We start from the raw sequence: 71,936 nt of genomic DNA, 5'->3' as shown, positions 1-71,936 counted from the left end.
CGAGGGGGAGCTGGGAGTGCCAAATTAATTTCTGTGGTGAGACCAATAAATTCAGCTCTCCTGTTGTAAAAGATACATTAATTTTGCTACATTCCCTATTTAATAGGCACAGGGCCACCTGGATAAATACAGGTAGCACAGAGAGAGCAGCCATGGACCTGGGCACAGAGACTGTCAGCTAAAATAAATAAGCCAGACATTAAGAAAACAGTATATGCAAAGAAATTTCACTTTCCTTTTACTTTGGTTTTTAGCATTTTTTTTGTGTGAGGCAAGGGAAAATGGTAGACTCCAGTAATTTCATCTACCATAAAGACATGAAAAGGAGATGAAGAATGTCCTCTGGGTTTAAAACATTTAGAGGTTTTAATGTTTAATGCCAAATATGTTGGTTTTGATAAATACAATAAAGGAAGTATTAATCTTTCATACAGTGCACTTGGGGATATTCCCTCATTATAGCTTCACTGCCAGTGGACAAACCTGGGGACCATTTCTCGTGGATCTTCTTAGGGATAAGCAGGGATACTTGGGATTGTTTTCTACAGGAGTTCAGGGGTGACGTTTTGTTGAACAGCAGAAGTTGGCTGAAGGTCACCAACCTGACTGGGAGAACAGACCTACCATACCCATTGGCATGCCAGCTCCAGGGACAGATAAAATAGACACCCAGCCCAGCCTGGGAATGTGACTGGATCAACTATATGGGGAGAATGAGGAATTTGAGTTTGGTATGTGACTTGGTATTCCCATGGCATTCCCTGCCCTGGGCTGGGAGAAACTGGAGAAACATTGGCAGATGAAACACATTGAACCACAGGCAGAGGTTTTTGCTAGAGAAGAAATGCAGATAAGACACAATTTGGTCTTTGTCACACTTTGGGCCTGTGCAAGCAGCACTGGCCAGAATTCAGAAATTATTCTGTGGGGAAGAATCATCTTTTAATGGGCTCAATGCAAAACTTTCTTTATACTGTGAGTGGAAGGTAGCAAATCTCAGGCTGGTGACTGCTGAGGGACATGCCCCTCCAAGGTCACCTGTGTTCAGAGCTCTGGATTGGAAGAATGTTCTCAGCAAATGCTAATTTTGCCATTGGTTTTGAGCCCAGTTCTGGTCTGGAGGTGATCTCGTTATCACGAATTCAGAAGTCAATCAAAGATACATTGAACAATGTTTTGGATGAACAGTTGGATGGTTCTGTAGTCCCTGAGTCTGAAAATCAAACCCAGAGGCCTCCAGAGGCTCACTGAAGTGAGGACAGGCAGTGATGCCAAATGATGTCTGAAAGAGCTCCATGTCCACAAGAAACCTGCTCACGGCAACGCGTTCCCATTTCTTAGACGGATCTGTGTCCTGTGCTGTCTAGCCAGAGCATAGATTTCCTGCCAAATTCTCCTTGCTGTGCTATTACCTCATCCCTCTGACACACTGTTTGTCCAATTTCACCATTTTTCCTGCCCTGTCTGGAGGGTGAACTCTCTGAGACAAGGACTTTGCATCCGTTGCAGCTCCACGTTGTCCCCAAACACTGTGGATGGGTCAACCAGAGGTTCTGCAGTGATTTCCCTGCAGGGACACAAGGGACTCTTTTCTTGTGTCAGTCTTAGCTGGTTTGGGGTAGGTAGAGTGAGGTGGGGAGCTCTGCCAGGGCTTGTCAAATGCAGTAGGAGAAAATCCATTGGACAGAAGGTACAGACATGTTTCCTTGCAGCTCCTAACATGGCCCCATCACTGCCAAGAAGGAAACAAAGCAGGGAAGTGGAGAAAAAAACCCCACAGACCCTGTAGCCTTTGTGTGGCAGAGCAAACATTGGAGGCAGCACATGTAAATCAGCATGCAAATGAGGCTGGCAAGGCTCTAACGAGAGAAAGTTACCACCAAGCTTCCCGATGCAGCCCCAAGGCTAAGAGGAGTATTTCACTCCACACGAGCATCCGGAGCTCAGGCACAAACTGTGCTTGCAAGGAGCAGAGTAAAAAGGGCAATTTAAGACAAGGGTGGCTGTAAGTAGCAGATGAGAAAACAAAATAAAAAGGAAGATTTCTTACTCTGCAAGTGAATCCATTTACTTCAAAGGTACTACATTTCTTTGATACAATAGCATAACGTTTTTATTGGGGACTAATTGAGCCAGTGATATAATTACGACAGTAAATTAAGGCCTGAAGTATACTTCGAATTTAGGAATAAATTCGTAAATACTTCCTTATCAGTGGCATGTAGGAAAACGACCAGACTGATTTAGCAAGGAGGGATCCTTATGTATTGGCCATCTCAGGAAAACGATGAGCCCTCTTTCCACATAAAAATGAGTGATACATTAACTGCTTTGACTGCAGCCTTTTAGTCACTGCTTGCTATAATCAGTTTTACTAGTGGGTTAATAAAATTTAATTAATAGTTAATTAAGGCTTACAGTCAAGTATACCCATTTTTGATTGCTTTGTCATCAGTGTTTACATCAAGGTGCAAAGCAGAGCCCAAAACTCATCTGTCTCTGAGTGCTGCTCAGAGCAAGCAAGGGAGAGAAGCTGCATTGCCTTTGAGCCTTGGGAAGGAGACAGAGGTGGTCAGAAAAGCTCTTCTTGGGATGACAGGCTGTGTCTGTGTCTTTAGCTTGCAAGTCTGCAACAGAGTTCTTTAAAACTCCTGCATTTCTCCAGTCTGACTTTCCTTGCTGGTTCCAGCCAGGCCCATCTGATCAGCTGCTGCTCAGGAAAACAAAAAGGCAACCAGCAAAGAGCCAGAAGGGCTCTCAATCAGTTCATCATTTCCCCATCACTATTCTGGCAATTACTGTCCAGATATCCTTAAATAGGATTAATCAGTCCAACTCCAGCTCCAAAACTGGACCAAGATTTCCACAGTTCAGTGACAGTCTGGGTGTCTGATATGTTGAAGAAACCTTCAACCACATGTGTACCCAGCAGAAACTGGATGTTGGAAAGGAGAAAAGCCCTTGAATAATATGTTTAATGCAGAAAAATGCCATTGAACAGTTTTTTATGGAAGTGTATCCCTCAGAAAGTGCTGACTTCTCCTTTATTATATTTAGCAATACAGAGAGCTGAGAACTGTGTTTGGGCTCATTGCAGATAAAGTGCTGGAAAGATAGTGGTGGAGTGAAGGCACATTTATTTCTCTTACTGAGACCTGCACCATGCTGCCACAGCTGGTGAATCTTATCTCTAAGGCTTTTCTTGGGAATAAAGCATTTAGCCTTTGTAGCTGGGTCTTGTTACAAGGAGCAGGAGAGAAGATTCAATTATGTGCCCTGGCACGGGGACAGGGAATGAGCAACAACTGAGTGCTGATGCAAAGGGAAGAAAGTCATTCAGCAATCACCAATGCCCTGGGCTGCACACAGGAGATCTGATTGACCACAACAGTGTGATCCCAGAGAGAAAAGGAAAGATGAGAGCCTAGAGTGCCCTGCAGGACAGATATGATCTTGGGAATCTGCAGATGTGCTGTTGCTTGCTATCAAGATCTCTCTAGTGTTTCTCCTTGGAAGGGTTTGCAGATAGAGAAATATTGCTCTCTCCAGAGATTGCCCTAGGAAACAAAAGCAAGAGCTCAGTGAACCTCCCTTCCTCAAGTAAAACAGTGTAGCACAGGCTTTGGATTTACTGTTGTAATTGCTACAGGAATTACTGATATCCTCGCTCTTTCCTTGCTAACCTTGTCTCAAAACCACTCAAAACCAGAGGATGATACTGCATGAGTGCAGCCCATTAGGCAGTTTTACAATCTTGCAGATGGGCCTGACAATCTGAAACCCTGGCCAGGTTTGGCCCAGTATGCTGCCAGCCCCTCACTGAGCTGGAACCCCGCTCAGAGGATGGTGTTTGCTCCAAGCTGCCAGCGTGCCCCTCGCCTGCTGAGCCTCACCTCCACGTCCAGGCAGCCACCGGCACATCCAAGAGCAGGGCAACCTGCTGGGCTTCCATCAAAGGCTCATTTATCTCTTGTGAAAGTACATGACGTATCAAATGTTTTGCCTTGATTAATGATGCTAATTAAGCTAATGGATTTGAGTAATTTTACAATTGGTATTTTTATGTAATTCTGTTTTTGCTCTGTGGTAGCCAGAACTTACTGCCCTGTCAGCTTCCCCCCGTCATGTTCAACATTATGCACGGACATCATCTTTAAGGTCACATAAATAAACAAAGCAAGAAAGATCTTCAGATTTATCCCAGCCTTCCCCCTGCCACCCGCTGCACATTCCCAGGGTGTGCAATGAAGGAGGTTTCAAAAGCAGGGAGCAGACTCACCAAAAGCAATATCCCAGCAGAGAAAAAGATTTGATTTGGGCCTTCAAGAGGTTGGATTTGGCTTCTAGAAACCCAGATCCTTATCCCAAGTCCTCTGTGAGTCCTTGGGGGCCATGAGGAAGCTACTTCCTTCTCCGTCAGTAAATTAGATAAACTAGTAGGGTGTTGTCTTGCTGGGAAGGAGGCTGCGAACACAAACACAGAATTCTGGACCTGATGATCTTAAGGGTCTTTTCCAACCTAAATGATTCTGTGATTCAATTCTATAGCACAGATGTGTCAGAGAGAGGGATGCTGACCTAAATTTGGGCCCTGAAGGTGATGCTGTGACACTGACTGAGCACCTGAGGTACAGATCATGTAGATCAGGTGGTGCTGCAAGGAGAAGCTGTTTGCATGGCAAACACCAGCAGCAAAGGGCAAGAACTGGGCACGCAGTTTCCTCAGTGTAGTATTGCACACACTGAGGAGGCTTTAAAAATTCTGTCGTTTTTATGTAGTGTCTGAATTCCCACAGGTGGAGTTTGTGGGTCTTTATTTGTTTACAGGACACCATCAGACAGAGAGCCATGTAACTACTGACCATGTAATTACACTGTGAGGCAAGTTCCACATATTGACAGGGTAAATAAAACACGAGGTTATTTTTTCCTGTCTGCAAGGGAGAGGGTTATCATGAGATCTTACAGCTGCAAATTACGTAGCAATTATGGCTTCAATAACCAGGCAACTTCTAATATCATTACCAAGTGATTGCCAGGGAGACTGTCACATTCTGGGATACATGAATCATGGATACTGGAGAATGAATGACCTGGAAGCTCCAAGCACCAATCCCACCAATTCATTTTCCACTCTTGTCCAGTGTATTTTTAAGCACCTCAAAGGAGGGTTTCCACAACCAACCCTGGGAGATGCTGCTGCCCATCAGGAGGAGAAATGCTGGCCTTCATCCCTTTAGCTGGCTATTTCTGCCCCACACTCCTCACTGCTAGCAACCACCCTGGCTCCTGGATCAGCCTCCTGAGAGTGCCTGAGTCTGATAGCTTTGACGGAGCCAAGCAAGGAGCCAAGAGCAGGAAAATCTCTGTGGAGCCTTACTCAGCACCCTGCTAAAGCAATAATTACCTATGCAGAACTCCAGCTCAGCTGATAGCACTGGGCACTATCTGTAAGCCTAAATCTTGGCCAAATTTGCAGAAATGTGTGATCTCTCATGCTGAGTGTGCTTGCAGGAAGAGGCATACCTGGAAAATGAGAAGGCTGTGTGGGTGAGGAAGAAGAAATGAGTACTGATTTGCAGGGTTTCATATACTTTAGGTTTTGTGCCTGAACTGGAACAGTGTTTGATTAGCCATGTGTTTAGTGAGCCTAGAAACCAGGTCAATGGGTCAGCAAGGAAATAGCTAAGAGGCATTTGGGTGTGTGCCCTGCTCTGCATTAGGACTCAGAGGAAGGAGGCAGGAGTTAAAGGTTTGTGTCTGCCAGAACTGCAGCAAAATTGCGCTGTGGGATCGAGTCCATATCGCTTGGAGAGCCCAATCCCATTCCCGAGGGAGCTGCCCACTGCCAGTGCAGCCCCTGGAGGACCCTGGGGTTTATGGGATGTCCACATTTCATGGATGTTGGGTGAAGGAGGTCTCTGCCTTGGCAGAGGGGCCATGGCCAGGTCTCTGCTGAAGTTGACAGAGCTGTACCTGAACTACTGCCCTGGGGTATCCCACAGCATCAGACCTATTTCCTGAGTAGGTACCACTTTTACACAAACAAAGCCACATACTTTTCCTTAAACTCTACAGCCCTCTAATTCAATTTTTAATTATTATTCCTTATCATGCTCAGTGTGTTTCTGCTGCACTTAGGAAACTGTCTCTTGTGGTTAATTTAACACCTGTGAATTCCCAGAGCTGTTAACCTAAATCTAGTGGATAAAATCTTTGCCATACATTTAAAAGATCACGAGGTCAGGTCTACTTGGGGCTGAACTTTTGTTACCAAGCACATAAGTGTCTATTTTACTTCCTCCATAAGACAGACCACTGTAGGCTTTATACTTACTGATCATCATTATCGGAGACATTCTGCAGTTGACTGAAATGTTATGCAACAGACAAAATCTCAGAAGTGAGTGCTTTTGGGAATATTTCTTTACCATAGCCTGCCTGAGAAGGACAAATATTGATTCAGAGACTTTGGGTACATCGATTATCCTTTTAGGAAAAGCATGATAGCATTAATAAATCTTGGAGTTTTACTCTTTGTGTTTCTGACTGTATTCTCAGCATGGTCACATGCTGAATAACTGATTAGGGTCTCTTTTATCTGTTTTGGGGTTTTCCCTTCAACAGCACAATGCCAGCTCTGTTGAAATGAATGTGAGCCTTTTCTCTGCCATTGCATGAATTCCTCCCTTTCCCCCTAAGCACATGTACAAGAGAGAAAGGGTCACTAATCAGAGCTCATAAACCTTTTTCAAATGACAAGCTATTACTTCCCCGGCCTGTAAGAAGTAAGGCTTGGCTGCCCTTTTTCTTAAAAATGGAGGGGAAAAGAAAACCTTTGCGGGGTAAACCAAGGCCAAGCATTTCAGATGGTTTTGGATGAAAAGAAAGGAAAATTTCAGTGTCCAAGGCCAACACTCATCACAAATTTCTTGCCATTCTCATCTGCATTCAAACTAAAGAAGTGGTAATTTGATTGTCTGAGAAGATCTCATCTGCTCCAATTGACAGAGGAGATCCAACATTGCTTCAAACCTGAGAGGATGAACTGTGAGCTCCCAGCACAGACCAAAGGACTGATCTGATTTCCCCCTCATAAAATGTCAGATCAACATGCCCTAGACCTTATATGACCAAGAGATCAGCACACTTACAAGCTCTTAGGAAAAAAACCTAGCATAATTGCTCAAAAACCTACTTCTTCCACCTTCCCTGAGGGTGTGGAAAGCAAATGATGGGTCAGAAGGGTCAGGAGGAGGCTCTGATGTCTCCTGGCAATGGCCCTAAAGGAGCGGCTGTTTTTCCTCAGATGAGGAGCCAGCAGGACAACCATCACTGTAGCAAATTATGCTGCTCTCCTTGAGCCTAAAGGAAATCTTTCAGAGGACATCTGTGACCCTGACAGATCGATGGCAGGTCAGATACCACTCAGAAACACGTATGATATTGGCACCTTCCTGGCACGGTGCTCCAAGGAAAACCACCCTTGGCCAATTCCTCCCGAAGACAAGGCAGCTAATTTGGGCTCATAAATCACGGCTCGTGGGGAATTACATTGGAGGACCAGCCTTGCAGTTCATTCTTATCAGTGTTTCTCAGGTCTTTGCTTGCTGTCAATAGTCCTCCACTTGATGTGGCAGAAGGCATTATCATACAGCCGTAATTACAGTCCTCTCATTTTGGAGGCTCCTCAGCAGTTATAAACGTGTGTTTAAATCAAAGGAATTGCGCTGATGTGCAGCTGATGAGGATCTGCCCTTCAGTTTTAGAGACACCACTTATAATTTGCTTCAATCATTTTCCTGCAGGGGAGCAACATGGCAAACTATCCACACACAGATGAGAAGCAAACAGTGTTTTCCCAATTCTGAACAGACTTAAGCATGTTGGTTTAAAGCAAGGGCAAGTTAGGAGGTACAGTCCAACACAAACTGTGCCGCCTTCCCGCTGGAGTACAAATCATGGTCCCTACTCATGTTCGTTCAGTTATATGTGGCACCTTACACTCCAAACCAAAGCCAATAGAAGGCACTTCACAATACACTTGTCTTCTAAGGAAGTGGGAAAAATAAACTGGCAGGGCAATATTCAAACCTGTTTTCTTGTGTCCTGCAGAAAGTTCCTTGGATTCCATGGCTGAATTCAGGAAGGATCAGCACCTGTGTCCCCTTCTTGCTCAAAAAACTCACAGATTTGCAGCCTGTCAGTGCCAGGGCCAGGCTTTCATCTGGGGTGACTCTGAGTGACGCCACCACACCTGTGGCAATTGAGGAGGTGCCTCACGGTTGGCAGCTCAGCTCTCACAGATGCGGCTGCCCTTCCCCAGCGCCTGCTCTGTCCCTTCCCCGGCGAGGAAGGAAACCTGAGAGCACTTTCTGGTGAGAGCAGTGAGCTTGACAGGCTCATAAATATCCCACTGCGTACCCTTTCCTTTCTGTCCTTTGAAAGAAAAGACTGACACTAAGGAAGCATTTGATCACATTGGATTTGTGCCATTTTGCGGCTTACTTGAACAAGCTGAAGGTGAAAGCTGGGAGCAGCAGAGCCTGGGGAATTTCATGGGTGCAGCAGGTTGTTGATGAACAGAAAGGGCAGCCAGGACTGAGGTATCAGTGGCTCCATCGCTCAGGCCAGCTGGAAACAGCCCCAGTGCCCGCTCAGGAGCTGAAGAGAGGAGGGAGCAGAGCAGGGCTGGGTGCTGAAAGTGCCTTGGTTTGGAGATCCCAGTGCTGGTGCATGTGGCTCCTGGGTCACCCTTTCTGGTGACTTGAAGTGAGGGGGTACAAAGAGACCTGTAAGATGGGTAAAGAGTGTTTTAAGCCACCTTGGTGTGTTTACAGCATGAAGAGCATAGCTCCTCTAGCTACACCTGTGTGTCACTCATATGCACAGGATGAAAAGCAACATGCAGTGGGATTTATCCCAGTGGCTCTGGGCATTCAGTGTCTCTGCCCCATATAATACATTTCCAGCCCCATTTCCCCACACTGTATATCTACACATGAGAGGGATCAATGCTCTGCATTTTCAATCTGGTAAAAGGCAGTGTTAGTTTTATTTTAAATAGCCAAGGCAGCTCTAAGAATGTTACTAAATTCTATATCTAATTTCTCATTTTCAGGGTTTGTGGCTGTAAATTTGAGCTCTCGACACAGTCTCTAGTTGGGACAGATTGGCCTTTTGAAAGCCATTCCTGCTCTCACTTTGGAGCTCTGCTTTGCCCTGAGATATGGGCTCTTAGTTTGCAAATGCGGTGTAAATTTATAGTGCTATGTAGAAGAGAATAAATGAGTCTTTATACCAGGTCCTTGGATTTTTTACAGCTCCTATGAATAAAATACAAAGCGACTTGAAAGGCTTTATTAAATAAGAAGGTGGGTGTCTTAAGAGTGATCAGTTATAGGCATTGTGCCGGCGTTGTGAATTGTTGGTTTTAAAGCCTTTTGGGGCAATCTATAGTTGATCCAAATGATAAAACCTTTGCAGGCTTCAGGGAGCTCTGACAGCTCACACCAGCTGGGGATCTGTCCTGCATTTCCAATGAGGATTAACACGACGCTGCATTTTTGGCTGTGTTTCGGTAATGGGATGTCCCCTAACAACCTGAGAGAGAGGGGAAATCAATTTTGGTGTGACTAATTGCTTGGGCTGTGAATGCAGCATCATGGGTCTGCTGGGCTTGGCACTCGTGTGGGACTGGAAAAGGGTTTGTGTAGAATAGCCCTGGAATGTACCAGCAACAAGCCACTGCCTCTCCAGGATCTTGGGATGGAACAGAGAAGCCTTTTATTCTTTCAGAGGGTCTAGACCCCATCTTGTCTCCTTTCTAGGTGAGATCAACTTCACCTATGAAGCTGGTTCCATGGAACAAAGCCTCATCCTGGCACTAATCCTGAGCCAGCCCGTTTGCCTGGTGCCTACACCATGGCACAGCTTCCAGCATGCTCTTTTCTGCTTTGACTTCTTTTTCTGTGCACGGAGAAACCCTTTCTTCCCTTTTCTTTCTCGACTGATATCACCAGTTGGAAGAAAACCGGTTAGCCCAGCACCAGTCTGGAGGAGGATCTGGAGCTGAGGTTCCCCCCAACCCTGCCAGTGCAGCACAGTGCCAAACCCAGCCCAGCAGCTCAGCCCAGAGACGGGATGGATATCCTTCCTGGCACATCCTGGGATGGGGTGGGATGGGATGAGGCCTCCTCGTTGCCCTCTGGCTCGCCGTGTGCTGCAGGAATGCATGTCAATGAGAGTGTCTCCTGGCTCCTGCAACTCAGAGCACAGAGCAGCTTTTAATTACCCACGAAGGAGAGAGATCCACAGCTATCCCATACTAATGATGACCGAGTGTCATCCTCCACACCACGTTCCTCTCTGAACCTAAGAGTATCTATGGAGAGGAGTGAGACAAGAATATATGCCTGGCATATGTTGTATAGGTGTACAAACATCTAGATCTGTGTATAAATGTATCATAGAAATGTTTTCTCTGACAGGGCAATGGTGCAGTCAAATGACATGAGGAGCTAGCAACAGTAAATAAATTTGTCATTTTTACCACCAAGAAAATATTTTCATTGGTAGATGTGGAAACACCATACAAAGACTTCACTGATGCTCCCACTTCCTTTTTTTTTTTTTTTTTAGTAAGGAAACTAAGGAATTGAAGGATAAAGTAACTTTGCAAATATGGTAACATGGCTGACAGATTCACATCTTACCCGAAGAATCACTCTTTTTTCTTGCTAGGGAAATCCCAAACAAAGCTCTTTCTTACTGTGTTTACCTTCTTGTCCAATATACTTGGGTGGGTTTTTTTGGTGTTTTTCGCATTATCACTTGCTAAATATATCACAACCCATCATTTACTTTGCTCTGCAGCTCCGAGACCTCCACATGCCTTTCCTCCTCACAAAATGAATTGCAGGCTCAAATATTTAAATATAAATAAAAAAAAAAATACCACCTTACAGTATACAAGCAATTTGTTATCACAGTGTGCAAACAAGGTAGAGAGGGGAATATGCTAAAGTAAATTTTATGTATAGCTACTGTGTAAATTTGCCTATTTCCCAAGAGTGGTATTGTCACTATTAATCGTAGTACGGTTTCTAATATGGCATATTTCCAATATTTTGCCCTTAATTAGGATTCTGGTCATACAACCCCATTTCATTCCTGTGGTGCTTCCCCTTGGCTTTCTGAAACCTGCCCAGCTCTGGTGTGAAGGGTCACGGTTGGTGGCACAGGGGAGCAGCAGGCAGGAGCTCCTCAGCTTGCTGTGCCCACCCGAGCCCCCAAGCACCCTGTGCCCACCACACCATCCAAGGACAGTCAATGCGTCTTTGGCATCCCTTCTGTGTGTGGAGCCCTGAGGCAGCAGAAAAGGGCTCCAGCCCCTGTTTCTAACACCAGAGTGGGAAGTTTCTGTGAGCTGAAGGCTGTCATGGGCCTCTCGCTGTTTGCTAAAATGTTGTGTGCCGGTTTAAGGGAGAACGAGATTGTTTGGAGAGCCACACTAGAGAGACGCGGGAATGGAAAGGGAATAAGATAATTTCCAAGTGGGCTGTGCTGTGTGGAGTGTCCTTGAGTGTGACTGCGAAGGGTTTCTGCCAGCGCTGATGCAACGCAGCCGCTGCCCGGAGCCCGGGGACTGCTGCTCGGGGTGAGCTCCGCAGTCCAGGGCAGGTCAGGGACTCGAGGTGAGTGCTGGCATCAGGCACCCGCCTGAACGATGAGCAAACTACTGCCTTTAACTGCTTTAAAGCGCAATTCCCCTGTTTATGGACCCATGGCTTAGTACAGGCTGTCCTTTCCTCTGCCTAAACCCTGTGGTTCTGTGAGACCCTGGCACACGCACTCACCTCAGGCTTTGCTGTTTCAAACACACATTTAAAAGAAGCAGCATCCCTGCACACAGCTCATACAAAGCACATGTGCCTTCCTGCTGCCAGAGTCAGGTACAGGATGCTGATGCTGCACCACTGGAGGTTTTTTTTGTCCAGAGGAAATGCAACCAGATCAATAAGCCCCAGTTGAAAGGAGAGGTAAGAAAAGGCAGCAAGTGGCTGTGTGCTGGTGACACTGAAACAGTTAAAAAAATTATCTGGTTTTGTTAAAAGCTAAAGTAAGTGCTGTAGGAAACCTTCATGTATTCTCTTGGTGGGAGGGTGATATTTTATAACAAGCTTGGTGAGCTCCTGCTCTGTGGTCTAAAGCAAAACCTTTAACCTCCTCCACGTCTGCCTTCTCAGCATAAAGAGAGAACACCAACTCACCCTGCCTCGGTAAAAAGCTTCAGGCACCATGGAAGAGGTGTATAAAAGAGCTTCTTGTATCCCCATGAGATGAGAAGGGCAGGGTAAAAGATCTTCACACACCGAGGATCAGGAGAGCTCCTCTGACTTCAGTGGAGCATCACCAGTTTGTCTCTTCTCCCGTTTTATGCCCACCTTGGAAAGGGCAGAAAATGGGTCATTCTCAGCTGGGCTTGACCCAGATCAGCCAGGACTGGGGCTATTCCAGCAGTTCCAGTATTAACCCTGCAGGGTTATAGCTGTTCTTAGGACAGAGCTAGAGCAGATTATCATCTTTTTTTCCCTTCACTTCTGAGAAGTGTGTGAATGGAACAATTTACAAGGCAGCAATAATTACCTGCAGTCCTTTCAAACACCCAGAAGAACCATTCAGGACCCAGTAAATAAAAAGGGACAGTGTTGCTGTGACCCTTCGCAGCCTCTCTTGGTCTGAGTTCCCCATTACGCAGTAAATAAATAACTATCTGTTATATGGCTATTTTTTTTTTTAATAAAAACACTTCAAACTGCTTTGCTTTCCCTTAATTAAAAACACATCAAGCCATGGATAAAGCATTGTGGAATGGCTTGTTGTGGCATTGCCTTTTACAGCTGGGAAGCAAATTTCTAATAAAATGGTTTTTGAAAGGAATATTGCCTTCATTCAAATCTCCTATAAAAACTACCCATCCATTAATTCCAATTAATGACACTACAGCATTTCCATGAACACTGGTAGTAATTCTTGGCTAATGGATGATTTTCAAGAAAATCAGAATCAATGTTAGTGTGGACAGGACCCTTGCAGAATTAATTTACTGCCCCAACATTAGTTAAACCAGCATATAAATCACAGTGGTTTGAACTGGGTTCTCAGTGTCATTGAACATAGAGCATGACATGAGTTTCCTGTGGGCTTTACAGGGAGTATATATAAAATATCTTTTTAAATATATAAAATAAATATATACACCCCATCCCCCAAGTATATTTTTATATGTAATGTTTGCTGTTCAATCGCCAAAAGAGAAAAGGAGAACCAATTACACACTGGACTGGCCAGGAAATATTGAGTAACAATGAAGTTTCTGTCTGATAACTTCTAATGAAAACTGAGGAGCAGAGCACATGAGACAGTGATGGGGGCTGCACGGGAATAGAAGGTTTTGACAGGCAAGAAAGGAAAATTTCACACTGCCCCTACTAAGAGGCTTCACACAGTGATGGGAAGGGTTAAGTCATTTCTTCCTCCTCCTAAAGGACTTTAATTAACAACTGATCATGTTGCTTAATCTATGCATCTCTGCCTACCTGCTGCTGTTCTTTTGTCCTTTTGGAGAAAGGGTGGTAAAACTTAAATTGTTGACCTTGAAAAGCAATCATTCTGCAATCACCTCATTGGAAGAGCTAACAGCATCTCTGGAAGCTCCACATAAACACCAAAAAGGGTGGACAGCAGTAAAATCAGGATGGGCTTGGACCAAGTAACCCCCTTTCCCTCTTCCATATATCATCAGTTTTACACCCCTACCAGTGACCTTGCTGCAAATGGAAACCTTTGTGTGTAAGAGCAGAATGAGGTGCAATTAATGTAAAACTAGCTGTTTATGTGGGCAGTTCTGGGTTAATTTAAGTCTGTTCACCAAAATGTGCCCATCACCAAAGCACAAGCAAGGCAGCCCCTGTGCAATGTCAGTGCAGCCCATACCCTTGAAATGCCCCAAAAATGTCGAGCACATCCCGTGACTGCTCATCTGTGGATAAAAAAATTCCCACAGTACACCTGGAAGAAGACCAAAGAGGTGCCTGATGGGATGACAGCACATCCCAGATGGTGACAGGACAAATTTCCTAAGCTCATTGACTGTCACTGGCTACTTCCAGGCCAGCGGATGCTGAAAATGGTCTTATCGGCAAGAGGCTCCGGCTGATCTGGGATCGAAGGCTTAAAAATAGAAAGGGAGGTTATTTATGCTTTATTTCATGTATCAATACTGTGAGAAAAATGCAGAGAGCAGCAACATGAGAGATTTCTGAAAGAGAAAAGCCACAAAAGCAAGCTGGGGGATCACTAATGTAATTCTTTTCTTTTTTTTCCTCCCCCAAAGCATTCATTTTCTAATGATTCAGCCGGGCAATTCAAGTCAACTCCCCTTTTGTACGATGGATTTAGGTAGAAAACCCAAAGGGTGTTTATTTTGCAGTGTATTACAGAGAAATGACACTAACAGCCAGAGGTACAAGGATGGCATTAGCTGCTCTCGCAGCAGCGCGTTCGAGGGCCCGGCTGGGGCCCACTATCACCATCCCTCCCGCCGCCACCAGACAAGAAGGCAACTTAATAGAAACAGTTTCCAAATCACAGAGCCCTGTAACCTGTCATTTTCTGGATGGCTTTATTATAGCTTTCGGTATCTGAAAAAACCCCAGGTTGATCCTTCGCCAGGTTAAAGGGATTGCGGGGTTTCCTGGCTGATGGTAACGCCGTGCTGTGCAAGCGCTGGCAGCTGAGGAAATATTATTTCAGCTGATAATAAGGAGCATTAATGAAAAGAGCTGCATCTGCTCGGTTGTAGCAGCGTGTCTAAATGCAAACAGGCTGTTGGGAAACTTCACCTTTTCTCCAGGATGGCTCAGGCTCAGATTTTGGGGGCTGTGGGGTGCATACCTTCACCCATCCCCCGTGCAGGGGTTTCCCAGGAATTCTATTCTCACACCACATCTGGATGTGCATTTTGAAGACTTAATTCCAGCTCTCTCTCAGTGGAAAACGTGCTTAACACTGAGCCATTCAATATGACTCAAGCACTTGCTTAAAGCTAAGCAAATGCTCAAGCATTCACCTGGTTAAGGATTCTTCCCTGAACGAGGAGTGAGACATGGTGTTTTTTAAACTGATTGATATATTTGGAGTAAGTCAGTATTAATGATCATGTAAATTAAAATCTGGAAGGCAGCCAACTTTTTAAAAGCTTTATCTGACACTGCAACTCCTTGCAAATCGACTTTGTGTTCCAAAGATACCGACATGGAAATGCACTTTCACTCACAAATATTTCTGGGCACAGGATGCTTTTTAAAAAAGCTCCAGTAATTACTCTGACGAGGTGATCACAAGGGTTGAGTGGCATTAAGGCCAGTTTGGAATTTATTAAAAATAACCCAAACATGCCCGTCATTAATAAATTCTGTTAAAAATATTAACGATAACATGCATGGATGTTCTCTGCCTTGTTTGCTTACTTTTTCTCACTGTGGCATGAACTGAGCTGCATGGAGAGGTGAGGATCTGCTCTGAAAGTGTTGAAAGAAAATAGAGCCAGGGAAAAAAAAAACTGACGTGAAGGAAGACCTATAATTCTGTGTCACATGTTAATCTCAGTGAAAAATAATGCTGTCAGGTTTTACCCTCACTGATTCCCATTTGGTACTCATCCAGGGAAGTTCAGCATGCCGGGAACTGGCACGTTGCATTAGTCAGGGCTTGTTGATCAACCCCAGTGAAGGACACAGAGTTGCCCTAATGTCTCACAACATACTCAGATTAATTCACCTTAATAACATCCTAAGAGCAAAATGGGACTCTGCCTCCTTTGTCCTGCCAGTGCAGCAGGGAAATGAATGCTGCTGGTGATTACACAGCCCAGAAATTCAGTTTGCTGGTGACAGGGTGTGTTACAGGCTCCACCTTCCCTGCTATCAGTGTGACGTTTGCTGTGCTTCCCTTTCCTAAAGGGAAAAAGTGACTCATGTGGGCACAGGGATAGACAGCCAGGCAGCTGGCATGTACTGCCTCAAATCAGAAGGTGGGATGGCACCTTCCAGAACCTAAAGGGGCTCCAAGAGACCTGGAGAGGGACTTTTTACAAGGGCATGACAGGACAAGGGGGAATGGCTTCAGACCGATGGACATCAGGATTAGATTAAATATGAAGAAGGAATTCTTGGCTCAGAGGGTGGGGAGGCCCTAGCACAGGGTGCCCAGAGAAGCTGTGGCTGCCTCATCCCTGGAAGTGTTCAAAGTCAGGTTGGATGGGGTTTGGAGCAAACTGGTCTGGTGGAAGGTGTGCCTGCCCTTGGCAGGGGGTGGAATGAGATGACCACTAAGGTCCCTTCCAACCCAATCCATTGTCTGATGCTGTGATCTGCTCGGGGCAGGAGGGTTTGGGGTCTATCAGTAGGGCAGACACAGAGGGCTGGCAGAGCCATGCTCAAGAACACCACCATGACATCGCCAGGCCTTTGTGCTGGGTATGAAAGTGGTCACCCCAGAGAGACAAAGATGTCAGAATTTGGCGCTATCCACTCCTTTCCTACGTATTTTCTGCTGACTCCACCAAAAGCCTGGATGCCCCACTAGTGCCAGAACCACCAGCTCTTGCCCCTGCACTGGGAAGCAGCACATCCACATGCCAGGGAATTGCACCCAAGGGTGCCTGAGAGCCTGAAATACACCCCCCAGTGCAGGTACTTTTTGCATCATCTCTGTCCTTCAGTGATGTCCCCTTGGCTCTGTCTAAAGCTTTTCCAAGAGAGAGATCCCGGGGCTGCTGTGTAAACTAATCTTGTAAACGCTCCTCATTCTTGCCCAGGCTATCAGAGTAAAATGTCTCTACAGTGCAGTACATTTATTAAAGTCCTAATGGAATTAGAATCCTCCCACCAAAAAGCCAGATGGTTGGTGTTTTTATGTTATTAGTTAATGCAATTTAGTATTAAAGTTTTGAGTTAAAAACAGTGTGTGTTGTTTTCTTTATGACATCTGCTTATATTCTGCCAGCAAGATGAAGTTATGTTTGAATAGGGCCTTTCCTTTATTAATGAAGTCAATTAAAAGAATGACCCAAAGAAAGGGGGTATTCAGTTTTGGAAGCAATCACTTTTTATTACTGCGGGCAGCGCTGGCTCCGGGAGCTGCAATGCTGAGCATGCACTGGAAAAGGCCCTCAATGTCCACCGTGTTTAACAGCCACCGAGAACCAGGCAGGGGGAATAAAACCTGCAGAGTGTCACAGGGACTTCATATTTTTGAGGCTGTAAAACATCTTCCTCACAGTGATTGGCAGCTGCCAGTGGCGTGCGTGGGTTTGAGGAGGGATGTCCTTGGGCGAAGAGCACTCTGATGGCCACAGGTTTGCTCAGTCCTCATCTTTCATTTCCAAACCCATCACACACACAGTGCAAAGGCAACTCCAAGACTACTTCTCAGACGGGCAAAAGGCTCGATTGCACACAATGCCACTCTCTGCGTTTTATTCTCTCTCTTCCTTCTTCATTTTATAGATGTGTTTTATGATATAGCAGCAAGGACAGGTCCCTCTCACTGATTTTAGCACAGTGTGGGGAATGGAGAGGTATTTCTGATCATGCCAGGCTGCCCTGATGGTGGCAAAGGGATGCTCTAAGGGGGAAGCAGGATCCTGTGCGGGAGGGAACCCAGGCATAGCCTCCAGCCCCAGGCTCAGGCTGCACTGGGACGAAGGTCAGGCTTCCCTGGCCCTCCCCTCAGGCTGGAGTCACCTAATTCCCCATGCTGGAGCTGCAGCCTTATGTAAAACTGCTGAAATTTACTGGTAGTCTCCTTTATACCAACCCCACAGCATTTCCCTTTTCATAGCGCTGTCCTTGCTGACCTTTCACATTTAGGATTAGGCAGAATGAAAGATAAAATCTTCATTGAATTCAGATAAATTTTAATTTTCTTTTTACTTTTTCTTTCTTTCTTTCTGTCTTTCTGTCTTTCTCTCTTTTGAAATACACACATCCCCAAAACCAAGCCATCCAAGCAGCAGCAATGCCATCAAGCAAAAGCTCTCAGCAGTCATCATAGTTGTTCTGGAATGTGAAATTGTGAAATATCCACAGCTATACATTGGAAATATTACCACAGCATTTATGGACAGACCCTGCCAAGAGAGCTGGGCCAGATTTTGGCTGGGTTAGTCTCTAATCTCACTGAAGCCAGTGAAGAAAAGTCAAATTAAACCAGTGAGCACCTCAGCTGTAATTCAGTTGCTGTTTCCTGCATATTAGCACTGGTACTAAGTCAGTAACTATCTACTAATTGGAAAACTAAGAAAAAATTTCAGATCCATCTCAAGCACGCAAAATGAATCATCAGAATAAGACAAAGTTAAGTTTTTTTTCAGCTGCCTAAACATCAACCTTGTCCTGGCACATACAGAGTGGATTTCATGGCTGCTGTTCTTAGAACATAAAATAGGGTGTGTTAAAAATGGGGATGTATCTGTAAAGATGTTAACCTGCATAGCACAGCTTGATACACAGTAAGTATATACAATTTTTAAATTCTATTCTATTCTATTCTATTCTATTCTATTCTATTCTATTCTATTCTTTCTATTCTATTCTATTCCCCACCCTTGACAGTGCTCCTTGCCATGTGTGCACTAAGTGGTGCAGCTCACATCTGTCATGCATGGCAGGTTTCCTCTCCTGCCTCCTCTCCCCGGGTCTGGAGCTGGGTTTATGGCTCAGTGCTTTGCATTGCTAATGACCAGCTTGTTAGATTTGATGCCTGTGCAGGAGAGGAGTCCTCTGTGACTGGGGTCTGTGGGGTGTTGGACACTGGGGGGGTCTTGCAGAGGGTCTCTCTCACAGTGCTCTGAGAAGAGCATGAAAAAGCTCACATCAAGCAGAAGAGCCTGTCCCTGGCTCTTATGGGCTGCTCAGCCCTTGCCAAAGCAAAGGTGACTGGTGGTTTTAGCAAAGCATTTGGGCTAAGAAAGGTGGGAATGGTTGTGGTTGTGGCTACAGAGGCTCTGCATCTGGGAATCTCAAGCAGCTTGATGCAATTAAGATTCACCAGTGCAGAAAAAAAGCAGAGCTTAACTTACAGTTTGCATGCCAGAAAAGCTTAAGCTTGGTTTTTCTTGCCTGTTTTCATATTCTGCAGTAGCTCACCTTGGAGAAGGCCTTGGAGAAGTGGTGGGATGGCCCTGGGGCAGGGGGCACAGGCACTGGGGTGATGCTCAGGGTGCACAGGAGCACAAGAGTTCCCCCCCAGGCAGCCCCCACTCCACCCAATACTCATCTCCATGAATCCCCTGACTCCTCATTCCAGGAGCAAAGGCTCTCCATGAACTCCCAGTCAGCTGGGAGTCAGGCTGGGGAGTTTTGGTTGTCTTGGGCTTCTGCACCCGCCAGGGGCTGCATCTTGGCAAGAGAGAGCCAGAAGCAGCAGCTTGAGCTCCCTGAAATCCCCGCACCAAGGTATGGGCCCCAGGATTTGCTCCTTAGTCCCTCTGCAGCAGGGAATCTCATCTCCACCAGCCAGGCTGCCTTCCCCATGGTGGGGATCAGGGAGCTGGTCGATAAAATGGAGCCTGGCCAGACATTCAGCTGGAGCTGAAACTCCCTTCTCCTCTCTGCTCCTTGGAAAGTACTCTTTTTTTTTTTCCTCCACTTGAAGCACTTCCTGTAAAGCAGAAGATATATGGTTATTTCAAAGAGTTTTAGTACTTTTACCAGTAACTCCACAGCGCTGCTCTGAAGAAGTGAGGCACTGCGGGTGAAGGAGTGCTTGGCAATTTAGAAGATTTAATAGAAGTCGATTTTACACTTACACACATTAACATTCGCACGGACTTGATAAGAAAAAAACCACTGTCCAGTATTCTTGCAGCTACATGATGCTGTTTGCCAAAGTCTTTAGTTATAATTAGTCAGATTAAACCCCATCCATAGATAGCTTCAACTCCATCCAGAAAAGCTACCGCACTTTCTATTTTTACAAGCCCTGCTGACAATAAGTACTCTCACATCTGACAGGATATATTGTCTTTGCCCATTGCCTCTTATAACCTGACAGTGAAAAATGTACACTTCAGCATCCAGGGAGTCGTTTGTTACCTCTCCACTTCCTTCTAATTAATGAAAACATAAGGGAAGAAACAATAACTGGGTCTACTGTTCAGGCAGAAAATGATTATTGCTCGGATGAAATAAAAAAAAAATATTTTTGGCACCTGATTGCCTCAGCAATGACATAATCAGCAGGGATTTTTACTGACTGTGCAATAAAGCTGCATATAACTATAAATGCAAAATGCTTAAAGGGTTCCCCCCTCCCCTTCCTTTGCATGAAGTTACACCTACCATAAAGGCTATCTTAAAGATGGTAAAAATGAGGTGCTTTATAGACAAATGGTCGTGTTACAGAAAAGTGAGAGATTGGACCCAAAAAGCAGTCTAGCCTGGCTTCACTCATGGAGATGTGTGGTTTGGCATGCAGCACTTAGATTGCTGAATTTGGGCCAGGGAGCATACTTTTTGTAGTGGTACATGGGAAAATGATTGATACAGATGAGACGTGGAATTCAGCAGAGCACTTTCCAGGCTTTTACTCCAACACGGGTCAGTCGAGGGGCTGGGGGCCATGGAAGCTAGAGAATGCACACTCACTGACACAAAATTAGTTTCTCCAGTGCCTCTGGGGTTTCTGCTGTGAAAGCTGGGGGATTTCCCAGCCTTTTTTTGAATTTTGCTGCTTTTCATGAGCTCTAAACCTGGCCAGGGCATTTCTGCTTGAGATCTACCTGTAAAACATCTCTGGAGTATCCGAACTTGTTTCAGAAATCTGATTTTTCCATTCATCATCCATTCCTTGAGACTTTCCACAGAAATGTCCTGAATATAATGACTGTCCTGACCTCCATAAATACAGGGCAGTATTTTCTCAGTTGATCAAAATTGCTGAAATGCTGCTATTCCATTTCCCAGAAAGCAAGTTGCAGAGAGCTATTGGGATAAGAACAGATGTCTTCATTACCCACCAGAAGTAAATGGAAAACCAGTGCAACCAAGGGAAAAGAAATAGAACAGCAGTGATATGTTGATATTCTGGTTTCTGCTGAGTGGTATTTTATTGCCTACTCTTGAAGGAGGGTATGAACAGTGCAAGATGCTTTAGGACACCTGGGTGCTAAACTCAGGCCTCAAGTAACCAGTGACTGTGTTTCATCCTCACTGTGAATCCAATCTTAGGCTTGCACCAAAATTTAAACAACATATCAAACTGGAAAAGTGTGATTATTGGCTGGGGACAGTGGCCTGCAAGAATGGATGCATGGCTACCTATGAGTAACTCATCCAAAAGAGGTTGAAAGTCTTTTATCCTGTTAGGAAAAGGGTGGATACTCAAGTTAGCAATTGCGATGCACAGCCAGAAATAATTAGAGACTGCAAGACTGGCAATCATAAATTACTTTTCTTTTAATAACATAACGAAGGCAGAGTTGCAGAGGTAATAGAAAAGTGCAGTTCAAGCAGAGAAGTTCAAATGAAAAAATCAAGGCCAAATCCATTTCTTTAATTCCTTTCTCTCACAAAGGACAATAAAATATTCACAGTTTCCAATTAGCTAACTTTAACTATAGGTGATTTTTTCCACAGCTAACTCCTCTAAGGGAGAAGAAGAAATAAAATCTTAAAGGGGAGCTCCACCGCCTATTTAAATCTATTGAGTGTGGCACTGGAAGGATTTCCTCCACATCTGAGGAGGATGCTCTGACCAGGTGATTGTGGTTGTAGTCAGGAGTGGCTCTGGTCTAGCAAGCTGCTTCAGGTTTGAGATTCCATAAGAAATTCTGGATACTGGCCAGGGATGCTAATGGGACCACCAAAAGCATTATTCTCCTGTGGGATGTCCTTGGGACACATCAAAGTGATGGTTCTGGTGTTGCTGGAGACACACTGCCAGCCTCCTGCCCAGTTTGCTCCCAGAGCTAGTGCAGGAGACATTAATAGGCTGAACACAGGTGGCTAAGCTGGCATGGGACAAATTATCCTACAGTGAGGCTCTGATTGATTTAGTGCCCGTCTTTAGAAGTTGGATTTGGGAGAGAAGAACCCTGAGAGCAGCAGCCTGGAGACTGGTCCTGTTTTAGTTCAGTATGCAAAGAGCAGCAGAGTTTGGAATGCTGAAAGCGAGACCATTGGAATCTGCTGGGTTGATGTTATCCATTGCAGTGATTTTCTTTAATTACAGCAGAAGCTGAACATCCTTTTGTCTGTACAGTATGACAGACTTATTAAAATATAATGTAAAGCCTGAAATGTAACAAAAGGAGGTGAAATGATTCCTAAATCACTGTGATTCCTTTGGAAAAGAGGAAAGGCTTTGCTTCTGCTCCCAGACCTATCTTGCAGAGATAATATCAGTATTTGAATTACAGTAGTATCTTAAAGTCCTGAACTCGAGGTTCAGTTATCTTGGGTGGCATCAAAAAAAAAAAAAAAAAAAAAATTATACAGCCTTTCACCTGGATATAATTAAATACAGTTTAATATATTTTCCAATATGAATGTAAACATGTCTGAGCCAAAAATGGGCTCAATTTGAATTTTACAAATAATGTAGGCTGGAGGTTCCTGTGTGACTTTTAAGTAGGAGTCTGCAATTTGTTCTGCTTTAATTTGACCCATCCATCTTGATGGGTAGTCTCATTAATGCAGCACAGTTTTACATCAGAAATATCCCTTTTGAATGATAGGAAGCCTAATGCATTCCTCCCACACTGGAATAAACATATTATGTGGTAAATATTACATCTGGTGATCCTTAACATAACTGATCGATCATCAATTTTCAAAAAGGGAAACCATCATTGGGTAGAAAACAGATCAGCTATTGAGCCAGGCAATTATCTCCCTCCTGAATGAGATGCTTCCTGCCAAACCAGAAAGAAATAGCTATTTGGCAGACCAGTAAATGTAACTAATACCTCCAGGACATGTTGGACAAAATTCTGTGTTAATAGTGCTCCAAGGAGTGGAAGAGGCTCCAGGACCGAGGTACATGTCACATTACTGGCATGAAAATCAGTTCATGGTGGTGCAAGGCCCTGCTCTGAGCAAAGAGCTCTCACTGCTATGAGTGGTACCTGTCAACTTTAAGATTTCTGGGAGGACCAACAACGTCCTCCAGCCCTCCGTGCCTCCATCCGGGCACCTTCCTGCACGGGGAGCACAATGTCAAGATACATTGCTCATAGCAGCACTGGGAAGAGACATGAGTGGCAGGAGCAGGCAGGAGTGGGTTTTCCATGAGGAGATGATTCCTGCTTGGCCAGCACCAGCACCAGCACCAGCACCCCATCCTGGATGGGACTGTGATGCAGGGGAAGGGGGTTTCACCTGCCTGGGTCTCTTTTTGCAGAAGAAATGAACCCAACCTTCCCTGAGCTGCCTGTGACTATCTCCAGGCACTGTGCTCACCTATAAGAGGAGAATTAATCCTCCTAAGTCTGGTTGACTCTCTGCAGGAATTTCAAATGTATGGCTACATTCTCCTGCCCCTCGAGATGCGGCTGCTGGGCTTGGCAACCTGCTGCTGCCTCCAACTCCTGCTGGAGACCTCAGATTCCAGCTAAAGGCTGGAAAAACATGAAAGAAGTCCTTCACCAAAATGAGATTATCAGCTGATGCAATCCAGTTTGCTCTTTTAAAAGATGTATGTCTGTTTACATCAAACCCTTTGCTGGCTACTGAAATATGTCGAAGGGACACTGCCAAGGATTTTCAGGCCACGGGTTTGATCTACCTAAACCCAGCTCTTACTAAATGGGGTAATTCTATAAAATGCAGATGGTTTTGTTGGGGGGCTTTTCTTGAGTAAATTTGCTCTTGTAAATTTGATGCCTGCAATTAAAGAAAAGTGGAGGAAAAAAATTCCTGACTTAAATAAAAAGAAGAATGCTGGGGTTTTTTTAGGGTGCACAGCAATCCAGGCATTTCTCCTTTAGCAGCTCCCAAGCCTGGCTAGCTGGAGCAGCCTGTTGCAGGAGCTGCACTGTCATCGCTGCTGAGCCTGATACACACACAGAGAGATTCTGGCATGAAGCTCCCTTCCATTAACATATTTTTTCTATGAATGGCACTGTTTGTCCTGCAGAGTGGAAAATCCCTCTGCCAGAAAAAATGGTCTCGAGGGACCACCTCTAAAAGGGAAGGAAGAAATTTATTCATCCGGGCTCACACGGTCTTGGTCCCTCTGCTGAGAATGACAACCAGCGTGACTCTGTGTGTCAGCAGAGGTCCTGGCGCAGGAACTGGGCTGAGAAATATGGGGTAATTTGAAGTTGACATTAAAACCTGTCACCATCTAAAACAGCAGGGAGGGAAAAAACCCCAACAATATTTGCTAAAAGGCAGGAGATAAAATCACTCGATGAAATTGCTGCTTCAGAATGACCTTCTAAAAATACCTGCGGTGATCCGTCTGCGTGGCTGGAGAGCTGCGAGCCGGAGAGGAGGCGGCGACTCCGCTCTGAAGCCGGGTCCTCCCTGGAGGAAGGCAATTTGCACATTACAGAAACAGTGTCCCCAAATAAATTACGGCCATAATGAGCCACAAAGACACCAGACAAAAGGAGCCCTTTCCTTGTAAACAAAGTAGCAAGAGGGAAAGCTCCAGCTCCAGCCTCAGCCTAGAGTCTGGTCGTTATCTCCCATTAGCACAAAGGTTAACGAAGAAAGTACTAGACTGGGGCTGCAGTTTGGGCAGACCAAGGTAGTTTCTCTTGGTGCAGCTGCCAGTGTGTGTCCCAGACATCTTCCCTACAAAACAAGCAATGATTCAGCTGCTGCTCCACTTTTCCTGCATCCAATGACACCTACTTGGGTTTCCCGGGGAGCAGCAGGAACTTGTTTGCACTTCCCACTGCCTCCCAGCAAGGGTGACATTCCTGATGGACTCATGGCAGGGCTGCACTTCCTATTCCTCGGCTAAATCCCTTTTGATTTCACAGCCTCTTCGCTTTAGGAACACAAATATGCAGGACGGGTACGGATCACCCCACGGGCCCACGTACACTCTTAATTTCCAACGCATTAGCAGCACACTCCAAAAACTCCATTCCAAGACACAGACAGTAAAAATGAATTAACTGAACAGTCATTAGGATATAATCTGGTAGCGTTAAGGGGAGTCACAATATAATTGCCATTATTTCTGATGGAGTTACCATGCCGTTACTGCAGAACAACATACCTCACCCCTGCCATGGAATGGGCACGCACCTCACTGCACCCACTGTGGGGCACGCTCAATTCCGGGACAACAATCAAGGAGAGATCCAGGAGCTGCTTGGAAAATTGTAGCCCCAAGTCAGATATGTGCAAAACCCACAGATGCTTTCAAGGGCTGGACGTAGAAAATCTGTGTCTGTGTCACTGGCATCAAAATGAACCATTTATTGACCGCAGTGAGCTTTGGATGATGACCCTCAGGCTTCTTGGCATGGATTCCTAAAGAAGTGTGGATTGGGTATTCACAATCTGTGGACATTTCACTAAGTTTTGAACCTGAAAGCCAAATTTAATCATGTTCATGAGAGGAATAGGAGACAGAACGTCTTTGGTTTCTATCTATCCAGCAGAACATGTGGCTGAGGTAAAGGCATAGACTCCTGATGGTCCCAGAAGAAGAAGGTTGTGGCATCTGCTCTCTGCTTCAACCTCCAAGGAGACCTTTGGCTTTAGCAGTGTCCTCCACAGGTCTGGGGCTTGTTTCTCTCAGGACTCCCGGTTTACAAAGCAGTCAGTGAACTTCTCAAAGTACTCATTTTGCTTCTAGTTTTGGGGAGTGTTGGCTGGTTGAGGGATTCTCAGGAACCAGGAGCCAGCAAAACCAGGAAATATGGAAAGTGACATAAATGTATTCTGCTAATGCTGTAAATTAGTCATCTCAAATATGTATTTAATATAATAAATTTGGAAGGCAGCCTCTGTAGGTTAAGTGGCAAGTGGCAGCACTTATAATGAGGATTAATATACATACAGGTCCTACGGATTTGTTAAAATTCAATAAATATTTATTATAATCCACTGGTTCTTAGCTTACACTTGAATAAATTGGATAATGTTAAATAAATAGAGCAGCATGACCAAAAGGAATGGACAAAATCCCATCGGTGCCACTGTAAGTTCATGACTCATGAGGGCTATGTCCTAATTAACCTGGTTTGCGCAGGTTTGGCTTCAGTGCCAGTCAGCTTAGCAAAATGTGCATTACAGCCTTCGCTTCCAGATGTGTTTCAGAAGGGAATTTCTTTACAGTTTTAAATGAGATGATCTTTTTCAATCAGAACATGTCTAAGGGTTACTTATGTTCATCCTTAAGAGTAGCCTTTGCTCTAGTTCCAGCAATCTTGAGAGGAAATTAGTAATTCTTGACTATATGGCATCTTGATGCAGTCTGAGCATGAAAACCTAACCCAACTTTTGCAGCTTCGGGAAAAAATGCCTTTTACTTTCCCTTATATTGGCTCCACATTTTTTAGGGAAAAGAAACTCAGCCTGTGGCTGTAAGCTGGAAATGTAGCAAGCACGAAATTGAGCTCCCATCGAGCTCTTGTGTCTCAATAGTCTGGGAAAGCTCCAGCTGGAGATATCTGAGCAGGGTATTGGTGTGGTCTGGATGCCATCTGACCCTCTCTCAGCCTGGCATCTCTGACATGGCTCTTCCAGGACTGCTTTGGTGGCAACTAGTTCAGGTCCATCATGCTTCGCTGGAGGCAGAACAGTGTGCCTGGAAGGAGCAGATTTCCAAAGGTACTTGGGTCTCTTAAAATGTGGGAGGAAGTTCAGTTGAATTTCAGAAGCACTTTGCCATAAGTGAGCATCTACTTCACTGCTGGTGCTTTTGGAAACCTTACCAAGCACCAACCTGTCTGCATGGTCTGATGCCTCATCACTGTTGAAGGTCTGGCAGGGGCAGGGACCCCATTAAAATCTCCTCAGACATTTCAGACCAGTCTGGAAGGCTTTGTACAAGACAGACATGAAGGACAGCAAATTTTTAACTGCCCATCTTGGTAAGTACAGAACAACTTGTTTTGTTAAATAATTTTTGCTCATTGCCTCACCTATTTTTTTTCTTTGTTGATTTTTTCCTGGCTTGTGAAAGGATTCTTGGGTCTTTCAGAAGAACTTTTCCCCATATTTAATTATAAATTACTCTCTCCTGTCAAGGCAACATGGTGAACACTCTGCTGTGGCATTGCTGTTCATTCCCATCTTTTGTGGATCAACTTGTTGGCTTCTCCCACCATTATGTCTTTGCCCATGATAACCTCCTTGACACCGTCTCACTGATATTTTCTTAGCCTTCCTGGACCCTTTTCCTACTGCTGTCACGCACAGGTTTGCAATGAATATTTCCTCATTCCCATGTGACAGATAATAATGTTTTTCTTAATTGCTAATCACGTCTATTAGTGAGTTACTTGCAGGAGAACAGTTAATTCCAGATCACTTAGAAATTGTGCAGAAGGGCTGAGGGTACGTGCTGGGCTTCCCAGGTGACTCCCAAACCTTGAGCCCAGTGAGCTAGTGAGCTCTGCACCACCAACACTGTGTCTAGAAGTTCTGTGGTTTCATTCCAAGCCCTGGAATGGGAGAAAAGAGGAGAAGCTATTATTTGTATGGATGAGGCTGGCCCCAGTCACAGTCACACATCCAAGTCCTGTATAATGCATTTTGGGTGGGAACACAGACCCTGCAGGAAAGGTGAACTTGCAGAGGGTTTGATCTGAGGACTGGGCACAAAGCTGCTGGCACAGGTCCCTCCGAGATGCTCCCGGGTAGGCAGCAAAGCCTCACAATGCCCCTGGCTGCAGTGGGTGGCTTGTTTTTAATGCCACAATGCTGCTGGAGTTCCTTGGCTCAGACATTGTGAGAAATTCAGAAATAGTCTCCTAGATTAGATAACGGTGTTGGGGTGACCCTCAGAGCCAGGCAGTCCCAAGAACTTCAGGAAATTGAAGTGAAGGCAGACGTAAGGGCTGAGTGAGAGCCTGAGGCATCTGCAGCACAGCCTGACAGCGAGATAGCGGCAGGGGAGCAGGAGGCAGGGAGGGGGTAAAATGAAGCAGTGAGCATTTGTAAATGGGACTCCTCAGGAAGTGAACATGATTGCCTAAAAACTCCTGCACTGCCTCTGAACAGCTGCTTTCCCTGTGCTAAATAAATCATGCATCTTGTTACCTTAGCCTGTACGCACGGAAAAGATGTGTTTGAGCAATAAAGCGCGGAGCCCTTCCAGCACTCTGCCTTTCCCACCAGCCTGTGCATCTCTTGTGTCAGCTCCTGATCTGGTTTCTGCCCATCCTCCCCCAGTTCCTCTGCTCCCAAACTGGTCTGTATAGCCCAGGCTCTGGCCAGCCACCAGCAGCGACCCCAGGCACTCCTGGTCTGAGACTTGCAGTGGAGGAGGAGCCTGGTAAGAGAACTGAGAGCAGGTTTGTGCTCAGCGGGTGGCGTAGAGGTGCTTAAGGGGACCTGGACCATCTCCACTGGTGTGTCCCTGCTGCAGCCCTCATCCCTCCAAGGATGCTCTTCTTGCTGCTTTAAAACCTCTCTGAGGACAGCGCCCTGCATCAGGCTGCACCTGGGGGTGCAAAGGGCACCACTGCGTTTCAGGAAAGAGTTATTTGGGGAAGTGGGTCTTCTCAGAGGAACGTTGCAGAGCTCCATGACCACCAGGAGATATTTCTGTAGAGTGTACCAAGCCACAGGTGTCCTTTTTTGCTGTTAAGCAGCACCAGCGTTAATCTGGGAGGGGCGGGAGGCGTGCTCACCCAAGGGAGATGCGGGAAGCCAATTACAAGTTCTTATATAAGAAGTCCAAATGTATCTTCCTAAATGCACCGCCTCTCAAAATGGGGCTGAGATTTAGTCTTCACAATAAGCCTGAACTGTGAACTTTTTAATTTGCACATGGTTTCAGGAAATCTAACTCATCCTATCAAAAAAACCCACTCCACTTCGAAAAAAAAAAAAGCAACAGCGCTCTTTAGCTTGTTTCTTTATTCCAGGAGCAGAGTAATTTATGTACTCATTTAATTTTGTTCTGCCACAAACAAAACCACAGTATATAATGCAATCCCTGTTGCTGGAACACATATTGTTGGAAGGACATCGGAGAAGACATAAATGTCCCTGACACAAAAGAAGATCCCAGGTTTCAGAGGCATCAGACAGATTGGAAAATATGGGGAGTTCAGTTAAATTTATGAGTGGTCCTTTGTTCTTTCCCTCAGAGTATGATGGCATAATCTTTTAAAACTACAGTAAGAGCCAAGTATCTGAGAGACGGGTGTTTTAAGAACAAACAGAGCACTAGGAAAATATTTTGTTCTGCTGCATTTTTGCCCACTGTTCATTTTGCTCCAGCAATGAAGGAATAAAACCCCCAAATAATTAAAAAACATTTGTGTTGGGAGGTGAGGTGGATAGTGTCTTCAGGGAAATGCCTTCTAAAACAAGAGTATTATATTACACATGCAAACTTCAGGCACAACATGCTGGATTTGCATAGATGTGCATACAGAGAGAGCCAAAGCCTCGCAGCCAGCCCCTGAAACAGCCCTATTTAATCCTTGAGAGACCATCTGACAGCTGGATTCCACAACTTCAGAAAAGTCAAGGAAAAACCCAACCCTTACATCTTGCTGACCAAAAAAAAAGCCCTCCCAACATGTGAATGAACTCAAGTCAGCTGGTGGGTAACTGGCTCAGTTATCTCTTATGTCACTGTTTCATCTGCCAGCAGTGAGAGGCTGATAAGCCCTGGAGGTGGCTGAACTGGGGAACAGCCCCAGCAGAGCCCCACTGTTCCCTTCCTCCCCAGGCAAAGGAACCCCTTCTCCTGCCTCAGTTGCCCAATTAAACAAGAGAGACCAACACAACACTGTCTCTCACATTGGGATTTTGAGAGGAAAAGATGTCATTACTGTGCTGTCAGTGAACATCACTTCCACTTGTCATTAGTCTGGAAAACAATTGTATTTTCTTTCTCTTGTCAGAAACACCAAATGAAAGGAAAAAAATATGGGGAAAAAAACCTAGCCCACCTTTTTCATTATATGGCATGAATTGTGTGTGTCACACAGATGGGTTATGTCTGTGTACAGCAGAGAAGGCTGGAGTTGGCCTCTGGGAGAAGTTATGAGATGTGTTTTTAAGCACTGTTATGTTGCAAAATGGTGATGCAATTGCTGCTTTCATCTGGTGGGAGAGCTGTAGGCAGCATCTTCCCCCATCCTTCCTTGCCAGTGGGGCTGAGATTTTCTTAAGTAATTGGAAATTTTGCAATGGGTTCTGTTGCTGGAGAGGTGGGACACTGAAAAAAAAGGTGCTTTTTATTAAAAAATAGAACTTAAACGACCAAAAGGAAGAAAATTGGCTTCAGGGAGATGAAATTGAAATAGACACTCGTCTTTTGGGTCAAACTGTGTATTGTATGATGTAAAAGCCTGATCTCATGCTGACTTGGGGGACTTTGCAGACAGCTCCAAAGCTCCCAGTTGGACTTTCCCAATCGTTAATAAAAGACAAAGCCAAAAAAAAAAAAAAAAGAAGAGTGCTGTAATAAAATAAAGAATAACTCATTTTTCACTAAGTGTTTAGGGTATTTTTTGGTAGGGACATGCCAAACTGTCAGGAGTTTAATTTTTTGAAAGAATTTATCTGTGTTGAGACAACTGCCATTGGCAATAGCTAATTCCACCTACTGATGGAATTTCGTGTCAAAGTAGGAAAAAAAAAGACAAAAAAAGGGAGAAGGCACATCCCCAGCAACCTTATCAGCTTGGAACAGGACAGAGCCACACTCAGGCTTCTGTGCCAATAAAAAATTAATTATTCATACAAGCTCTTATGGAGAACAGAGGAAGACCAGCCACTGGGTGACCAAGAGCCTCCTCAGCACCAGCAAGGTGGGAAGGTGGCGGGGCCAGCAGGTTGCTGGGAGGTGCAGTGGGCATTCCAGGAGCTCTCTTGAGCCAGAGGTGTTTGGGGTGCTGGAAGGGGGAATGGGGTGCATGGTTCAGTTGGTTTGGCTTCATCCCAGGACAGTGCAGCATCTTCTGCAGGATGCGAAAACCTGATTGACCTGACTCATATCACAGGGTATTGGCCAGTCTTTTGGTTTGAGATCAGATTTTGGCCCAAAGAAAAAGAGAGATCAATTAAAAAAATGCTCCAATCGAGCCAATAATCCACATTTTCAGTTTTTATTATTGGAAATATTTATATTACAGTAGCTTGGTATTTTAGAAGGCTATAAATGCATTTTTATATAATCAGCATTTTTAAAAGTCTATAAACATCCACTATGTTTGCCTAATGCACTATAAAAACTTCCAAAGGAGCTGTTATTATCCAACTTGTCACCTAACACAGGCTCCGAGGAGGAATTTTTTTTTCTTGTCTGCTGTTAATAAAATGAAGCAAACCATTAACAGCTTTGGAGCTGAAGGGAGAAGCAAAGGGGCTTGTAATCTTGGACTCCAAAGGAAACGTCTGCAGCTTTGCTCCTCACCTCTTTGAGATTCCCAACACGCAACAACAATTTCAAACAGACAAAATCAGTTTAGGTTACATAAATTCAAAAGCCCAAGCCTGGTTCTTTTAAAGTAACATCTTGCATTTTGTTTGGAGTGTTGCAATCTCTCACATATCACTTTGAACTGGCTCAGTTTTACAGAGTGCCGTGCAGCTTCCTCAGGTTTCTTCGTTTAGAGGAGTTTTAATGCAGAATTATTATGTGCACACATGAATATATTATTAGGCATATATGTATATATGTATGCAAATATATATATTTATATATATAAAGCTGTCAGATGGTGGTGGTTGCACATCCAGGCCCCATCTCTCCCAGCACTCCCTGCATCCCAAACTCACAGCGTTATCAGCACATGGAGCTAGCCCCAAACCAAGTTCTGATAAAAACATGCCATGCCCTTTGGAGAGAACACAGATATTTTAGTCCCTGGGAGCTTAAGGGTGAGTGTGGTTTTTAAAGCAATTAATGAAGAGAAGAAATCTGTGTGCAAAACCAGGGTTGGGTTTTAAACAATCTCTTAATTCACATCTCACAGATTTGCTTTTGGTTCATCTCCCTTTATAGTTTGCTCCTGTTCCCAGCATATCTTGGTGTCGGGATGGATTCTCAACCCCAGGGAACCTGTCAGGGATGTGATAACAACTCGCTCAATCCAAAGAAGGGCATGGCTGTGCCTGTAAGAGTGAGTGGTTCTTAAAAGCTCCCCTGTGGCCAGGGCAGGGTCCTGCTGGGGCACAGGGAGCCACACACCTCCTGGACTTTGTGATTTCAGATGCACCCCCAGGGAGTACCAGGCAATGTTCCCCTGTGCTGGCTGGGCTGGCATTTTGGGTAAAGGCTTTCCTGGGGTGAATCTGGGGTGAGACAGGGAGGAGAAGGACTTCCATAGCTTCAGTTAGTGAAAGGGCATGAACTGGGAAAGCACTGACAGTCCTGACTGATGTCCAAGGAGAAGCAGCTTGGACATCCTTGCAATAATGGAAAAAAGGAGGAGAAAAACCCAACAGCAGTTTATGTCATTGTGGAGAAATTCCCAGCTGTTCCACAGGGAAACGAGCTGAGGGGGCAGAGGGGCCACTGGTGGTCACAAGGACCCAATGTTGGGTCAGAGGAGTGGGGACGGGGGAGAAGCTCTCCTACAGGCTCTGTCCCCACTGCCAGTCCCATGAGCAGCGGGAGATTTGGTTCCCGGGGTCAGGCAGAGCTGCCTGTGGGCTGCTCTATGTTGTGGTCACTGCAGAGATGGCTCTGTCACCACAGGGACACCAGACTTGGTGGTTTTCTGCCACACACCTGTCCTGGGCTATCCAAACACTGACGGTGTGAACAGCCTGCCCTTGGGGCTGGGGGGCAGCAGAGGGAAATCCACGTTCCCAGCATGGGCTCAGGCTGAGACAGAAAAACCCAAAGCAACCCAGGACAGAGAGCAGATGCGTCACCTGTGGCTATTTCTGGCATCGCTCCCGGAGCTGGGAACCTCCGGGAGCACAGGGAAGCACCGCCCCGACCTCCTGAGAGCCCTTCCCACCTTGTGGTACTATGGGGTGGTTCCTGCAGGCGTTTCCTATCCTTAGAGGTCTTGCTATCAGCTCCCAACAAGTCTAACAGCCTCAGACGAGTGGGGCCTGATGGTCTCACGTGGGTGTCCTAAGTGGAGGTGTCCGTCAGGATCACAGTGCCAGGTGGCCATCCCTGTCACACGCCACTCCACATCCATGGATCACTGATAGGAGCAGAGGATGTTGGGCACTTCATCGGGCTCATGCAAACTTCCCACTCCAGATCCACATCCAGCCACCACCACCCAAGCGTCTGTTGCCAGCTGCTGGTCCTTCCAGCCCTGATCCCCCAAAGCCTGCCCACAGCAGTGGTCAGTCAGCAGCATGAGGTGCCCTTGGGTTTTGAGAGGTCATGGTCGTTCTGCTGCAAGCAAGCAGGACAGTTTGGCTGAGTGCAGCCATCGCCATGTCTGTCATCATTTATCCTCTCTCCCCAAGTGACCTCCCCAGGACCCAGGAAATATTTACTTTGAAGCTGGGTCTAACTCAAGTTTCTAGGGACATTCACCTGCTTCTCTGGGCACAAGCCAAGGGCAGTGCCTGTGCTGCCAAAATCTCCCCTCCTTGCTGCACCGCTGGAGGAAACTTTGGAGGTTGGAAAGATCCTGTGGCCTCAACACCCAGGAGACACCGCTGTGTTGGTAACACACATTAACCCACCCTGACTGGGGGGTTTCCCTGCCTGGCAAGGAGGCTCCTCAGTGCTCCCCACGTAGGGCAGAAAGTTCAACACCTTCCCAGTCTTCAGCACCTTTGGAGACACGGAAGGACAGACGCGGCCAGACAACGGAGGTGCTCGGGACATTGCAGTGAAGGACTTGGCCCCAGCGCGAGGTGTTTGAAACGCAGTTGTTCCCTCTGTAAGGTGAAAATCAGGATCCTTTGAGCTTCTTCCCCACCTTCTCGCCTGGAAACGTTTCTATCATGGAGGAAGAAATGCACATGAAAGAAAGAAAAGGAGAAGAAAAGAACCAAAGCAGGGGAGAGCCTGAGGTTTTCCAGCATGGACAAGGTCTCCGCTCTGTGTCTCTCACTGCTGGTGCTTACCAAACATAGCCAGGGCCCCGTGAAACCTCGGGCCGGCACAGAGTAGTAAGATGAGCTCCCTCTTTATTTGGCCTAGCTAAAAATAGCAGAGGGGAAAAAAAAGGCAGAGTCAGGACCCTGCAGGACCAGTAGTCAATGGGCTGCGAGGAGCGATTGAACTCCAAGCCCTGCTCGGCAGGCTCCAGCTGACGGGCTATTTTTTGCCGTGGTTGACTAAATATGGTCAGGGAGGGAAGAGCAGGAGCAGGGGCCGCGCGCCCGGGGGTGCGTGTTTGGGATGCTTCGTTGGGTATATAAGCACTGGAAAGGTGGACTCGCGTCCTGACCAGAGCTCCCCCCTCCCTCCGCCAGCCCCCCCAGCTGTGTGCATCCCCCCGCAGCCTGACCCCCAGCCCGGGCTGACCCCCGGGGGGGTGACAAGGAGGAGGAGGAGGAGGGAAGGGGGGGGCGCAGGCACTTGTGCCGGCGCAGCCTCTCGCATCAAGGTGTGCTGCAATCCGGGCGGGCACGGTGGCTGCTCCTTAACCCCCGGCTGGCCGCGGCGCTGCCCGAGCGCGCTCCCCGCCCGCCCCGCGCAGCCCCCGCGGCACCGCGCTGCCTCGCTGCCTCCCCGCGGCACCGCGCTGCGATGCGGTGCAGCAGCGGGGATGGAGGGATGGAGTTGTGGCGGTGCTGGGCGGCGGGGGCGAGGTAAGGGTGGGTGGGAGGGGAAGGTTTGCCGGGTGATTTTTTTTTTTTTAATTTTTTTTTTTTTCTCTCCAAGTGAGGACTAATCCCATCCCTGGGCCTGCTCTCTGTTCCCTTCCTGCATTAGAGATTGGCTATAAGGAGAAGGCTGACGGCTGCAGCATGAAGCGCATTATTACCTTGTGATTCCATGACCCTCCTCTATGCATCCCTAACTCTCGAAAGCTGATTCAGCTTTCAGCTAGTGCTCTGGTGAGTCCTCTGCTGCAACAGAAGCTCCTAACTGGTATGTCTTCTTTTTTTTTTTTCCCCCCCTCTCTTCTGCTCCCTGCCTTGCCTTTAACCGCTACCAGCTCAGCTTGGTTTAAACACTTTTCCTGGCCAATGCAGGACTAAGTGCCCATCCAACTTACCCGGGGACTTAAATGTGGGCTTCTGTATCCGGCAAATGTATGTGTGTGTGTGTGTGTCTGTGTGGGGATGTGCTGGATGTGTGTTTAATCTGTGGATTGCTTAGGAAACCTCACCCCCCTCTTTTTTTTTTTTTTTTTTTTTTTTTTTTGTTCTGCCGTGGCATACTCCGCATTTAAAAGAAAAAAAAAAAAACCAACACTAACAAACTGCAGAGCAAGCAGTGCACTAGAATAATCTGAACTGAAATGTTAGAACTTTGACATGCAACCGTTCTGCAAGGTTAAACCGGCCTTTAAATCCCTAATTCAGACACAGGCTGGCTAATGACACCTGGGGGGATTGGGGCTTTATTTATTTATTTGCAACAAACTAGTGCTATGAGCTGATACCAGGCAGAGCAAAAAGGTGAAATGTGGTTAAACTTAGCCTAACTTGCAGTGATCTCAATGCTGTGGTGATTAACTGTTAAAATGCCGAGAAATGAGTATTAATTACAGGCGCATGGTTTGTGGACAATCAGAAAGAGAATATGGGGAGGCGGAGAAGTTCGGTTTCCCTGCAAGGGTTTGGAATTCAGGTTACATGAAGTGTAGCATCAATTGACTGTTATTGCTTCTGCAACTCAGAGTTGACTATGGTCATTATATTTTATATGATAGTGGTGGTACCTATCACATGAATATATAGACACCAGTTCTGTGAGCTGGATACTGTGGTGCACACACACACACACTCATGTAGATTTAAGTACCTTTTATAGCATGCATATGGATATTTTATACACATCTTTATGCATAGGTATATAAATGCTATATACAAGCAGGTGTAATGTATCACCCAGACACAACCCATCTCCAGGCTGTGTGGAGCGTGGATACAGGTATATGTGTGCCTGTGCCGGAGGGAGTGTGCACTGTGTAATTGTATAGGCAGAAATCCGTGATTTGTGCTGTCAGTTTAATTGCTGGGTTCCTCTCGAGCAGATGGTTGTGTCTGTGGCTCCCAAGGTCTGAGCCCAGTCTCTCTGCCATGGGCTGTGCTGGGATGAGCGCCTGCCTCCACCTCGGCCCTGCTGGTGTCTCCCTCTCCAGTGCCCAGCCCTACACAGGGGCTGACTTCAAAGTCCCCAAAGGTTTGTGCTGCACAGCTTCAGTTTGACTTTGCCACTTGGACCTGAGCAGCACCTTAAGCCTGGGGCAGAGCAGGGATATAATATACAGCATGTTGCTTTCCATCCCTCTCACCACGCTTCTTCCCCTTTCGCCTTCAGGCAACACCTCAGGCTCTTGCCTCCCCTTTTATTTGCCCCTTGGCCTCTGCATGATCCAGTTCTCCATCCATTTTTCTCTTCAGAACAGCCAGAGTTTTATTGCACATGTTTTTCTGCCAAGAGCAAGTGTAGGAGCTCAGTGAGCCCAAGTGGGTTGAGGACAGTGGCTGATGTTCACCCACCATCACTCCACTCCTGGTGGTAGCTGGAGGATAGGATCCACAGGGTGCATCTGATGTTACATTAAAGACACCATCACAGCCATTTGTCTGCTCCTCCACCAAAAGGCACAACCCTGGAAAGAATAAGATTCCACCCAGAACCTCAAAGCAATTCTGCTGCTGTGGTTGTGTCATTGTCTTCCGTTCTAGTAAGGATTTAAAAGGTCATTTTTTTAAAGCTCTTACACAGGGCTCGCTTTTGGTGGCTGGCAGCTGCTGTCCCGCTGGTCTGCAGAAGCTGAGAACTGTTCAGGACTGCCCATGTCAAAATGCATTTGAAGAAATCAAGTTGGGTACAAGGTGCAGATGTTTAACAGCCCAAGAAGTCCAGCAGCTGTCCTACTGCTGTCAGTCTGAAGGAAATTCAATACCACGGAGTGCTTGGCTCTGCAACACCCCACCACCAACACTTTGTTTTTGTATGTTTGTTTGGGTTTTTTTTAAATCTGAAGCACTCAGACTTTCCCTCACACTCCTCAGCTCTCCCTTTGCTTTAATTTCACTGCAGTCATGCATTACACCAGTGCCACAGCTCCATCTCTCTTCCCCTTATTCCAAACTAAAGGTTGAAATTTGCCTTTAAATGAGACAAATAACGATGGTTAAAAGGGCCAACAAACTCAGGGAATGAGGGGGAAGCTGCACAGAGCCAGGACTCAGGCATGTGCTGGGTATTGCATGAGGGGTGTGAAGCGATTTTGGGGGTTGGGGCCGAGCACAGCGGATTTACACCCGGGCTCCATGCGGCCTTTGCTTTTCAGTGGTGCTGGAAGTCGATGGGGCGCAGGGAAACACTTGCTCCCCAGCTGGCAGTGATATTTTAAAAAGCAGTGAGAAGCATCGATGCAATTAGGTATTCCAAAGTGCTTAGTTTGCCACTTGCTAAGTTTACTTAAACCCTCTTTAAAGGGTTCATTAGAAGACTGTGAGAAACGGTAAAATTCATTAACACGGAGGCAGCCATTGCACATTTGCCTGTAAATTGGTATCGATCTGCGGCCGCGGCGGGCGCAGGTGAGGAGGCACCGTGCCCGCCCTGCTGAGCGAGCAGGCAGCGCCCGGCGTGACCTCCGCCGCGCTCCTGCCTAAATCCTGCCCATTATAGTCTCCCATTCAGCCCGGGCGGCGAGCGCAGCCCTGCCACTCGGCCCACATTGTTCAGGGAGCTTTAAAGCTCAGCACGGCTGCGAGGGAGGCGAGGCAGAGGGGCAGAGCCGGGGCTGCGTGCGGGACCGAGCCCCACGGGGGCACAGCGCGGTGGCGTCCAGGGCGCGCAGCCCACGGGGGCTGCGGGAAGAACTCGGCAAGACTTTGGCCCGAGCTCCCAGCACCTCGCTTTGGCTGCCTTTTATGTCTGCAGGTCTTCCCAAAGCCCCTTAGCTGGCGTGGAGCTCAACTGGATGAGTTATTAGAAGCAATTTTTAATTATATTTTTTATTTTTAATGCCCTGAACTCGCCAAAAGGCATGTGCTATCTTTTGAGGGTTGCTTATCTGTGGGGTAGCGTCTCGCTCCCAGTGACCAGCAGAGGAAAAATCATTGGATTCACTAGGTAAGATGCTTTCTTCTTCCTATGCTTTAATCTCTACTTACTGATAGAGCAATCGCGTGTCTGGGTCTGATGAGTTCTCTTACTCTGGCGAATGGAGCAGTCCTTCCCGGTGGTGGTTCGTAAAGCAGTAGCTGGCCATTCGATTCTTGGCTTTCTGGAAACAAATTGGCTTTTTGTTTCCAAATTGTAGGATGGAGGCAATTGGGACTTGATACATATTTAACTTTCTCCCACATGGCTTTGTCTGAAATGAAACCTATATGCATATAGAGCAAAGGCTTTCCTCTAAACCACATTTTGTTCTTTTTTTACATGCTAGAAGTTTATGATTTAGAATGATACACCTACTTTTAGGTGGAGTGGGAGGCTGGCTTTTACCCTGTGCCGTTTACGTTTCAAAGAGCCCCTGCCAGGGCAGCTACTGGACCTCTGCTGCTTTGTGTCCAGTGAATTATGCAGTTCCCCTTCCCAGGACCCAAAATCCATCATCTGCTGAGGGTACAGCCCAGCATTACGGGTGAGGATTGGGAGCTGGGGTGTGTGTCTGTCTGCACATGGGCTGGGCAGGAGGAAAGTCTGCTGGTTTGAACTGAGCCGTAACTCACTCTCAGGATGTAAATTGTAAATCAGCGTTATTTTTCCTCCTGTGACCATATAAATGCGCATATTGAAACTACCTGCTTGAGAGACATACTTCTTTATATGCCCATATGAACCTGGCAAGCTATGGAATGTAAAGAAGTATGTATTTCAGGTGGGAATCCTTCTCAGAGGAGCAATGTATGACCCCGGGCAAGGCAGGGGAGAAAGACAGACAGATTATTTTATATTATTATTTTTTTTAACTGCCTGACCTGGCAGACTGACTGGGGAGTCAATTGATGATCTTGTTCCAGCGCGTGTATTGTTCTGTCACTTTGCCTGTGTCAGCAGGTGGAAATGCTCATCAGGACATTAAATATTCAATATGCTGACTGCGGCATGGGCTTTGAAAGGCGATGCCAGAGGAAAGCTGGCTGTCCGCTCCTGGGTTTTAACAGGGATGCAGGCCAATCGCTCCCTCTTCCTGCTTCCCCATCGACCCTTTTTACCCCAAAAATAAGGCTAGATAGCAAACAAAGCTGGCTGGTCTTTAAATCTAGGAACAACAAAAGGAGATGGAGGGTGGGGGGAGAAGAAGAGAGAGGAAAAGGAGACAACAGTTGTGGCCCGGGTGTGCAGTGTTTTAACTTTAAATTAGCGTGCAAATTCCGCTTTTTGGATCTTTCCCACATTTAAACTTTTTGTGCTTGAAACTGGTGAGAAGGAGACCTTCCTTGTCAGTGTGGTGAGCCATCGAGTCAGCGGATCACAGCTAAAGCCAGAGGAGTGCCTTGAATATAGAGGTCCTATTTTCCCAAAGGAAAACAAGAAAATTAGATCTTTTAATTCTGGAAGCCTTTTCCTTTGTAATATTTTCCAATGTAAAATAGTTGGCTATTTTTCCAGAATCCTACAATAATGTGGCAAGATAAAGGAAATTCGGTTTAAATACACATTTAACGTTCTGCCTAGGTGGGAGTCACGTCCAAGGGTTTAAAGCTTTCAGCCCCAAATTTCTTCATATTTCTGTGATGTCGCAATGACGTGCAAAGCTGAACTCCTCAAAAAGCTGCTCCCCAGTTTCCCAGACTCTGGTTTCCATCTCTGTGGGGCTGCTTGAGGGCACATTTTGCTCTTGAGTCATTTCCCTGCAATTGCAACCCCATCTTCGCCTTGCTAGCGGGCTCCTCAGGCATCATTTGGTAGGCGTGGTGCCAGGATATGTCATGCAGAGGTTAATCAAGTCTTTCCCATCGCAGCATCCTCCCCCAGGCATGGGAAACAGGTGAGGCTCTGAGTTTGGATTTTGGGGAGTCTTTATCCGTCTCTATTCACGGTGAGCACAGTCATCACTTGTTCCAGGTACGCCAAGGGGCATTGAACTGTAAGCAGGTGCTTGGGAGTAGAGAGTGAGAAAGGGCAGGTTGGGCTGTTGGGGAGATTTCCTACCTATAGGATTTGTGGGGTTTATTGAGGTGCCTTTTTGTTGTTGTTGTTGTTTAAATTAAAAACCATGGCTGATGGAGGCGTGGGCAGTGCTAAGCCCCTTCCCAGCAGAGGAGGAGCCTTTGCTTTCTTTGTCAGGTGCCTTTGGGAAGGGCGGGTTTTGCGTTGGAGGATGGCTGGTTTGCACATCATCCTGTTTGATTTTTGGGATGCTCTGGTTGTGCTGGGCCCTGGAAAGCCAAGCCATTCCTGGCTGGATGCGGTGCAGTCCCTCAGGACCCGGCCGCAGGGATGCAGCAACCCCTGGGCTCAGCCCCACCAGCAGCCACCCTGCCTGAGGACAATCCTTGGCTCACATGACCCCACAGGGATCATTCCTGTGGATGTCCAGCCCCATTTTGGGGTCAGATTTAAATTTGAAACTGGTGGATGCTGGGAAACGAGCTGAGCCCTAGCAGGAAGGCACGGGTTCCACACAGGGCTGCGGTTCCGCTCCCTTGTAAATCAGGAATGCTGTCTTGAGTTTCTGGATGAAAAATGAGGACAATTCCCACCATTCTGAATATAACATAACATTATACCTAATATATAATTTATATATGAAATTCCCCTCCTTTCCTTGCTGACCCTTTGTCCCACTTCTCATTTTCCTTTTCTTTTCTTTTCTTTTCTTTTCTTTTCTTTTCTTTTCTTTTCTTTTCTTTTCTTTTCTTTTCTTTTCTTTTCTTTTCTTTTCTTTTCTTTTCTTTTCTTTTCTTTTCTTTTCTTTTCTTTTCTTTTCTTTTCTTTTCTTTTCTTTTCTTTTCTTTTCTTTTCTTTTTTCTTTTCTTGTTTCCTTTTTTATATCTTTTTTCTACTTTCTTTTTATTTTTTTAAAAATTTTCTTTTTTCTTCCCCTCTCTCTGTTTCCTTCCCCTTCTCAGCACTAAAACCCCTGTGCCGCTGCACGTTGCTCTTGCAAAGGTGTTCACGGTTTGATTTACAGCAGATACCTGCATTTGTAATGCAATTTTTATCTCCTTCCCCCCGCCTCTCTGAATTAATACGCTTGTTAATCACATGGAATTGCTAACTTTAGGAAGTCGCTAAGTGCTCAGATTTATTTTTTATGTAAATATTTTCAAAGCTATAATTCTGAGCGCTGTCTCGCAGCATGGCAGCGGAGGTGGCAGGGGAGGCTTTGCCATGGACGGCGTCACCTGGGCTTGGGCTATGTTAAAAATGAAATGGGGTGGATGTGGCCCCCCAAGAGCCATGGTAGCCTTGATGTTGACACCAATGGAAGCAGGTGATGGCTGCAGGCCTTTGCCAACCACTTTGCACCGTTCTTCTGCTCCATGGCAGCTCTTTATCCCTTTTACACCTCTTTGGATGAAAACTGCAGCCGTTACAATGCCCGCTCTATTTTACAGCTAAATTAGAGCCACTTCTCTTAAACTTTTTATGAACTGGTGGGCATCTCCTGACCTTGAGTGCCGTGGTGGGTGTGATACAAGGAGCATCCGTGCTGGACCCGCAGCGCTGGGATGCTCAGGTGCACCCATCCATCCTGCGAGCTGAGGACTGTGCAGCGCCAGGCACGGAAACAGGAGCTCTGAGAATTGTAAAAGCCATAAATCCAGTGGACCAAATTAGTTAAATTTTTCTATTCTATGCCTCACAAAATCCAGCCGTTCTGGAGATGAATTCCCCACATGTAAGCGGAACTACCGGCAGGTATAAGATGGATATTTCGCACGTGCACACGAGAGCACAGGGACAAATTTGTGCCATGCGGTTTTCCCTGGCGGGTTTTTCTTTTTTCTGTACTTTTGTGTGCTTGTTACATTGATGATCCATTATTACAGTTGTTACTATTACTTAATGTTGGAAGACAGGTGGTCCCATAAATTCTAGCACCTCAATTTTTTTTTTTAATAAAGGGGGGGGGCATGTTTGCAATTCAAGTTTAATAGTGCATTCATCAAGAGCAATAAAGCATTTTATTGCACAAGTATTTCAAGGGATGTGCTGGCCCTGGTAAAAGCATTAGTAAAGGGGTGCATCAGCAATCTCATTTAAAACTGTCGACCCAACGTGAAAAATGTTGCGTTGAAGAATAAACTGCTATTAAGCATGATTAGATTGACCTGCAGGACAGATATTTTAGCTGCAGCAGCACAAGTCGATCAAAGTGAGCATCGCTTAGATTGCAAATTTCTTTTTTTTAATGCCCTAAATTAAAAATGAAAGAGCCTCAGAATATTTAGGACCAGAGAGTGACTTTGGGGGTGAGATTTGTGCATTCGATTCGAAGCGGTTTGGGAAAGTGGGGAAAGGGGGAAAAGGTATTAATTACTGCCCCTTTAGCATACATTGAAAATATGTTACTCAGATCAACCAATCAAAAAAGAAATTGTGCTGACTCAGCACTCAGGCTAGTCTGCACGTCCGATTGCAGAAGAGATCAGCACTGCACTGCAGTATCTTTCCCTGCCTTTGACACCAGCCTAGCTGGGCAGGGCTTCTCTTGTGTTTCCCAGGACTGGTTTAGGCCAAGAACAAGAGAAGGCCCTGAAGAGAGGAGGAGAGAGTCAAGGTTGCACGAGCCTTGAGCTGCTAACAAATCCTTTTTAGTCAGTAAGAAAGAGCTTCCATGCTAGGTTTGCCCTGCCAGATGCAAGCGGCATGAATTGCTTGGGAATATATCTATTTTTAAAGACTTTCACCACATCTTGCACTTAGCAGTGACTGTGGGCGAGGGGGTGGTGTGTTCCTAGCAAGAGAAATATCCTCGCTCCTCAGCTCGGATCCCTCTCTGGAAAGCCCAGGGCTGATTTCAGTGCCGCACTGGCGGGTGCCTCCCAGAGAAGACGCTGGGTTAAATGTTCACCGCTTGATGCTGAAGTTGCTCTTGACCTCAGCCAAGCACGCAGCGATGCTGAGAGCTGCATTCCCACTGGGATGCAGGGGGTCATGCTGAGAGCAGCCCAGTGTTCCAAGGACGGGAGCCAAGAGAGAGCATGAGCTCCACTGCTGGCTCACTGGGCTTGCAGACAAGTTGTGTAGCTCTCCTGTCTCAGTTTCCCTCTGAGGCAAAGTAGGTGCTCGCTGGGGAGTTGTTGAAGCTGTGTTTGCACTGCGAGGCTGGAGGTGGAGGTGGCCAAGGCAGGTTGGTGCAACGACCTGAGGCCAAGATTGTTCTGGGTTTGCAAGGACTTCCCAGCTTTGGTGTTGGCTTGCACAGTTCTGCCCTGCATGTATCTGGGGAGATGGCACAGCCTGCCTGGACTGTGCCCCTCTGCCCTCGTGTTGCCATGCAAAAACTCACCTGGGTTCCCCACACCTTGGAGCAGGTGCAAGGTGTGAGGTGTGGAGGCTGGACCTCAACCAGGACCCCACAGAGCCGTGGCTGACTGGGGGATATCCCAGTAGGATGATGGGCAATGGGGTCTGTTGGGTGCTCCGGCACCGTGAGGCTGCTTGCTGGTCACCAGTGTGTCTGCAATCACTGCTGGGTGACTCTGCCAGCACTGGGCAGGTTGGGCTATGCCAGGCTTAACCAGCTGTACATGCCCAGCCCTGAGCACCTTGGTGGGCACCTACAGGAGTAGCAGTGTGCCTGTGGGCTGCTGTCTCCCAACCACTGCAGCACTCCGTGATGCTGTTAAGGAGTTTTTGTTTGCCCTGAGTGAGCAGCACCAGCGTGCATCCCTGGGTTAGTCTGTATTTTTCCAGAACGGTCTGTACGGAGGAGCAGGGCTGGTGGATAACACCCTTGTGTGCAAGAGAAAGGCTTTCAGACACAGATATGTCTTGACTAAAGCAAGATTTGGTAGTCAAAGGTTTTAGCAGTTGGAACAGTTGCTGGTGGTGCTCAGGAGGCTCAAGGGAAGCAGGCGACTGACATCTCCAACAGATGCAGGGTTTTCCTTTTTTTTCCTTTTCCTTTTTTTTCTCCTGAAGCACAGAGCTGTGCCTGTAAATGCCTCGCCATGCCCAGATATGGCCTGTGCTGGGACCTGTGCCTCCATCTAAAAAAGCCCTGGGCAGACTGATGAGCCTGGGGGAACTGGGGAACAACTGCTATAAATAGTGCTCATTCTCAGCTGCCCTTCTGGGGGGACAGGATTAGGTGGCATCTGGGCAGCCAGGAGGCGTGGGACTCGTGACCACCAACCACAGAAGTCACCCAGCAGCTGTAAGGACAGGAGCCATCCCTGCAAAGACCTTACATAGACAAGTCAAGCCTGACATTTGGGGAGTCGGATAAAGCCACAGGAGCAGGAATCCAGTGACCTAAGAGCAATGGAGAATAAAGTTCACCGCAACGGCCGGGACAGCGCTTCCAATCTGAGATGTGACCTGGCATTGGACACAGGACTTGGCTTTTGGCTTTTCAAGCTGTTTGGTGCAAGCAAAGGAAGGTGTCAGGAGGGAGTTGGTGACACGGGAAGCAAAGTATCACAAGGAGTTGATGAGATGAAAAGACGGGTGTCCCCTTCTGGGACGCTGTGGGTTAATTTGCTTGTTAATTTCCTGGCAGCGAGACTATTGGAAGCTCTGATTTAATATTTGTGTTTACTTCGGGTAAACAAATTAACAAAAACCCCCAAGTCTTAATAATTTAAGACACCAGCTTGATTGAAGCTAGCAGAAAGTAATGAATCTCATGCTGTGATTTCACTCCCAACCTGACAGGACGTGGGCAGTGCCTGGAGCTCAAGGCCATGTGGATGTAGGGTAACCGGTCCCTAAATGTGAGGGGGCTAATAGGTATGGACTGCAGGAGTGTGAAACAGCTTTTGTAAGACCAGAGGAGAAGGACTGTGCTGTGCTTGAATTAAGCTCACCCTTGAATATTTGAAGGGAAAGGTGGAGCAGGGAGTGGGGAAGGTTTGGCCAAACAGAGGAGGCGGCTGTGCAGGTGATACCTGGAAGGGATGTCCTAAAATGTGCGCAGTGGGAGACTGGGGATAAAATCATGGAGCAACACGGCAGCTTGTCCCTGAGCAGGTCTGCTGTGGGATGGGGACTGGAATGAATGTGCAGGCAGGGTGGGATGGGTATTTAGGCCCAGGCTTTGGCCCTTCTGTCCCTCACGGTGTCAGGGCTGTGCTGCACCACTTTACCTTCTTTAAATTAAGCCAGCTTTGTCCTAAAGCCTTGTCTTTGAGACAATAAGACGCACCCGCTAAAATCTATTGTGCCATTTTTGCAAAGCCCAGCAAAAGTCGCCCGTGCATCGTCCCCTCCCTGTCCTCCACGCTCATTTGGCCTATTTGAAACTGAATTTATTCCTGGGAAGGTCCCCATCAATTTGTTTTGCTCTTTTGTTGACAAGTTTATTAAAAACCTGGGCAACTACATATTAAACTTTTATCAGTGTCGAGGAAGAATACATCCTTTGAGCGTCCACAAAAGTTATGGATTGGGGCTTAATGTTTCTTGTTCCACCATTTGGCTGAGTCAGCGTAACAAATAAAAGCTGCCGCTTCTATTTTTTTTTCCCTTTCTTGAGAGACAGTTCCCTTAACAGTGTAAGTAACTGTGTCCAGTAATGCAAAAAAGGTTCCAGGTCTGGGTAAACAAGAGGCGTTTTTTTTTCTTTGTGGCCATAAGTCTGTAATGATTTGAATAACTAATTTAAAATAAGAAAATATGAACCCTGGAGAAAGTTATTGCTGCTTTGCTCTGAGCCAATAGTTTTGGTAAAATAACTGTTACTTTATAGTATTTATATGGAAAAATTCACTGCAAATTAATAATTGCTGTACTGCAAGTGATGTGTTTTCATCCAGTGTGAGGGCTGGAAGGGTTGGAGAGACGTTTGGTTGGGGATGTCCCTTCACGCTGCTGCAATAGGGGTTCTTCGCTCTTTTTCTTTAGTCATGAGACGAAACAAAGAGGAGGGCAATATGTTGCACCAAAGATGTTAAAAATAAAGCGTTAGAATTGCATAACCTAGTTCCTGCCGTGCAGCTGAGTTTTTAGAAGTTGAAAGAAGCCTGAGAAATAATTGGTGGGAAGGAGTTTAAACTGATGTAACAACAGACAGGCAGGGCGAAAAAAGTGAGCATTGGCGGGACTAAGCCACAATTCTTAAACTCTGCTGGGCAAATAAATAAATAACACAGCATCTTTCTCTGCCTGTCACCGTGTCCAAGGATTTTTTAGTTCTTAAACAGGTTTGCTGGCATAATTTGTCAAGTCCAACAGGGAGGTTTCCGTGTGACAGCCGATCGTTTTTCACCAGGCACAGTGGTGCACCAGAGCCGTCCTGGCGGCTCGGAGCAGCTCCATAATTAGACAAGAGTTAACATTCCTGTATGAGATGGCTCATCCCTCCTGCCCAGGGCATGGCACAGCCCCCCAGGGCCCATCCTGCTCCGTGCCCGCGGCCGGCAGGGAGCATTCCGGACAAATCCATCTGCCTCCAGGAGTTTATCTGCATCACCATTTGCTCCAATTATAACTAATTGGACACATATTGCATTTTCATAGTATCTAATTTTCTATTGATTTTAACGGGACTGCTGGTGTTTTGTACTATTAAGTGGTATCTCCTATCAGTTGTTATTTAAAAACGCTGAGTGCACTCCCCTGTATGGGATTATGCAGTCAGCACATGTTTTAAAACCTGTTTAATTGTTAGGTCCATAAAATGCACAAACTGTATTAGGGAATGGCTTTGTTCTCTTTTGAGAGTATGAGTAGCAAAACAAAAAAATCCAATTCCACAACTATTTCCATGGCTGGTTTCAGGAGGTGCAGCTCCCAGAGACCTGCTCAGAGTCTTGTGCTTTGGGAAAACAGCTTTGGAGGGACCATCTTGATCCCACATGGAGCCAGCTCCCTCCAGGTAACGATGCTCTGCATTGTCAGAACAGAGCAGGTCTGTGCTTGAAATGGGACTGTTATTTTGACAAGAGGCCTAGGACCAAAATTTGGGTTAAGACAGAGATAAAGTTACTTTAGATGCTCTGTATAACTAAGGAATAAGGTGATAACCGTAGGGTTTGGAACTTTATTCCCTGTCACAGGTATTGCTGCGTACCTTGGCAATACACCCCAATAAAACCAGACTATCAAATTAGCTATTTCATTTCAGCAAGTACTCACTGAAGAAGGGTGAAAGCAACAGTCCTCTGGTCAGCACCATTTAAAGAAGAAAAGATTTAAAGGAGAGATTTAGGGGAGGAAGGGAAAGGTGGCCTGGCAAAGAGCATTTCCAGCAATGCACGGGGATCACTGGCTCAGGGATGTTGGACAACAGCAATAATGGTGAAGAAGGCAGATTAAAGGAGATGGAAATAATGTTTTGGGGCAGCCAAGTTATCCCAGGGTGCTGGTGAGTTTGCTGTCAAGTTGCTGCCTTCGCTGCTCATTTGCAATTAGCACGTTGTGTTTGTTGGAGACAGGTGAGTTCATGAGGGTGTATAAATTAAATAGACACTTTATTAAGTTCAGGTAATAGTTTTGGTTTGAAAGACTGAGTGGCTACTGCGATGTCAGCAACTGCTTTAGTGCACAAAGGAACTGAATGCTTTTTAATTAAGTCAAATAAAATCCAAGCAGAAGGCTCTTGAGCCTTGTCTGGAGTCTACTTTTTGGGTTGAACATCTTTAATTTTAGAAATGTTAATAAAACACAGTCTACTTTTTCCCTGTAATAATATAAGTTCAATTAATATTTGATGTCTGTAAGGAAAAGGATAAAAGCAGTGAGCTTGTATTTTCTGGTTTACAAATGGCACATTGGGCAGAACCCTGCGACTGTGGCATTGATTTAAACATCCTTGCAAAGACACCATGCAATAAAGTTGAATCATCTGCAGTATAAGTATGGCTGTTTGGGGGAAAAAATAGCAATGCAAGAGAGTAGACATTTTCCTGTATTATCAAAAGCCACTTCATTTTGAGGAAATTTCCTCCAATTTAGTAATGTTTGGATGGAAATCAAATAACACATTAGCTTGGGGAAAGGGGAAAAAAAAATCCTTCCAAAGCTAATTACAAAGGGAATGTGCACTTCATTAAGATAAAGCTGTAGGAAATCAATGTTCTGTATTGTTGTTTTTTCCTTTTGATTGGATTTTAGAATGATAAATTGTTCATGCATTTGATCTAAAAATGATTTGTTTATTCAGATGAAGAGCAACAGTACTTTGTCTCATTTGGCCTTTTAGCTTATAACGATAATGGCTTGGAGGGCTGCTCATTTCTCAAAAGTGTATTGGACTGGAATAGCAGGAGATTTCTGGACTCAGAAGGATGGGCCCCATGCAAGGGTTCGTTGTAGGCTAATTCTATTGCATGTTGAATCTTCTGCTTCATTAGGAATATCGACAAATGCTGATAAATTCTTTGGCTTTTCTGTACTGTCTATAACGTGTCTTTATTAGAATATTGAGGCTGAAGAGGAAAGATCTGCAATAGAGGAGATTCTCTTATGTTGAGTACTACTGATCCTATTTGCCACAGCACTGGGGGCTTTTGCCCGTTTTCCTGGATATAATCATGGACAGCACTGCCAGGCACAGGCACCATGCAAGGGTGGCCAGAGAGGGAAAAGCCATCATGTGTTTGTTCTGTTACTTTGGCTTTGATCCACCTCTAGCCCCTGGCTCTCACTCAGCGTGCCCATGGCTCTCCAGTGCCATCCCACAGCGCCTGTAGCCTTTGCCCAGCTCAGGATGACAGGGAGGCACCAGCACCTGTTCCTTCCACACCTTTCCAATGCAAGACCCAATTTCATGAGGAGATGATTGGACCTGACTTCACTTTGGACACAAGCCCAAACGTGGTGGTGTTGGGTGGTTGAGGTTTCAGGCCTGGTTTGGGGTGCTGTTGCAGGCTGCACTTGCACAGGCAGGAAGGGAGAGCAACACCAATCCCAATGTAGGATTGGCAAACTCTCCTGCCAGATCCTGCCTGTTGAGCCTGGCAGTGCTCAGCAGGCAGAGGTGAAGCCTGTCCATCCTGTTTCACAGGGGTGGGGGCCCACAGGCATTTGGCAATGAGCACTGCCTCGCTGGAGAGATCAGGGACTTCAGCAGAGCTCCGACCTCTGACCACATCTGTAATGCATCTTGCTTGGGTGGCTGGTACAGCCCCAGAGCCCAGCCTGGCAGTGCCTGGGCTGGCAGAGACCTGGACCTTCCCTGCTGGGATGCTACAAATCCCTGTGGGTTGCAGCCCTCTCCAGCTTTATAATGTGGGCTGCTCTTTCTCAGCTGCTGGGAAAGCCTCACCACCAGAGAGACATCATTAGTTTTGATTAATGGCATCCAGAAGAGAAAACCTAATTTTCTAAAAAGGAAAACCTTACCCATAACTCACTGCAGAGAATTTAAACAAAATGTTATAGAACATCCATGCCGACTCACATTGATTTCAAATATGTTCCAAGGCACTCCCCGAAAGCAAAGCAGGAGGGAGTGGGGACAGCTCTGGTCCCCAGCAGAAGATGCTCAGTGTAACCCCACACCTTTCTCCCACAGCGCTGCTTTCAAAGGACTGACCCCAAATCAACAGGGCTGGGACAGAGCACATGTACCTGGGAGCAGAGTGTGTTTGAGGTGGTGATGCTCAGGCAGTTTGGTGCACTGTCCCAAAATCCATGTGCCCATCAGGGTTTAGCTCAGTATAGCCTCAGTTGCTAATGGCACTTCCACCTCTACCCAACCACCAGTAAATGATTGCTTTCCTTTGTCTCCCGTAAGTCACCAAAGGATGAATTTAATACTTCCAGGTCTTCACTGTCTAAGCTTCCTTTTAGTTCCTTGGCTTGATTGTCTCTTGAAAAGGTACCTAGAGATAACTTGATTAAATTAATTGTTGAGCTCTTTTTAAAAAGCTATTCTCTCTCCCTTTCTCTCTCCATCTCTCTCTCCATTTATTTATAGGCAGCTTAGAGTAACGGGTTTGGGCAGTTAAGTGATTTGCAGTGCTTACCGTGACAATGCGAAGCCTGTAATTCTTCGGGAGATAAAATGCTGGCCCACTTGCAATACTTCTGCGTGCAGAGGTTCCAAGCACAGGTGCTTTTCCCTGGTTTCGTCTTGCAGCACGGTGGGCTGTGAGGGAGAGGGGGGAAAAGTCACCTTTGCCTTATGACGCATATAAATTCTTTAAATAGGTTATGCACATGGCAATGTGCGATGTCTGCGCGTGGCTCCGGGTTAAGAAGGAAAGGCCTGACTTTATTGGCTCCCACTGCAGAAATGATCGGAGCTGCTGTGATTTTTAAATTTGATTTACCGCGTTATTTTTAGCCGTGGGGTGTTCATGCTGCAGGGCTCTCCAGGAGATATCAACACCCCAGTGCTGAGATGTGAACCATCACAGGAGTGACTTGGACAGTAGTGGTGTAGCAGGGACTTGTTTTCCCCATTTGGGGACAAATTGCCAGATTATGAGATTGCAAGAAAGAAAAGCCTTTTTTTTTCCTTCATTACCTCCTCCCTTTTGTTTCCTTTCCACCAATTTCCTGTTGGTTTCTGGTGAAGGCAAATACAACCATTGCCTGAGCAGGTCTTAAACCTCCTGAACATGCTGATTTTAATGCCAGATGAGAAAACACAGGAGGCTTCACAGTAGGGAAGCAAAGTTTGCTAACCTCTAAAAAAATATTTCAGGTGTTCCAGCCTTTTCCCTCCCATTTTTCAAGGAGAGCCCTGAGGGGAGAAGAGTTCTGCAGGCTGAGTTCCTTGGCTGTGGGCTGGGCTGGTTGTAGCAAATGACACCTCTGCTGCTACGTGTTGGATGTCACTTCAGACACTGAAACACAGGGCATGGAGTAGGACAGCACACGATAAAACACTGAAAGGAAGGAGGCAGGAGGTGATAATTAAAACATCTGGAGGAAAACAATAGCCTTTACTTATGTCACACTGTTGTAGCAGCGTGGCTCTCAAAACAGAGCCAAATATCAGGTTTTAAAATGCTTCAGGCTGATGGTTACTGCTGCAGACTATTCCACTGCTGTTCAACCTGCCTCTTTAATTCAGACCCGCTCTTCAGCCGTAGCCTCTAAGAAGCTTAAATAAATCCTGACTGCCTGAAAGTGAAGCCATTTGAACCAGTGCGGCATCAGGCAGCAAGTTCAGAAGAGGTCCAGGCAGCTGGGAAAGAAAAGACCCTGAGGAATTCTCTTCTCTGCTGCCACAGCCCATGGGGCCAAATGCTTTGCTAAAGCTGGTAAAATGGAACCAAATCAACTGTTCAATGGATTTGGTCCCCTTCAACCAGCTGTAGCTGTGCATTGATCTCTCAGACGCACCTTGGAGGATGAAACACTTGAACCCGACCAGGGCGGCTCAGGTAGAAGACAAATGGCCACGTGAACACTGCTGATAAGGAAATCATGATGATTGGCATCTACAGATCTATCACTCGGGCTCTAAACTGGTGGGCTGAGCCTGAGTCATTATGTGGTTGCCAGTCAATTCTGCCTAACGGAGACCACTCAAGATTGATAATCCCTATCACCTTCCTCCATTGATCTCAGCTGTAACCCAGTGTATTCCCACTGCAAGTGCTTGCATTTTCATATGTGTTTGCTCCTGCCCATCCAGGAGCTCTGTGCCTCGGCGTTTCATCTGCTGCAAGGAAGAATAAAGGTTTTGATCTGAAGTTCCCTCCTTGTGTTTTGTACCACGTGCCGAGCTGCTCCTTCAACAGCTCTAGTGAAGAAATGGGCTGTTACAGGGCTACCAGAGCTGGGAAGGAGTTGGGAATACCAACTGCTTCCTCACTGCCCCAAACTGCAAGTATCCACGGTCTGCACTAGCCAACAATATTTTTTTGTTAATGAGATAAAAGCTGTGCTCCTAAAAAAAGAGTTTCCTGTTTCACTTTGTTCACCTAAAAGACTTGTAAAGTCTCTACCCCGGTCTGGTCCTTAGAAGCACTAATGTTATGCTAATGGAGTTAAAGAAAATCACTCACTTTCCCATGTAATAATGATTGGTGGGAAAGTAAGCTGGGCGTCATCCTTTCCTAGCCATCGTAAATCTATAGGACTCTCACAAGCTATGAATATTGCCGCTTTAATGAGCCATTTGGATGCAAAAGTCTGATGGGAGATTATTCATGTCTTTACTTCTTAACAACACCTGGCCCAAGTTAACCCCTGGCATGAGAGTGTGCAGAGATTTGTCTCTTTTCACACGCTAGAAATTAGGTTTACTTCATTTCACATCCTGGTCCTTTAGGTACCGTTTAAGTGTTCTTACTAGGGCCAAGAGTATTCGTGTGCTTCAAGATAAGGAGTCGTTTGATGGATCTGAGCCTTAACATGCATCTAATATTTATGTCACTGGGTATTTAAAAGGCAAAGACATGAGGAGCAATGTTACTGCAGGAGCGCCTTTCCCCAGCTAAAAGGAAAATAATGCTTACTCAATCCTGCTGGCTCATTTTTCTGTACTTTAACAGTGCCTAAGCATCCATGTCGATATCCTACTGAAGTCTACATGTGTTTTTTCTCCCCATATACTTCAATCAGATCAGACACGTTTTCCTTCTTGCCACCAGCTGATTTCTTGGGAATATGTAAAAGAAATTAGACATTCTATTATTTTTGATTTATTTATCTTCACAACTGCAGCATCGTTCCAAACAGCCAACAATGCACCCAAAAGGGCTTTGACCTGGCCTGATAGAAGAGACTTGAGCAAATGCAAAATGCACTTGCTGACATTTGTGCTTGCAAACAGAGGAAAAGGAGCAGCTCCAACAAATCCCTGCATTAGCATGGAGCCAGTGTGATGCCGTGTGTAGTGAGGTTGCTTGTTGCTTTCCAGTTGAAGCCTCACAGCACAGCTCTGCCCTTGGCAAAAGAGCCAAATGGCCACTAGTTCTGTAGCTCTGAGTCACCTCTTGACACCTTATCTGTCCTGGATGATTAATTAATTGCTTTGTAGTTATCCGTGCTGTTTTCTGAGCACTGCTCAATCCCAGTTCCTAATTCCCATCTCAGAAGCATCAAGCAAAGGCATCTGCTGAGGCAGGAATGACTGTCCAAGCAAACCACCTCAGTGCTGTCGCTGCCAGTCCTGAGATTCCTGAACATCCTTGGGATGAAAGCACAAGGGAAGGGGAATCCTCAGCACAAGTCCCTAATTGCTGGCAGCCTGGGCTGTGAATGATGTTGAGACTCTAGAGGAAAAGGTTGAGTAGAAACAGATGCTTCCAGCAGGTTATGGCCTGGGTTTCCAAAATACCATGCTCCTCCCGCCTGCTCCCACAATCTGGGTTATTTTCCCTTGTTCCCCAGGGCTGAATCCAATGTAAACAACACCATTATTAATATTCTTCCTTGGTAATGATAATTAAGTTGCTAAAAAATGTCAAATAGGGAAGCTGGAGGCATTGCAACTTGAACAAAACCAGGGAATGTAAATGAAAACATTTGTTCCTTAAAGAAGTGTGGTACCCTCAAAGACACCTTGAATAGCAGGGAAGCTTCCAGTTCTCTGGAAGCAAGAGAAGGTATGAATACACAGGGATCCCAAAAGTTGGGCCGTGCATTTAAATGCATAAATGTGGATCCCACCTTCAGGCACCCATGCTTGAAGATTTCTGGCTGCGTTTTTATTGCCTAATTATATCTTTATGGAATGAGAAATTCAGTTCACTTAGCATGGAATTTCTATAACAATACAGCCATTAAGGTCTAGTCAAGGAAATATGAGGCCCAAGCAGAAGGCAGCAGGTAGACTTCAGAAGAGCTCTCTAGGGACTGATAATGTGTAGGGACAAATGTAAGGCATGGGCCAAAAAATTGTACGTCTCCTTCCCAACAATTTGTGTTTCAGCTCTGCTCACTCACAAACCCTTCCTGAGGCAACAGCAGGGTTTGGAGCAAACTGAGCTCGCTGATATCTGCCCTTTGCAGCTGGGAGCTGCCCAGATCCTGAACCCATCCATGGTCTGAAAATGGGATCTGCTTTAGTCGATTTCCCATAAAGCACAGTTCTGAGGGGAAGTCTTACCACTGGCTTTGAAAACCCCAGGAAAAACTCCTGGCTAAGTCATTAGAAACCTTTAGCCAACCATCCTTAACTACATCAAATCTAATTGTTTCCCATATCCTCTAAGAGGCTGCTTCTGATGGCTCACCAGACACTGCTGGCTTCCTGGAAACCCTATTAGCTTCTCAAACAAGGCAATCCTGAGAACTCACTCCTGCAAACCTTTTGTGCAAATATTAAATAACAGCGAATAATTAGCAAGAATAATCCTTTTTGCTTGACCCTCTTCTGTAATAAAGACCTTTGTCAGCGAATGCAAACGTTATTTTGAGGAGCAATTCATAATCTAGAGCTGTTGAACACATCAGCCTAAATACACTAATACTCTAATATCCATATTTGTGCAGGACTTAAGACAGACAAAAACAGGCACGTTCTCTGTCCCAAAGACCTAAAAGCATTCACCAGTCAAGCATAGGAAGAGGATGTGGCAAAAGAGGTGGCAAAGAAGGGACTCACTTCTGCATTTGCTATATCTTCAAGTGTCTTAGGTGGTGTGGTCAAATCAGCTGGATTCTGTCCATGGAGATTTTTTCTGAGCATCCTTTTCCTTCACCTGTTTTTCTTTTATTTTTTTTTTTTTTCTGAGAGGGGAGAAAAGAAAGGACAAGGAAGCCAACAGGCAGATAATTGTTCTGTGCTGACAGTTTGTCAAGTGATGGAAGAACAATTTTAGTTAAGAGATCTGCGTTACAGGGGCGAGCGAGCAGAAGTCTCTTCTTTTCCTCCCAGATGGCATTGACATATAGCCTGAAGGGGCTATCAGGATACAAAGCTAAAGATGGTTAAAGACATTAAAAACTGTACAATGTGAGCACCATCTACGCCAGGACCATCATCTAGGAGGAAGATTCATCCTGACGTATCAGGCAGAAGTCAGATCTTGGTGTTATATAAAGCTGTTGAGCCGAAAGTATTTTTGAGATAGATAAAAAATATCTATTCCTGCTACTAACCATGCCTTTTCCAGTAGGTTTTTACTGACTCTTGAAAAGCTATGACCAATAAATGTGATGATCTGCCTTCCCTTTTCTTTCTGGGTGAACAATATCTTCTGGGGGGTGTTGATCACTGCAGGCAATGAGTGTCTTGAGCCATTCCAGTCTAACTCCACTTCCCAGCAAGACATTGAATGCATTCTCTTCATCACACTGTTTCCCAAATGTGCCAGGGCTTCTGTTAATGATAAGTATTGCACTTGAAATCAGGTTATAAATCTTGCCATAGGATGGAGGTAATTTGAATTCTGCATTTCTTGGATTTGGTGTTGTGTAAGTTGCTTAATTAACTTGCCCAGAGAATGGGCCTAATAACATTGCATTTTTTTAATAAGCAAGCAGTGCAGCTGGAGGGATAGACAACCATGAAGAGAGGAGTTCACCTGCAGGAAAATATCCTCTACTTCCCCCAAATGCGATAAAAATGTCAATACATTGACACAATCCCTAATTAAAAATGACTGCCATAATGACGTGTATCATAGCCGTAGGACTTTGGTTTGGATTAACACAAACAGCAGGATGTGCTGCACACGTTTTCCAAAGGAAGAAGGGGTTGGATGATGGTATCTCCTGCACGCTCAAGCAAGAGCAGAGGAAGGATCCCTCAGCTCCTTCGCGCAGGTTGCTCTTCCGCCGCCCTTCCTGGTGAGCTGCAAGACGGTGCCTGCCTGCACAGCCTGAGCTGTTTGCAGCAGGAGATGAACCATGGCCACGTGCCCTTTTTTGGCAGAGGTTGGAGCAGACGTCCTTCCCTTTGTGTCTGACGTGGCCAGACAGCAGCCGCGTGGCCGGGCGTAGCAGCCTGGCGGCTCCACGAATTACCTCAGCTCCTGCAGCAGGGCTGAGCTGTAGTAGCACCCAGCCTGGGGCGTGGATCCGTCCTTCATTTCCTCACAAGGAAAAAAATCCCTCATTTTGGGGTATTCAGCAAGGAGAGGGACAGTGGAAAATAGCTTGTGGCTGCTCCACGTAAATTATCTATGCAATTGGCCTGCCTGTATTGGATATGGATTTAATGGTTGGACTCGATGATCTTAGGGGTCTTTTCCAACCTGAATGATTCCAAGAGAGACTCCCTATTTTCATGTTCAACTGCTCTTGCCTTATGCTTGTGCTACCAGTGTGCACCCAGGGATCTCAGCTGGCTCTGAGCGCTTGTCTTTTATTCTACAACACCAAAAATAAACACTGAGATGCTTCATGTAGCCCTGGGGCTGAAAGGTGGAATTGCACCACAGAGCTGGGGCTGAGCACAGAAGCAGCATCTGCTACAGGGGGGCTACAAGGAGCTCAGTAACTGAGTGATGGGGCACAGCATGGCCAGTCTTTCTCTTGAAGAAACTCAACACCAAGGGCTTCTTTTCCAAGTCCACGTGGGACAGTTATTTCACATCTTTTAGCATCTCTGATAAAATCTGCCTCCAGCTTTTCCTGTCCTCCCCTCCTATAAATCATTTTGTGCAATGTCTGACAGGTGATTTCTGCTTTCTCCTGCATAGGACAGGAGTGGGAAAAGAGTGAGAGAGGGAGAGATTTGAAACTGTTTCCCAAATATTCCAGTGTCCAGCCAGGAGCTGATATCCTGCCAGGGGTAAGAGGTGGCCCTATGCAGCACTCACTCAGGAACAAATAATGAATGATCCTGCAGCCTCTACTCAGCACAGGGAAAGGAATTAAATTCTATCCCCCTTTTGTGGATCACCTGGAAAGTACAGGCATAATCCATCTTTCCAGGGTGAGGAGCATGGCCCTGTGAGACAAAAAAAGCCTGTGAAGAACAAAACCTGGGATGACCCTTTGAGCTGGGACATCCGTTGGGCATAGAAAGAAACAAAAAAAGGAAGGAAGAAAAAAGAAAAAAAAAATCACCAAACTTTAACTGATGTAGCTTCCTCTCCTGCGAGGGAAGCTGGAGCTAAGCCTGGCGTAACACTCTCACTTTATTTTGGGGATGAGCTTTTCATTCCCAGCTGCCTTGGAAGTGCTATAAACTTCACAATAATATCTTTTCATCATTTTAAAACTTCCATTGTGATCTCCAGCGTGCAGTGTCACACCGGACGATTTAATGTGGGGTGTGAGTAGATTTTCAAGCATAGATAGATTGATTCATGAGTGAATTAATCTGATGCATCTTTTAAATGGAAAACTGACATAATTTTCCATCAGAGACCTGCTAATAAAGCACATTTACTTGGTGAATCCATTTTTTCCTGTACTAAGTGCACTACATAAAGTATAAAAATATCAAATCAATAGCCAAAGACTATATAAAATTGAGACTGACAGATCAGAAACCATGGGTGAGCCACCATCTCCTTGGCTTCTTGGAGCACTCTGTTTCTGCTGCTGAAAGCCACACTCCCAAAATCTTCCCAGGACAGCAAGGCTGCAAAACCCCAGGTGTCCTTGCAAGTCCCAGAGGGGACTGGGTGCATCGAGCCACCTGCTTCCAGGGCTCTGGTGGCATTAGTTCTCCTGCAACCCTCCCTATTTTTAGAAGCAGATAGTTTGAAGGGGTTGGGTTTTTCTTCTTTATTAGTTTTATTATTATTATTATTATTACTATTATTATTATTGCAGAAGGAACTGGGTAGAAGAAATATGTTTAAAAGACAAGGGGATCTTCCAGCGCATTTGCGCAGGGAGTCTGTCCCAGCTTGCCAGGGAATCTGCACAAACTCTCCTTTTTTAATTCTTTAGCTGGAGCACAGCAGCGTTATTTCAAAGGAAATGCCTGCACAGCCTTCCCTCTGCAAACACTGCAACCATCATTCGATCAGTGCAATTCTCCCGTGTGAACCAATTTAACAAGCAGTTGCTTTGCCGGCTGTGGAGAATTGCCTCTTACCTAATAATTCTGCTAATTTGCTTAACTTTCCCAGATTGCAAATGGCCCTGCTCTGGGCAGGCAGCTTTCTAAATGAACCCCCAGACAAGTTCCTGACAAGAGCCAAAGGAAAGGTGGATGGCTCAGGAGGTTAAAGCTCACAGTCTTTTATTTTGACCTTTGGGCTAGCATTCAAATTTGCTTGTTGGGAAAACTGCATTCAGCATTGTATTTTCTTCAGGGATTTATGATACCCTTTTGCTTGTAATTATTCTCAGTTGATGTCTTCCATATATTAAAGAGGGTTCTATTAGCAAGCTCCAGTCGTCTCAATTATCTTGCAAAAGCCTCCTTATTTGTGGCTGGGAGCTACACCACCAGGATTGCCATCCCTGCAAAGCTCCTGGTCCGTGGCTACAGGCAGAGAAATAAGGAATGTACACTGGTAATACAAATGTCTGAACAATCCCAGAAAGAAATGAAAACTGCAGTAAAGGTAAATGTCAGACTATTTAAAGACAATGTTAACTATTGATTTTTTAGAGGAGACTACCTCTTCAAAGGATGGCAAGCATGACTTCAGATACAAACGAAGCAACCTAGATGGATGGTGGAGAGAGGGAGGTGAGTGATCTGGGAAGACAGAGATTTTCCCGGAGAGCAAAATGAACCCTTGATGAAGCCTCTGGGATTAAAGAGGTGGCTTAGTTCTTTCACAGCATCCACCCTTCAACCCATTTAAGCACCATGCCTTTTCCAAGAAATGAAGGGCAAAGAAGCACTGATAAGCAATAAAGAGATAAGCAGCAAAGTACTCGTTTCACTGGTGTTTCCCAATGAAAAATGAACCCTCGAGCACACCCAGTGATTTGTTGTCTAAGTAGCAAAGCTCACCCAAGTTCCTGATTTTGCTTCCAGCAGAGATGCTCATTGCTCATTCTCACACTCGGGAGCAGCTCGGGCTCATTATCCAGCACTGGCACTCCCTGCCTGCACCTGCCTGTGTGCAGCTCCTACGTGGACATACACATTTCATACATACCTGTATATGCACTTGCCTTATGGCCCATGCTGTGATATCCCTGCCAAAGCATCCCGGAGCAGATATTCCTGGCTGCGGGCGCCTGCATCCGCAGGGAATTGTTCCTTTCAAGCTGCAGTGCAGAGACAATGCTGTACATGGTGCTTTGGGGAAAATAGCACGATAAAAATTTAGTTAGGGGATTTAAAGGTCTTCCAAGGCTGCATTTTCAAAAAGGGTAACTTCTTATCTCCATGGGTGTTTTGGAACAGGAGGCAGGAAGGATCTAATCCAGTGAAGTGTAATGTCAGTGAGGGCAAATTAAGTTTGCATTTGGATACAAACTCTCTTTTAGAGGCAAATTTGGCTGTTGAAAGGAAAATTATTGTACACATCTACACAGCAAAGGAAATGGGTGACGCTGGGGGACCACTCCTGACCTTGGCAGGCTTTGACATGGGTACAGGAGAGGAACAGACCCTCCCAGTGCTCCCTGTTTCCCCTCTACGAGTCATTTGGATGCTTCAGTTTGAAGATCCCCACAGGTCTTATAAACCCAGCTCCCCTGCTTTGGCAGCCAGCTCAAGGTGCAGAAACCCCCAATTCCTGGTAGATCCTAAACACAGCAGAGCAATATGGTATTACTGCCTGGGGTAGCTTTTGGTTTAGATGTATTATTTCAATAAGGAGGTCTTCAGACAGTGTTAAATGACAGATAATATAATTTTTGAATGTGACGTTCATCTGAATTTTATTTTCTGATGTTTTGACTCACTGACTTGATGACTCTCTATTATGCACACACCTCTGGAGATGTTGCTGGCAATGATTATGCATAGCATTGAGTTAGTGAATAAAACCACTCCAGGAACTGCTTTACAGATCACAGTATTGTTTTCCCTATAATTGTCCCACAAACGGTGGAAGTTATATGGAGAGAGCAGCATGCTTTGACAGACTGCATATTTCTGCAGTGTGCATCAAATCTCACTTTGGCTTCTGAGACTTATTTCTGATGGTTCTTGGGGATTTAACTTTAAGACCAATGTATTTTAGTATCCATATACGCTCCACCGTTCATGTCATCCGGCAGCAACTGAGGATGAGCTGTCTCCTTAATATGGATGAGACACCAATTTATCTAAGTTATCACCTCCCAATCTCTCATACATCTCTGCTGCTAACTGCTGTGTTTCTGACATCCATACCTAAACTCTCTACAACTTCTTCTCCTTCAATTGAAACCATAAGTAATTTTTTGGCTGGAAGGTCTTGGTATGTATCTAATGGCTTCTTCTTCTTCTCTCGGCTTGAATTCAACCATGAGGTGATGGAATCAGGCTCTGGACACTGCATTTTAAACCCACAACTCTGCACAGATCCAGGCAGCACACTAAATCAGGGTGTCTTTCCAGCATTTGAAAATATATGACTGAATTAACATGTCCCAGGCTCACGTTGAACAGCACTGCAGCCCTGTTGCACACAGCCCCAGCATTTGACTGCAGAGTCAGCAATACTTTCCCCCTTCCTGATGCATTCCCAAGCCAGAAAAACTTAGCCCTACTCCTGGTATTCTCTTTCTAGAAGGTCCCAGTGGTATTATGTATCAAATAAAGGTCTCATTACTTAGATTCTGGTTCCTCCATGGCATTGCTCTCGTTAATCATCCTGGTCTTCAAGCCAGTGCTACAAACTATTAGAACTGTCTCGCTCCCCACCGCTAAATTAGAGATTCCCTCCCCTGCCCCTCTGTGCCACAGGGGCCACCAACCCCCTGGGGACCACTGCTGCTGCTGCTGGGCCAGCGCTGGATGGCCAGGGGCCTCTTGGTCATGAGCTCTGGGCTTCAGTCTTACTGCAAAAGGATGGTCCCCCCTTTCTGCCCAGCATCATTTTAGGGCCCCTGGGGATGTTCCCACTGCTAAATACCCCACACTGCCAGCTTTGTGCCCTGCAGCACCTCCAGGTGCAGCCCCCTCCCAGGCAAAAAGGAAAACTCTTTGGTTGTACCCCAAATTTGTCAACTGAATGTCTGAGTTCCCTACAAAAATTGTTGGTAACAACTGAGGGCAGGGAATCACCTCCTTCTCGCCCATTCCAGTTCCCACTGGGGTTTATTTGCAGGGAGTTCCAAGGTCTGGCACAGAGATCACCCCAAAGAGTCACACTCTGCATTTCCCACAGACAGAAATGCTGCAGTCCCCACCCCCTCCCCTGCTCCCACTTCCCACACTCCTGCCCTTGACACTGCTCTTTGCAGTGTGGGATCCAGGGAATTTGCTACTTTCTCCAGGTAATATCTTTTTTAGGACCACAAACGACGTGCATAAAGCACTGGAATGAGATTCTCTTTGTGCTGAGGATGAAATGCAAAAAGGCAGAAGAGCAGGGGAGAGGAAATCCTCCCTCAGCTCTATGAATTCACCAAATCTGATGGTTTATTCATTTTAATTACCCTTGGAATTCATGTATAGGTGTATATATTTATACATGTGAATTCATATAATGACACATAATTAATTTAGAATTTGGCATTTCCGAACAGGTAATTAAAATAGTTCATTGTTGATTAATCACTTGCAAAATAAATTATTAGCAATATCACTGTTAGCATTATGTTTATTACTACAATTTAGAGAAATTAAGGCAGTTCACTCACATTAAATTAAACCCCAAAGCACAGCTGTAATATACCCTAGACAATATCTACTTACTCAGAGAACAAATGTGATGTGTGCATTACAGTACATTTGCTGGGTCATACATCTTGGATGGCCTCTTCATGTCACCACCAGAAACCCAATCCTGACACACAGATGATTCCCGTCTCTTTCCGTAAATATGAAAATAGGATCTGCTGGACTTTAGCACTGTCTCTGTACTGCAGTGTGCTCCAGGCAGCTCAGACCTGCACGGGATGGAGGGAGGCTCTGCAGCAAAAAAAGCCTGGGCCAGGGGAGTGGGGAGCTGAGGGGGGCATGAGGGGCCACATCCAATTCATAGAACCACAGAATGGGTTGGGTTGGAAGGGACCTTAAGGATCATCCTGTTCAATCCCCCCCAAAACCATTAGTGGGAAAGAAAATCAAATTCTTCACTCCTCAGCAGGACCCTGGGTCAGCATAATGAGGCAGATTATAGCCAAATTGCACAGAAATGGGATAAATCTCAGCCTGACTCAACAAGGTGCTAAAGGTTTAAACAGATCATTTCAGTAAAAGCTGAATTTAATTTTAAGCAGCTCTCTTCTGGAGTGGGAAGAGATTTTGTCCTGTGGGTAAATAGGAATCCCTTGCTTTTGACAACTCTGCTGTCCGGAAGGTATTCAGCCTGGAGTTTAAGGAAGCAATAGGGAGAAGCCAGTAGAGATGAAGAGGACACAGATGACCTCACGACATATTTTCTGGATCTGTCTCTCTGTGGTTTTATAGCTATGGGAAATAATCCATAATTAGGTGTATAAAATAGCTCTCTGATCTCTGCTTCTGGCCCAAAAGAGCCCAAAATTGATAACTCAATTATCGCTGCTGGAAATACAAATAAATTAAAAGCACCTGGTAGGAGGAACTCTAAGGGAGGGACACCCGTGCAGCAGAGTGGATGCTGCTCTTTAATTGTGAGCTCAGAGGCAATTAAAGCCCTGGGGCTGGAGCAGGGCTGGGGACAGGCTGGGACAATGTCCATGGATAATCCCCAAACCTGGAGCCAAAGCCACCAATCAGTGTGAGGGTGATACCAGCCTCTCAACCCACAGACAAAGTCAGGGGGAGAGATTTGGAAGTAGTGACACTCTTCTGGAAGAGAGGGACCTATGGAATGACCAGTGAGCTTATCTTGGTTACAGGGTGAGGGAAAGCTGGGTTGGGTTTTAACAGCTTTCAGCACAAGAAAATCATTAGTGCCTAATCCTGTCGCCAGCAAATTCCTGAGAGTTTTTGTTCTGAATTTACAAGCAGAGCAGTGCAGGATATTGAGGGTCTTCTTCACTTTTTGCCAAGTCATCTGGCATTTACAAAAGCCTCTCTCTCCACCGAGGCTTGCTTTTAATGACTCTTGTGCTGAATTAACAGTCTGCACCGGTGTGACAATGAGAACAGTCACTAATGACCACTCTGTTTGTCTAAGCCACATGCTGAGCACTGACTTCAGCCCCTGCCACAGACTCTCTTTGCAAAAGGGCTTCTGGGCCTTTTTAAGCAATTTAAAATGTGTAGGATGAGCTGGCCTGTCCATCCCTGCCCCGTTGATATTCTGCTGCCTGGAAGTGTCCTTGAGTCAACAGCGAGCACCTGTAGGGAAGTGTGACCTGGAATGATGTGAGGAGCAGGAGGAGAAAAGCCTTTGAAATTACATATGTCCAGTTCTGATGACCCACACAGTAACCAGTGAAATGTTTAAACAATATGCCCTTTGATGCATCCTATGGCAGAGCAAAAGAGTGAGTGCAGTTCTGTGGAAAGGTCTGGTTTTATTAGGCAGCACACTCTGTGACCCCATAGAGAATGTGTGACGGTGCTGACACAGGGAGTACGTGAAGGTATTATTCCAAGAAGGAAAAGGACTCCAGACATCTCCCAAGCTTTGTGCCAAACCCATTTCCCTGTACCACACTGAACAGGACATTTCCACCCACGGAATTGTTTCTTGGATGGGGGAGGCATCACCTCAGCCATTGTGCAGTGCCATTGCAGGGTTTGAAGGATGCAAAACCCAGCTGGGGTCACACGCACCCTGTGATGGCCCTGCTGGGGACAAGGCATCATCACCTGGGGAGAGATGCCAGCTCTTGTCATCCCTTCCCATCCCAAGCACTGCTCCTGCTGCTCAGCCTGCCCACAGGCATGTGCTGCTTCTCTGCCAGAGCCAACCAGGGCAGCACAATAATACTCACTTTCTGGATATGACAAGGTTTTATTTAGGCAGCAGTGCTGCCCCGGAGAAGCTGGGTGCACGTGACCCTTCCTGTGCCCATTGCATGAGGCAGGTGTTAGAGCAATTCCATCTGAAAGCTTTTAGTTCCTGTAACTGATGATTTATACTTGTGCTCGAATGCCCAGATACAGCCATAATAGTAAGGGTTTAATTGTTTTAATGAAAGTGGCTTTTTCTGCATTCAAATCAGTTTGCTAAGTTTGGGTGATGGAATAGAAGGCTGGAACTGGCCATGGTTTTCATGTGCCCTGAACAAAAAAGTACAAGCCATTTCAAAAAGGTCTAGCTTGGCATAGTGAAACTTTTAATAAGTAATATCTGCATAACTAACTGCAATAGGAGCAGCCCAACCTGAAGAAAACAGATTTTACAGGAATTACAGTCTTGCTGTCACATTTGTAAAAGGGACACATGCATTTTTCAGATCTTTGCACATTAATGGCTGTATTTGATTCAAAATACAGTCAGTGAACCCACAGTAAATGGAATTAAATGGTATGTGTCTGATTTGAGGGTGACAATCCAGCAATTGTTTCTTGTTTGAATCACTACCTGCGTGGCTGGGCACAGCGGTAATTGAAGCTATAATGTTTCATTCCTCTTTGGGCATAATTTATCTGAAAAGTTCATTCAATGCTGTTCTATTCTCCCTCCTGAAACCCCTCCCTTTACCATTACGGTGCTCTCAGGGGCTGCATCTTTTCTGTGTGCTCAGATTTTGACCTGGTTTGGGCAATTCAAGCACATGACAAAGCTGGTGCTGGTGTTTCCCTGGACCAGCCCCATCTGCCCCCTCTTGCTTTGACCATGGGCTCATCTGCTCTTCAGGGCACAGAGCTCCACTTATCCAGCCCCGGGTCTCTGCTTTGCCTTTGGCTCAGAGATCAGGTGAGCATATCCTTACAGGGTTCTTCAAATTCTCCTTCAAAGACAAGAATTTGCAGTGGCTTTGTGAACATTTTATTTTGTGTGACCACTATCATCAGCTGCAGGACCTGGACCCGTTTGTGCCATGTAAATGGAAAGGCAGCAAGGGTTACTCTTCCTCCCATCTGTGCCTTGCTTTGTTGCTCTGTGTGGTTCTCTCACAGTGCACAGAAGTGGCTGTGGCAGTGCCGTGCATCTGCAAGGGCTAACAAATAGACAGCCCTTCTCTCAACACTCCCCATTTATAAGCAATTTCTAGTCTGTTTTCACCCAATATTGATAAACAGAAGAAAATGGAATGTATTTTATCCACCCATAAAGTCTGACATTTCCAAAGATGGAATCAAATTATCCTCCTCATCTGTCTGCAGCTCACTGGGTTGCTCGCTAGGTACAACTTCTTGCCTGCAGAGTAATAACACCTGGTAATGACACCTAATTTCAGAGCCTCCACAACGAGCTGGTCTAGGACAAACAGGGTTATTTTGCTCACAAATAATATGTAACACAAAGCCAGACTCTGTGTCCCGGGATGAGAGCACTTCTTTCTCCCATGGGCCCAGGCTGGAAATCCCTGGGAAGCCCTTGTCAGCAATGGGGCATGTTCCTGCCATTTCTACTAAGATATTTGCATCTTCTTGAGTTGCTGCCACTGCCTGTGGCCTGGTTGTGATTCATGATGATGAACCTTGGGTCTTGCCACTGCTTTTGGGGGGGTGATTTAGATGAGAATTCCATATGCACATTGTCTGGGAACGTGGTGGTGCTATGAGGAACTGTGGGGAGAGGCAGAGCTCTCCACTGCCCGCAGACACAGAGGGTTGGAAGGAAGAACAAAGAGGAGATCATAGGAAAGAGCATAATGAGGTTTAAAAGATAATTAAGGCTGCTGGTTCCCAAACACTACAGCACTCATAGCTGGGCTGTTGAGCCCAGGGGAAAGCCAAGGGCTGGAGTAAAGCTGGCAGCTGAGGCAGGGCTGCAAATCTGGAAGTGCTGCTGCAGGGAGGGTCCTCGGCACCTCTGAGCCCCTGGTGCCTCTCTCCAGGCACAAGATGTGCAGAGATGCTCATCCTCTGGGATGCATTTGTGGCATTGATGTGCCAACCTTCACCTCCACCAGGGGATCCTGGCACCTTGACAAAGCAGTTTGAAACTAGGCTGAGCTAAGGAGATGGGTGAAGAATAACAATGAGCAAGGACAGACTGGCATCTAAATGTGGAAGGAGCCAGGCAGCCCATGAAGAAAAAGCTGGGGAAGAGAAGGAGTGGGGATGGAGTGAGATGAAGCACTGGAGAACAAGTACTGAGAAGGGACCATACTCCCCAAGGGCAGAGTAGGACAGTTCCTCCCTGAGGAATTCCCTGAGTTTCCCTGAGCACCAGGAGGACCCCTTGGTCCCTGGGGTGATGTCAAATCAGGGGAAGGAAGGCTCTCCTCCATCCTCTTCTGGACCCAAAGGCTCTTGAGTTTCCCCTTCCAAAGCCAGTGTTGTCACTTGCACCAGCACACGGAAGCACAGGGCTCTTGGTGGCCTCAAACGTGCTGGGCAGGGGCAGAAACACCCACCCAGTTCCAGCAGTATTCTGTCCAGTCAGATTCCCAGCAGCGAAGCAATACAAGCTGCCTTCAGTGGAAGTTCCACCCAAAATGAGATCTCCAAAACGAGTCTACAACGCTCTTCCATTCATTTCATATTTTCATGCATGAACCATTGCATAGACTGTTTTTGTCAGGGGTTGTACATCTCTATGCCCAGAATTACCAACCCCTTGCCTTTTCAAATTTACCTACTAAATATTTTTATTATTCTTTTGCTTGCCTTAGAGTGCAGTATGAATAATTAGAGCAAGTGGCTGCATTTCTCACAATAAAGCTGTGATTTTTAAGTGCCAGAGGACATTTGCGGTGCTGGAAGGGAAAGGTAATTGACATTCCCTTAGGGAAACCTCTTCAAAAATTTGGGCCCTGGTTGCTTTGAATTTATCGTCAGTGGTACAATACAGGCAGGAAAGATGACAATCCATGCAAACAAGCAAACAGCACAGCCAAAAGCAGCCAAAGCAGAAGTTCAGCCCTGTGTGATGGCCGTGACCTGGCTGATCCTCCAGTTCTTTCTTACTAACCATGATGTTGGGGCATTACAATTCAAATAGAAAAAGCCAGTAAAGCTCTTCTAAATGGAACTGAAAGGTCTCATCAGGCCAGGACTGAGCAGGTGAAGCCCAGGAGGTGCTGAGTGCTTGGCTGTCCCTGGGGTGCTGGGGAAGGTGTGTTTGTGCGGGTGACGGCTGCTCCAGGCTGTCCCAAACGCCGCAGAGATCTCCCTCAGTGGTACACAGTGATACAGAGCTGATCGACTGCAGACTCCCCTGGGCTTGCCAGGATTTCCAGAGAAATGACAGAGAGAATTCGTGTGGCATTCCACACCCCACCATGGTGAGAGGAGAGTCTGTCTGCTCCCCAGCCCACATGCCATAGATAAATAAATATCTCTCTATAAGATATATATAGATATATATGCACCCACTGTGCTGCAGAGGCAGTGTACGTGTGCCAGGTGCACAGCACAGCCTCGATTAACTCTTGCTTGGGTCACTCTCCTCTTGCAACCAAATGTGCATTAATGGTGCTCCGAGGAGATGAGTTTGCACCAGCCTCTCACAGCTTCTGCTTAAAGGGCAGCTTTGATGTCCTGCAGTTGGGATATTTCCAACAAGGAATGACTTGTCCCTTATCCCAGACCCCTGTTACAAACTGCTCAGTCTTTAGGAGATGTGCACAGGCTGTTGGCACCAGGGCTCTGCAGTGCCTGCAATCCAGCCTTCCTGGGATGTTTTGCTCCCAGCTGGGTTGAAGCAAAGGCTCAGCTCATTCATCAGGATTTACAGAAGCACTTGCAATGCCCTGAAACCAAACTGTTGCAAAATTAATTTAAAAAAAAAGAAATAAAAACCAAATTAAAGCAGAGGAGCCCACCTTGGTACAGCCCCAACAACCCCACGATGTTGGATATTCCACTCCTGCAGCACCCAGGGCTGGGGAAGGGGGCTGCTGGTACAGGGGTGCAGTGACCTTGGGGCAGTCTGGGCAGAGAGCAGTGCTTGGGGCTGTAGGACTCCCCCTGCCCCAAAGGGGTTTAGGGGGTTTTCCATTGACTCCCCTTCATCTGCTCCTTTCCTCAGGGCAGAGAACAGCCTCGTCCCTGCCCTGCTCCCTGTCCCAGGCTGCACAAGCCTTTGACATTGTCATGTCTTCACCAGTCACAACCTGAGGGACCACACGTCTCATTTCCACCCAGAAGCTCTCTTTTCCCATTCGGTGATTTTGTAAAATCACCAAACCTTCCCTCATTGTACCTCCACTCCCCAGTTGTGTGTCTTGTGGTCTCACTGCTGCCGAGAGCGCAGCAGCTATGGTGCATTTAAATAGCTGATTTTTCAGGATCTGATTCAGGTCCTGCCTCCAGTAATATCAGTTTGGCTGCTGCAATGGGAACACTGTGTTAAGGGTGTTGAAGTGAAGGAGAAAAACACTTGGGAGCATCAGGTGCAGTGCAGGCGCGGCTGGCAGGCGGCACCTTGGCTCCCCTCCACCCTGCTCTGCCTAAATTTGGTGCATGCCCTGAGCACAGAGCAATGTCTGCCCTCCTGGGCTGCCGAGCCTCTGCCTGGGACAGGAGCACAGCTCATCCCGGGGGTGTCATTGACACCCCCAGCTCAAATGTCAAGGTGCTGCTGTGACATTGTGCCCGGGTCCCCAGATATTTTTCTGTGCTCTAGAGGCACACATGCACTTGTGACCTCCCCGTGCACTGTCGCCTTGGCCTGAGGACAGGAAGCACTGAGAGTTTTGGGTGCAGTTAAATGTCTGTGAGAAGGGGAGGGCAGACAGGGCAGTGATCCATGCCCAGGAATGGGTTGTATCCTGATGTTTCCCCCTGACCTGAGCAGGATTTACCTGCAGGAGACCCAGAGGAGAGGTGGAGCCCAGCACTTGGGGTGCAGCTGGTCCCCAGGACCCTGCACACACGAGCATTCCCTGGAAGATCATGCACCTCCATTCCCCATCCAACGCCGTAGCTCCAGGTGTGCTTTGCAAATTCAATGGAATTATGATTTAGAAAGTAAATCAAGATTTAAATTGAACACTAAATTAAAAAGAAATAATCTAGAAAGAACCTGAGAAGCACTTAATTTCTTGTTATCTGCCAGCACTTCTGCCATGGAGAAGTGTCTGTGGGGAGCCAGGCACAGGGCAGGATGGCTCTGGCAACGTTTAGCTCCAGTTGCAAAGATTGCCCTCAGCACCTGCAGACACCAAGGGCTGCTGCGGCTCAGGAAGGGGCTGACCCAGCAGCGCAGCCCCTGCCAAAATCATGCAGCAGAGCTGGGCTGGGAAGGAGCAGAGACAGTGAAGGGACAGAGCTGTGGCGCTCCGGGGCGATGCAGCCGGGACACGCTGGGCTCCGCTGCCCGTGGGGACACCACGGCTGTCACCAGAGCCACACGGGGCCCGCAGCGGCTGCGCTGGCCGGGCTCTTGCCACCACATGCTCACACATAATTCCTGACCTCAAGTCGAAAATATAATTCTTTCTGCCACATCTGACATTTAGCTGTACAGCAATCCTTGCCAGGAAATTGCCATCGTTTCAGTTCTGCTCCCAGCTACCCTTCTGATTTATATTTTTGTTTTTATCCAATTTTTCTGACTTGTTTTGGTAGGGTGGACAAAATGTTCTCACTCAAGACAGATGACAGTTTGCCGATAAGAGGAGCAACTTATCACCAACAGCTCTGATTCTTTCTCAAATGCTTAGTCTGTTGGAACAGCTTTAAAGTCTAATGTGATATCACAGGTTAGCCCCAAATCTGCTTCCCCTCCTCTATTTCATACTTTATGGCTCTGAGCATCACTCTTTTTAAACCAAAGCACTTCAGTCTTTTTCAGACCATCATTGCTTTCCTTCCCTTTATTTTTTTTCCCACCTCTTCTTAATTCAAGTATTTAAAAAAATCTTTGGGTATGGCAAATAAAAAAAAAACCACCAGAGATGAGTGACCTCTTGGAAGCTTGGTGTCCTTGAGTCTAACTTTAGAAATCATTTGTCACAGGCACAGAAATGTGCACTGCAATCAGAATTAGCTGCCAGAATTTTTTTCAAACAATGATATTGTAATTTGAGTGGCATTCTTGATAATAGTTCAGGTTCTTCAGCCTTCTCCCCATGCCCCAGAAAACCATGCACTAAAAAATAAAACTTCTGTCTTACTCTGATATTTTTTGTTGTTCTTGTTGTTATTTATCATATGGAAAATAAATGAGAGGGAAAAGAGAGACAAGGAAGTTGAACAGCTTTGAGCTCTGGAGATAAGCCCAGTAGGCTAACAGGGTATTATACAGCTGGGTTTAGTTCAGCAAAAAACAGGACATTCTATGAGAACTGGGTGAATAATTTGCAATTAGTAATTTGGGACATAAAAATCCCGGTTATTTGGAAACATGAATCTTTACGGGGTGAAATGCCCTCTTCTGCTCGTGGTGTGCATGCTAGCAAAGCACAGTGGGCTCTGATCAGGGCTTTCACTGCTTGGAATTGTAGATTTTGTAGCAAAATTACTTTTGTTCTGCAAATGTGTAATTCCTATACAATTGTTTATCACTCTTGCTTGGGCTGAATTGGTGCCTTGCACAGGACATGGGATGCACTGGAGTTTGTGAAGGGATCAGGCCCTGGGCACAGGTCCTGTATCAATCCAGGAGCAGCTCCATGGATTCCTCCCTCTGCCCTGCATAAAATAGTTTCAAGTTTTATACATCAGCACAACCCCCAGTTGCTGAAACCACTCTGTGAGTCTGCAAGTACCAACCAAGAAACCCCTGCTGGGTGCTCATCACCTGCAGGACAGCACCGAGGGACAGAGGACATCACCCTCCTTGGCTGCAGGGTCAGGCACTGCACACAGTGCAGAAAAGTCCTGAAATCCTTTTGGGAGCTCCCGTCCAGAGCAATTGTGGGTGGGTTTGCATTGCTCCAGGGTACACAGGGTGGGAAGAGCAATTCCTGATCACTGGATTTGGATTATGGATGAGAACTCTACAGGGAACTCACTTGAACTGATACATCTTTTGTGAAAAGCCTCTGGATTTGTAGCATTATGTGAGAGCAGGAGAAAGACTCAATGTGCTGAAATTAGGGTTGCTGGAGCTGCTGCACGGTGTTTGTTCAGGGGTCAGGTCTCTTGGAGGATTTTGAAATTTCAAAATACCTTTCTGGGGGCTCAAAATACAGCTGCCAGCCTCTCTCCCTAATCCCATCACTACAGACACCTCTCACATGGATCTGGAAGGAAGGTGTCCCATGAAAAGCGAAGCTGCCTGTCCCCACTGAGGGCACAGTGCCAGGGGAGGGCTCATTTCTCAGATGTGCCACAGCATCACTCCAAGATGCATCCCCAGAGCAGCTGCACCTGAGCAGCATTAACCTCTCCCAAAGGGGATTCCACAGCTGTGCTCTGGAGTGATGTGGAGCATCCCAGAAGGCACAGAATCCGTGGATTCTGCCATGGCAGGGGCCTCTCCAGCTGCAGCCCACAGCAGCCCTGCAAACCTCCCCCAAGGTCAAACTCCCCACGCAGCACAATGGAGCCTCCAGGGACCCCTAAGATGAAGAAAGTTTGAAATTCAGCTCTAAAATGTGTACAGCCAACAAGGTGCCTCCTTGACACCTGGTTGTTACCTGGAAATAAGGCACGAGGGGTC

General features: G+C 46.2%; 1 long non-coding RNA gene across 2 annotated transcripts; it reads left to right on the top strand.

Moving 5' to 3' along the window:
• The first annotated feature begins 34,599 nt into the window (after window positions 1–34,599).
• Window positions 34,600–52,055, top strand: LOC309579434. Of its 2 annotated transcripts, none has more exons than XR_014226903.1 (5): window positions 34,600–34,753; window positions 35,032–35,207; window positions 37,040–37,279; window positions 38,325–38,412; window positions 51,998–52,055. It is a non-coding gene; the product is annotated as an uncharacterized lncRNA (long non-coding RNA). The 2 variants fall into 2 exon arrangements; XR_014226904.1 differs by having other exon boundaries at window positions 35,032–35,241.
• Window positions 52,056–71,936: the final 19,881 nt, after the last annotated feature.

Source organism: Coloeus monedula (assembly GCF_965178545.1).
Source record: "Coloeus monedula genome assembly, chromosome: 17".
Taxonomy (NCBI): domain Eukaryota; kingdom Metazoa; phylum Chordata; class Aves; order Passeriformes; family Corvidae; genus Coloeus; species Coloeus monedula.
The sequence above is the reverse complement of the archived record's forward strand: the minus strand, read 5'-3'. Positions and strand labels throughout refer to the sequence as shown.